At 54.6% G+C, this 64,774-nt stretch overlaps 3 protein-coding genes across 5 annotated transcripts; 1 reads left to right on the forward strand and 2 right to left on the reverse strand.

Annotated features, from left to right (window-relative positions):
* Positions 1–9,726: 9,726 nt before the first annotated feature.
* C1H3orf18 (chromosome 1 C3orf18 homolog) lies at positions 9,727–18,148 on the reverse strand. The gene is made up of 5 exons (XM_052642852.1): positions 17,920–18,148; positions 15,950–16,311; positions 12,851–12,876; positions 12,184–12,331; positions 9,727–10,946 (listed from the first exon to the last, which is right to left on the reverse strand). The coding sequence occupies exons 2-5, from the start codon at positions 16,181–16,183 to the stop codon at positions 10,866–10,868; spliced, it is 489 nt and encodes a 162-aa protein (XP_052498812.1). The 5' UTR covers positions 16,184–16,311; positions 17,920–18,148; the 3' UTR covers positions 9,727–10,865.
* Positions 18,149–19,346: 1,198 nt separating this feature from the next.
* On the forward strand, positions 19,347–31,298 carry HEMK1 (HemK methyltransferase family member 1). Of its 2 annotated transcripts, none has more exons than XM_052636659.1 (11): positions 19,347–19,752; positions 21,885–22,268; positions 22,560–22,651; positions 22,946–23,039; positions 27,612–27,746; positions 28,058–28,122; positions 28,399–28,448; positions 29,319–29,427; positions 30,279–30,374; positions 30,534–30,644; positions 30,804–31,298. In XM_052636659.1, the coding sequence occupies exons 2-11, from the start codon at positions 22,059–22,061 to the stop codon at positions 30,895–30,897; spliced, it is 1,056 nt and encodes a 351-aa protein (XP_052492619.1). In that variant the 5' UTR covers positions 19,347–19,752; positions 21,885–22,058; the 3' UTR covers positions 30,898–31,298. The 2 variants fall into 2 exon arrangements, with proteins under 2 accessions (XP_052492619.1, XP_052492610.1); XM_052636650.1 differs by having other exon boundaries at positions 30,531–30,644; positions 30,804–31,294.
* Positions 31,299–54,830: 23,532 nt separating this feature from the next.
* CISH (cytokine inducible SH2 containing protein) lies at positions 54,831–60,425 on the reverse strand. 2 transcript variants are annotated; one of them, XM_052641714.1, is made up of 3 exons: positions 60,167–60,425; positions 56,686–56,906; positions 54,831–56,444 (listed from the first exon to the last, which is right to left on the reverse strand). In XM_052641714.1, exons 1-3 carry the CDS (start codon positions 60,184–60,186, stop codon positions 55,921–55,923), a joined length of 765 nt encoding a protein of 254 aa, XP_052497674.1. In that variant the 5' UTR covers positions 60,187–60,425; the 3' UTR covers positions 54,831–55,920. The 2 variants fall into 2 exon arrangements, with proteins under 2 accessions (XP_052497674.1, XP_052497682.1); XM_052641722.1 differs by lacking the exon at positions 60,167–60,425 and adding an exon at positions 60,002–60,147.
* Between the last annotated feature and the right edge of the window lie 4,349 nt (positions 60,426–64,774).

The following is a 64,774-nucleotide window of genomic DNA, read 5'->3' on the forward strand; positions in this document are numbered from 1 at the left end:
CTGGATGATAACCTGCAAGGGGTGGGGTGGGGTGGGGAGAATTAACTTGGTTCTGTACCTCACACCTTAAAACAAACACTAATTTCATTTGGATCAAAGCTAGAAGTACTAAAGAATGAAGAACAAATTCCTTGGAGAAAACAGAGGGATTGTTGTCCAACTGTGATTTGTTATGACCTTTTCAAGGTACAACAAAAAACAGAAAAGCCACAAGAGAAAAAGTTGGATACATCTGGCAACATGAAAAATCAAGCATTTCCCTGTGGGGGGAAAAAGTCAAAGTTTAAAAACAAGCAGCTATGGGAAAAAAATTGCAAATTTCACATATATATATATATGAAATACATGGGTTTCCCTGGTGGCTCAGGAGTAAAGAATCCACCTGCCAATGCAGGAGACACGGGTTCCATCCTTGAGTCAGGAAGATCCCCTGGAGAAGGAAATGGCAACCCACTCCAGTATTCTTGCCTGGAGAATTCCATGGACAGAGGAACCTGGTGGGCTACAGTCCATGGGGTCACGAAAGAAGTTGGATACAACTTGGCAACTAAACAACAAACAATACTAAATATATATATATATGCATATATTCCATATATATATACACATATATCCCCTATAAATCTAGAAGGAAAAAATCAACAATTCCAGTAAAAAATGAGCAGAAGAGATGAACATATAGTTTATATAGTTATGCAAAAGGAAATCCGAAAGACTCACCCACTGAAACCACGCTCAACTTCCTTCCTCTGAGAGAAATGCAAATTAAGCGGGCACAGCTGTGAAAGGTCAGCGCACATTTCTGGTAAGCATGGGGGAAGGCACACACTTGTAGTCGGTGGCTTGTTAAGAGTATAAATTGTGTAACCACTGTGAAAGCCATTTGGCACTATCTATCAAAATTAAAAATGCACAGATCCTTTGGCCTAGTAGTGCCCACTTCTAGGAATTTATCCTCCCGATAAACTCACGCATGTGAAATTCTACCCCAGGGTGGTCACTGAGTGATGTTTCTAAGAGTAATCTATTGGAAACAGCCTACCCAGAGGAGCCTGGCTAAGTCAATGTGGAGCATCCTTGCCATACGTTCTATATACCTATCAAAACGGACGAGGGTGAGGCAGTGTGATGTGTGAAAAAGGTGGAGTGTATATACAGGATGTGAACAATCTCATGTTTTTATGTTTTGGGTTTTTTTTTTAGGGTTGGGATTCTTTTTTATTGAAGTGTAGTCGATTTACAATATAATGTTAGTTTCAGGTATATAGCAAAGTGATTCATATATATATATACACATATGTATATATTTCAGATTATTTTCCATTATAGGTTATTATAAGATATTGAATGTTGTTTCTTGAGGTATACAGTAAATTCTTGTGGCTTATCTCTTTTATGCATATAACCTAATGCTTTTTTTTTTTTTAAAGGAGAAGGGTAACTGGTCTGGAATCCTGCAGTGCCCTCCACACCTCTCAGCCCCCATCCCCCTGGCCCTGTCCCACAAGGCTGGGCTGCATGGGTGGCATCCATCTGCCCTCTTGGTGTTGATCTGGACAATGGGCGCCCACCAGGAACTTAGCAGGTGGGAGGGGATGTGATCTTTATTCCCATATCCCCTCCCACCCCCTCCTCCTCTTGATGTTTCTGAACAGAGAGCTGCTCACATCCCTCCCTGTTCTAAACCCTCTGTGGCTCCGCCTGCCCTCTGGTGAGAAGCCAGACCCCCACCATAGAATGTGGACCACGAGTTTCCACCATGGCTTTCGAGGGTCTCCTCTTGCCAGCTACCCATTCTCTGTACCTCCAAACCAGCATGGTTCCCTCTGCCTGCCACCTTCCTCCCTGCCCCAGGGGACAGCCTCGAAGGACCGCCTTGTCTTCCCAGGGGTGCTCTGCTCCTGCCCTGACTCCTCCCTGCAGCCTCCCTGTGCTCCTGGGAGGCAGTTCAGGTAAATGGACAGAGGTGCCCAAGGCTCAGTCTGTATGCTGCAGGGCCCAGCTCTAGTTGTTCCAGACTTTGGGAAGAAAGTGGCCTGTTTGACTCTCCTCTGGGAGGCTGGACCAAAAGAGGCCAGGGAGGACCCAGGAGGCTGTGGACTCAAGGCTGAAGGGAGAGCCCTGGTAGAATAGGCTATGGGTTGGGACAGAGTAGGCATAGAACCGCATGCCATCAGTAAGAAGCCATGTTTTTAAAAATAACTCTGCTGTCAGCAGTGGTGAAACAATATAATAAATATGAGAAATAAATCTCGTTACCATGTAATGAGCTGCCTTATTAATGTGTTAAACTTGTAAGAAATGCTTAAGTGTTTAATTGGCACCTAATGAGGGCTCCAATTAGGAATCATTATACATTTCTTTAAAAAAAATCCTAATTGGCAGGGGGGCATTTCAATCAATGCCACAGAGGCAGCTCCTTGGGGACCCCATCCTGGAGGTGCGGCTGGTAGCTGTACCCACAGGGACACACATTGGTGGCAGCCACGCTGGAGCCCACGCTAAGGTCAAGGCCATCCAGGCTGGACGTGACCCAGACCCAGCAGGGACCAGGACTCAGTTTCTCCTGGGCCACCAAATCCTGCTGCTGATTAGAACTCTCTCTAAATGATGCCTTGTCAGGAGGCTTCTCTTGCTCCAGCCAGATGGGGGGACTTGGTCTTTTTAGACGCTTCCAGAGGCTGAGTGGTCACTGGGGACTGTGACCCTGGCTCTCCTCCAGTGCTCAGCACACAGAACCTCAGCATCCCTCACACAACGACATCTCATCCTGGCCCCCTTTACGAGCAGCGCCCTTATGCCTGGCAGGGCCGAGGGGAGGGGGACAGGAAATGGAACTCAGGGTGGACTCTATCCTTCCGGCTTCCAGGAGCCAGCCTTCCTTTCCTGGAAGACTAGAACAGAGCAGATCTATATTCTAGGCCAGGCCGGCAGAGAAGTGTCCTGAGCAGCCAGAACATGCTTAATTACCAAATAAATTATCAAACTAATCACTCGCATAATTGCCAGAGGGCTGGGAGGAGCGGTGGTTGGGGGGAGGGACACCAGGGGCAAGGCCCAGCCAGGAGCAGGGTGGGATGTGACCCTGGCCCAGGCAGGGGGCACAAGAGGGCAGAGGCCAGACCCTGGCTGCAGTCTGAGCAGATGACTTGCGGACAATGGGGGGCACCAGGGTGAGGGTCTTGGAAACCCAACTAGGGGGTTCCAGAGTTCAGGGGAAGCCTTGCAGGCCTGTGAGTGGAGGTTAGAGGGGCCCTGGGGATAGTGGCAGGTGGGGCGTGGCTGGGAGCCTGGCTGGGATGGCTGGGAGGTCCAGGAAAATGTAGCTGAGGGAGGGTCTGGGCCCAGCTACATGAGTTACACCTCTTCCAAGCCAGACTGCCTGTGGCGCTCCATCAGCAGGAATCATTTTGCAGAGCTATGTGTCTCCTGCTCTCGGCCTCATTGGGGATGATGACAGTGCGTGTCCTCCTGGGCTACACAGCCTGGCTGCTGCAGCAAACGCCCCACCTCATGTGTTCACTCGTGAGGATGCAGGAGCTAACAAAGCGGGGGGCTTTCCGTGATGTACCCAGGAACCCACCGAGAGCCCAGCCCAGAGTGGGACCCAAACAGGAGGGAGGCAGGGATGGACCCGACCCATTCAGAGCGTGGCCTCCAAGTCCCACAGATCTGGCTGCAAATCCTTTGTGACCTAAGACAAGTCACTCAGCCTTCCTGAAACTCAACTACAGGTGGGACAGATAAATGATCTCCTAAGAACTCCATGAAGGGAATTCCCTGGCCGTCCAGTGGTTCGGAGTCCACGCTGTCACTGCTGAGGGCGCGAGTTCGGAACTCAGTGGGCAAAAGCCTCCATAATGGAGGGAAGGGAGCAATGGTGGCTTTTCTGCACAAGACCCTGGTGGACACTGAAAGGAGCTAAAATCTGAGGTACAGATGGGACAGGAATTTGCAGTAGAGGCCCCAGGGTAGGCACAAGTGGCCGTGAGAAAGTTCCAGGAGGGAGTGACCTGCAAATGTGAGCTTGGGTGAGGCCCACCACAGAGGCCCCCAGCCTCACCCTGCTCGACCTCCAGCAGCTGACCTGTTGAGGACAGGAGAAGGGGATGTTCTTCCCTCCCTATGGAAGCTGCAGAAATGGCAACCCACTCCAGTATTCCTGGCTGGAAAATTCCAAGGACAGAGGAGACTGGCGGGTCACAGTCCATGGGTTCGCAGAGAGTCAGACACAACTGAGAACCCATGCATACGCCTGGAAGCTGCCCGGTGAAGTCGGGGGGCCCAGTCTCTGCGCCACCTTCAGTGCTTGGCACAGACCCCTCCTGTCTCCAAGTGCCTACAACGACTGCTCCCTTGAATGGCGAGCCCTTGGGGTTCAGTCTTTATTCCCTGCTGGGAGAAGCTGTCTAGACACCAGGGCGGGGCCCACAGCTTCCAAAAGCGGTGGGGACCATCCATAGTAAGAGTACAAATAACTGCATACATTTCTTGAAGACTCCACGTGTGCTTTTTCTGTGTTAACTCATTTAATTCTCATGAGTCAAGAAACCACTTCTCAATCCTGCATTCAGTGAATAGCCCTGAGCACCTAGGAGGTACCAGGCTCCATTCGGGAGGCTCAGGACACAGCTGGGAGTAGACATTCTCCCTGACCCAGACCCAGTCCAGGCCTGCTCCTGGCAGGGAGAAAGCAGACAGCTTCGGTGCACCAGCCACCCAGACTCCCAGACTCCTGCAAAGAGGGCCTTCAAGCGGAGCGTCAGGGAGAGCGCTCCCTAAACTGGCCCCACAAACCAGGCCCCTAATCTGGGCCTGCAGCGCCACCTGCTGGTCACATTGGGAAGGGCTCCAAACAGTCCTCTCGCCTTCCCCAGCCAAGGGAGAGACCGGTCCACTCACCCAGAGGCTTGGGCAGGTCGCCACCATTGTCACCTGGTGCCCAAACCCAGCACAATGACAGCCTTGCCTTGGTGTTCGCTTTGGCAACGCATATAGCAGAATTGATATACTTGCTGGAATATATCTTCTCAGGACAGAGATTAGCTTGGCCCCTCTGTGAAGATGACACCAAAATTCGTGAAGCATTCCATATACATACATACATACATACATATATATATATATATATATATATATATATATATACACACACACACACACTTTTTTTTTTTTTTTGCAAGGAAGAGAGACACAGGCATAGAGAACAAATGGATGGACACCAAGGGGAGAAGAGGAAGAGGATGAATTTTGGGAGATTGGGATAGACATATACACACTATTGATACTATGTGTAAAATAGATAATTAAAAAGAACCTACTGGATAGCTCAGGGAACCCTACTCAGTGCTCTGTGGTGACCTAAATGGGAAGGAAATCCAAACAAGAGAAGATATATGTATGTGCTATGCTGTGCCAAGTCACTTCAGTCGTGTCTTACTCTTTGTAACCCTATGGACTGTAGCCCACCGGGCTCCTCTGTCTGGGGGATTCTCCAAGCAAGAATACTGGAGTGGGTTGCCCTGCCCTTCTCCAGGGAATCTTCCCGACCCAGGCATTGAACCTGTGTCTCTTACTTCTCCTGCATTGGCAGACAGGATCTTTATCACTAGCGCCCGTCGGGAAGCCAATATATATACATATGTATACTTATTTACTTTGCTGTGCAGCAGAAATGCAACATTGTAAAGCAACTGCACGCCAATAAAAACTTTAAGAAAGCGGCGCCTTGTCCCTAGTCAGGAGTGATGCCTCTTCCTCTGAATTCCCATCACCTCACCTACTTCTCTTGTCACTTCCCAGAGAGGGGTGAGTAGTTGCCGTCAGCCTCACTGTCCTGGCTGTCACCCTGGGTGGCACTCTTAGGAGGCCAGCTCCCTGTGGGTGCCCCTCAGCCCCAGCGTCCAGCAGAGGGCCTGGGGTGCAGGAGCTGGGGACGCTTGAAGAGAACAAATAAGTGCTGAGAGGAAGGGGCAGCTCTGTTTACAGAGAACATTCTTGCTCTTTTTAGCAGGGGAGGTCTTGGGTGTGAGCTCTGGGGGTAACCCACCTGGCCCTGCTGCTGCCGACTTCTCCTGCTGCTGTGTGCCTCAGTTTCCCCACGTGTGATATGAGGGCATGCCTGGTCTCCATGCTCTGGGGCTGCTGAGAGGTTAAATGGGCTCTGGTATTGTCCGCAAGTTTACAGGACAAGTTTGCCCTGCCACCCGCAGGGATTTAAGGCAGGAATCCTGACCCCCTCCCCGCTTCATCCGAGGCTTCAGAGTGTCTGTCACCTTACTGAACTGTTATCGAGTTGCTGCTAAATCTCTTAAGCCCCTCATAATCTGCCGTTCTTAGCCTCCTTCAGGGTAAAGAGCATCTCTGCGAGCTCCGCCAGGGAGGGGCCCACACTCCCTTGGCCTCCAGCCTGCGGGCCTGGGAACGGGGCTGGGGAAGGGGTTTAATGTCTGTCCCCTGGGCCCTGACCAAGAGGGGTCTGCATAGCAGGTTGAAGCACCAAGGGGGGCGTGCACTCACATTAGTTGGTGCAAGTGTAGTATCAGCACCTGAGTGAATGGCTTCTGACATTTTGAACCCTAGGTTCCCACTCATCTCTCCCTACTCCTAGTCCTGCCAGATGAGCCCCTAGGTCAGGACCCGAGGAGTGAAGGTTGCTCTCCATGGAGGAGGGAGAGTCAGGGTAGGGGTCAGAGGATGGAGCGAGCCAGAGTAGGAAAGCCACCTGCAGTGCTCAAGAGATGCCAGCAGATGGCAGCACAGGACCTCATTTGAGGCTGGAAGGCAGCTCGTGTGCCCAAGTGAGCAATGCCCACTGGGTGCCCCTTCAGGCTGCAGCACCCTCCTGCTTCTCGGTCTTGCCTGCAACTCCTTTTTCAAGAAGTGTAGAGGGAGGGCCAGTCCTCTGGCTCTCAGCCTGATGGCCCCAGTCTCTGGGGGCTGGTCTCTTCCCTTGTAAGATGAGTGCCGGTATACCCCCCAGAAGGGCACTGGGAATAAACTGAGATTGTGCTGGGATCAAACCAATCAATGGCGACAGTTGCTGGGACCAGATTCTGGCCCTTGAGGTGGCCCAAGTCCCATTGCCAAGGCCCTTTCTGGCCGTGGTCCTATGAATGGCAGTGGAGAACCCTGATTTGGCCCTCCCTCCGTGAGCTTGTCCACATACCCGGCACGTGGTAGGAGTCCAATAAACCACACTTTATTTTATTTTATTTGTTGTTTGCTATAGATTTTTTTAGAGCTTTTAATTTTGTACTGGGGTCTCTGACATGGGTCGCATTCCCTGGTCCAGGGGCTGGGAAAGGAACCCCCCTTCCCAGACAGCCCTCAGCCCCACCAACCCACTGTGTTCCATCCCCCACCCCCTTGGGGCCTGGGAAAGAGGAGACCCCCTCACTCCTTGTCTCCCATCCCGCACGCTTGCAGCCCACCCTCTAGCTCCTGGAGGTACTGGGGAGGGGTCTCCCCCCAACCATGGGCACAGGCACCTGATCTCCCACTTGTAGAATCAAAGTGCCCAGGGGACAAGTGGGCGGCGGGGCCCACTGCCAAGGGCAGACTCAGGCCCAGGCGGGATGGCCTCCGGCACCATCCCCCGCCAGGGGGTCATTGTGTTCCCCTCCCCCTCCACTCCCTGCACGTGTGACGCACACACTTCTCACTCACCTCTCAGCATCTCTGGCCTTTCAGGAGAGTCCTCTGTATGACCATCGGTGCCCGTGGCTAGAACTGCCCCCTGTCCTGAGCCCTCAGAGGCCAGGACAGTGGCTCCTGGGGTTCCCTCAGATACTCAGCCGAGGCCCTTCACCCCGAGGCTGCTGTGGGGTGCAGCTGGACAGGACAGGGTGGCAGTATGTGCTGCCAGCGTCTGAACACCCCCAGGCACACTGGACCCTCCTCCTGCCCTCTTTTTCACGTAGATGTGGATGTAAAGATACAGACATAGAGTGTGTGTGTGGATACGCATCAAACACACACACACACACATCCTTTCTTCCTGTTTGACATCTGTTCCCTCCCATCTCAGCCGGCACTGCAGAGACTACGCTGGTGCTGCCCTCCCCCAACCCCCAAAGGGTGGAGCTCAGTGATGTTTCTGGAAGGAATCCATTGCAAGGTCAGACTGCTCTACAGGAGTTTCTGGGCTCACCCCCACAACTTTCCTCCATATTCTGAAGGCGTCCCTGGCATCTGCCAGCAGCCCAGGCAACAGGATTACTTATCCACTTTGACTCGAAGCTAACACTTCACTTGATTAAACAAGATGGCCTCCTCTGCAGGCATCGGTGGACGTCCACCCTGGGACCACCCACTGCGAACTGCTGTGGCTTCTGGCTGAAGCCCTGGTCACTGCCCGAGGGGAGGCTTCACATACTACGTGCATACAAGGGTGGGGGGCCAGGGAGCAGCTCCCAGGCCCCTTTGTAACAGTCACCACAGGAGCAAGAACGGCAGACCTGTGACACTGTCCCACCATCTGCCTGGTGAGGGCGGTGAGGAGAGTTCTGGTCAACCCGTTAGGCCATGGGCACAAGGACATGTCACCAGGAGCCTTTTATCCCAATGTTTATTGATCCCATGTTCTGTGAAAGGCCTGGGAACTCTGGGGGGAATTTGGTTTTTCTCCAGGACTGAGAAAGAGCTAGAAATCAGAAGGTGGGTGGAAGGGAAGAGGGGGTGACTGTGAGGGGATGAAAGAGAAGGAAGTGGCCCCTGTCACCCCCAGAAAGCAGCCCTGTGTCCGTCACCTCGCCAGACCCACCGGCCAGGACTGGGGCCTGGGGCAGGCAGGGGGAGAGAATGGTGGCGGGTTCCTCCTGGAGCCCGCATCCTGGGCCCTGGGCCCCGGGGCCCACTTTACTCCACAGGCACGATTTTAGGGTCCCTCAGACCTTGGTCTTCTGCGGCTCTCACCTTCTTGGGCTGAGGGGCTATCCAGCTAGATGGGGGTGCATAGCCCACGCACCCCAAACCCTCACCCTCGGGAATCCTCTGCCAGTCTGCTGAGGGAAGAAGACCCCTCCACAAGACCAGGGTCGTCACCAACAGGGCCGGCTGTCTGACCCCAGTGTGGGAGGCCCATGGGGTGCTTGGGGGCCCCATTGTCACCCAGGGCCCTGTCCAGGAGTCCCTGCCTCCAGCTCAGCCCTCCACCCTGGGACTGGGGTTCACCCTTCCTGTTTCTACTTATGCCAGTCTACAGGCTCCGTTCTTTAGCGGAGGGTCTGGACGTCACTTAAAGTCCTGGTTTGAGATTGTTCCATGCTAAAGCCGTGCAGTCCTGAGAAAACAAGGGCATTTGGTCACCCCAGTGACCAAACCCTCCAAACCCTTCTGAGCCCTGCAGGTGGGTTCCCACCCACCCACCACTGCAACCAAAAACACATTATTTTTTTTTCTCTTTTGTGTTTCAGACACAGGTTCTATGGGTCTCAAGCCCCCTCCCTCCTCTGGTCCCTGTCCACTTGGCTCTCCAATCAAGGGGATAGCAGGCATGGTGACACATTCCACAGCTGAGGTTCAAGGCCCCGGAACAGTCTTGAACTCAGCACTAGAGGCATGTCATTGGACAGATCAAGGAAAGACAGCCGGGCTGCCTCCTTATGGCTGGGATCCAAGCGACACCCTCTCCCCAGCCCCTCACCCATCCCACCCCCGCTGGGGTTTCATATCCTCGGTGTCACAGGCTCACACTCTCTTTGTGTAAACGTCTTAATTACATCTTTAATGCTCTCACATGGAGATGCTGTGAGTTAAATTACAGTTTCTGCGCATCCCAAATTACCCGCAGCCCTCCAGTTGGCTCCAATGCTAACGTATTTATAGCATCTAGAGGAGGAAATAAATCCAGAACCTTCCCCACGAAGGCCTCCTAGGCCCTCACATCCTGAGGGTGGTATTTGTCCAACAGAGGGTTTGTACCTGCCGCCTTCGCGTCCGCTCCAACCAGCGGAGGACAGCGGCGACGAGGCTGGGCAAGACGGGGCGCAGGCATGCTCCTGTGCGCATGCGTGCCCTGCGGAGCCACGCCAGGTTCTTGGGGTCTGGCTTGACCCAGATGCCCCAGACTGGCAGAATTCCTTCTGGGCACCGGGTGGGCAGACCAAAGGTGATCAAAACCCAGACTAGGTCTCTTCTGTTTCGCAAGGGGCCATCACCACCCTGTTTCAGGCAGTCAGATCTTGCAACCCGTGACCACTGCCCCCAGACCGGCAGCCTCTACCCCCAACCCTGGATCCCCAATAAACACTAAGACAAGGGGATTGTTCCCGAAGCTGGTTACTGGCTCTTAGAGCCCGGTGAAGAGACGCGGTGGGCAGTGGACCCTTGGCTCCGCTTCTCCTCTCCCGCCAGTCCCTGAACGCTGATGGCAGAGAAGGGGTGGCCCGCTTGATGGTCCTCTACGTGCCTTGGGGTGGGGGTCAGTGGGAGGGTGGAGCCAGTGCGGGGGTCTCCATCCTGCCCGCTGTGCTCGCCCAGGCGCGTGTCTGCAGGTGGGCACGGTGATGTGCATGCAGGGGGCCTTGCTGCGGGTCTGGCCCCGAGTCCCTCCGTGCCTGCTCCCCCGTCTCCCCTCCCCCGCAGCTCTCCCCCAAGCTTGGACCTAGCCCATAGCCGGCCAACGGGGAGGGGTGGCTGGAAGACCTCATGGATCCCCGTCATATGGACAGACCTCCTTCTGGCCGGGGGGCAATGGGGAGGCCCCTTTTAGAGCCTGGAGAGTCAGCAGCTGGGTCCTCAGAACAGCTGGGGCCTCGGCAGGGCAGGTCCTGAGAGTCGGTTTTAGTGATCTTGGAGTGGGCGGCTTTGTGGGCAATGCAGCGGATGTCTTCATCAGAGGTCCAGGCCCATCCACCGGCTACTCATGCGTGGATGGCATTGGCCACATCGGTGAACACCAGCCGACTGGGCCTCTGCACTGGGCCCTGAGAGGGGAGCGTGGTCTGCACAGAGACAGTCGGGGCATCAGGGACCTGGGCTGAGGTCAGGCCCTCTCTTACCCAGTCACCTTCACCCTCTGCTGCTTACTTGCGCTTGGCACCCACTATGCCTTCTGCCTGGAATGCCCTCCCATAAGCTCAGCCAAGAAATATGACCTGACTCAAGTGATTCCTCCCATGACTCCTCCTGACAGCCATCCCCAGCTCGTCTTACCTTCTCAGCCAGAGGCAGCACTTTCCCTGGGGTCCCAGGATTAATTACACAGGTACCGCCTTCTCCCAGCAGAGGGGGCTCACCTCTGTACCCCAAGCCCCAAAGCTGCAGCACAAGGGCTGGCACAAGGGGGTGCACAGGAAACGACTGTCAAATGGTCAGTCGTCCCAAGAGTTGGGTGGACAGAGATTCTCAGCCCAATATTCTGAATATCTCAAAGGGGTGTGAGTCCTGATCCAGGTACACAGAACTGGTAGCCAAACCAGAGGGTCTCTGACTCCCAGTCTCCACTCTTCCTGAATCCAGTCTCCCAAAGCTGCCTCTGTGGGGCTAGACTCCTTAGCAATCAGTGGGATCAAGGCCAGGAGGGATGCAAACAGGCATCATGGTCCAGAGAGGCCAGGTCTCTCCATGGGGCTCTGGCCCCCAGACATCTCAGGGACTGCTGGCAAGTGGCTGGGCAGCCCAGTGCCTCTGGCAGGATAACCACACAGGTACCCAACTCTGTGGATACGGGAGGTGTCTGCCCAGGGTCTGCACCTGCCTGGGGTCTGCCAGTTACTGGGAACCCACCAGTCTACTCAGAGGTGCCAGAATCTGACCCCAGTGACAACTCGCTCAGCATGCAATCTCAGGAAGCAGAGGAACCCAGGGTCTCAGCCTCCCAACATTCCCTCCTGCCTTCCCCCTAGTTTCAAGGGTGCACCCAAGGCAAGAATCAGGGTATTTTTTTCACTTGCAGATGAGAAAACTGAGGCTCAGAGAGGCCAATGGACCTTCCCAGGTGACCAGGTGATCAGGGGCAGAGCCGGCTGGACCCCAAGGCTGCCCTGGCCTGGCTGTGCGGTGATCTGTGGGGGGCCAAGGAGCAATTCTACCCGTTTCTAATCCAACCTGACAAAGCCCATATAGCTGCCACCTGACCACACGGCAGGTGTTAGAAAGCTGCCCAGGAAAGGAGAGAGGGTGGGGCGGGAGAGCCGTGAGTGGCCCGCGGGCTGCGTGGAGGAGCCTGCCAGCGCCCACCTTGCCCTGCATGGCCTGCCCAGCGGCGGCGGCCTGCACGGAGGCAGCGTCCCGCCCATGCTCCAGCAGCTCCTGCTCCAGTTCGTCTTGCTCCTCCGTTGGGTCAAAGTTGTACATAGGCATGAGCTGGTGGCGTAGCTTCTCCAGCCTGGGGGTGGGGGCAGAGAATGATGGGGGCCGAGCAGGCCCTTCCCCTCCCACCAGCCCTCCAGGCCCTGCCTGCGGATCCACAGACACAGTCCTATTTACGGTCCTAAAATTTTCCCCGGGATTCAATGAAAGACATTTCTGCGCACATTTCTGCCCCTCGGATAGGTGGCCTGGGAGGGAGAGTTACCCACTCCCGGGACCAGATGGGGCCAACGGTCACAGAGCTGTCATTCGTGGGGGCAATGGGGACTGGCTAAGCCAGGGGCTTGTGTGGTCCACAGCCTCTAGGGGGCCTGGGGTAGGGAAAGGGGAGTCAATGGCAGCAGGGCAAGGGTGGCTCAGCTCTCCCCAAAGGAAAGTGGTCACCCCCAATCCTGAGTGGGGAGGAGGGACCCTGACTCCCTGACTAGGGAGAGGGACCTTCATGGTGGGAGGACTCTCCTTCCCCACCCGCATCCCTAGAGTCCAGCCCAGCACAGCCTATGGGCTTCGGTCTTGGGGGCAGCCAGGGAGTTACCTCTTCTTCTTCCTGATGTACAAAACCTGCAAGAGAGGGAGGCAGCATCAGATGGCCAGGGAAGGAGACCCTAATTAACCCAGCAGTCCTTAGGACAGGGGACACACGGAGGCTGATGAATGGGAGACCTCTAGGACACCTGTCCTCAGTGACCCCATCCCATGGACACATACCTCCTACCCCATTTGGCATTTAAGAGATGCTGCAGAAAATCAGAGGTGGGGGGCAGCCCCGCCTGGGAAAACCACAGTCAAGCCTGGCCTGGGGACTCACGGGCCCACCCTGCCAATACTGACAGTGGCTCCAACCACTCAATGCCTGCCTCAGCCTCCTCAGGGCTGAAGTGTGTGGGGGGTGGGGGTGGGGAGGGACTTCAGCACACCCCATCCTCTCAACTGTCCCCAGGCACAATACTTTTCCCCATGTATAGGTAAAAAGTACAGGCGACTGGCAGAGGCCAGACTCGGCAGGGCAGTGGCTCTGGGCAAGGCTTTGGTCTGGGTTCCTGGAGTTTCTGGGGAGGTTGATGGTCCTCAGTGGAAAGGGGTTGAGGAGGAGGACCTGAGGCCCTGGACATCAGCCCAGACCAAACTCCTGAACCCTGATGCTGGAGGAACCTAGGAAGACCCCTGGGTCCTCACCCACCATTGTACAGACTTGGAGATAAAGGCCTGGGCAGCCTGAGAAAACATCGGGACCCAAGAGCTCCGGGCTGGAGCAGGAAACTCTGGTACAGGGCAGTGGGGACGAGGGAGGGCGGGGGAGGAGGTAGGAGGAGCGGAGAAAAGAAGTGGGGAGGAAGGGGAGGACGGGGGTGAGGCATGGTTGACCACCTGGGCAGGGACCCCAAGGACGTCTGCCACCATCTTGCTCATGCCTAAACTGGTGTGTTTTGACTCCCAGGAACATGACCACTTCTGCCTGGGGGAAAGCCCTGCTCCAAGAGTCTGTCCTAAATCTGCCGTGGCTCCTATACTCTTGGTGGCTCATTCACAGCTTGAATCTGGTTTGTTTCCAGCCTGGCCCAGAGTTCCTCCTGCTGCTCATTCCTGGAGGACCCCAAAGGTGGAAAGAAACTGAGGTGCCCCTTGCTCCTCCTTCCACCCCCAGGATGTGAGCAGGCCCCTTGCTTTCCTGTGAGTGGGAGGTGACAGGAGCTCCAGGTCTCTGGCCCAGCCCCTGCCTGCCCTGAACCAGCAGCTCCAGCCCCAGTGGTCTGCACTCCCTGGCCTGCTCCATGGCCTGTGATACAGAAGAATCTTCAAGAGATGCTAGAACCAGTCTCCACCCTTCATCCTTGCTGCTCCTTCTGCCCCAAATAATAGTACCTTCCCCCAACACATCTTCCTTTCCAAATCTTTCCCACCCTTCACTGTCGAGCTGCAGCCCCACCTCTTCCAGGAAGCCCTCCAGCACTGCTCCCCTGATGTGAGGCACACTGCCTGGCACTGATTTGCTCCTCCTTGCGCACAGCATGGCCTGGCTCACGGCTGGCATGAGGGCAGATTCTCTAGTACTCAAGGAACCTACCTCTCTGGACCTGGCCCTGGCCCAGGAGCTGTTTTCTGCCCTCCACTGCCTTTGCCCCATAAGCTCCCTGTTTCTCTGCTTTGGGACATAAAGCCATGCACCCTGGCCCTCTGAATGTGCCTCCAGAATGAAGAATAAGGAAGTCTTCCCAAGTTCCCAGGATGAAATCTTTGGGTCTAGCCCCTGCTTTATCCCTGAGGTTCTGGTGGCTCTGCCTGTTTAACCACCACATGGGTGCCAAACATTGGCCTTTGCCTTGCCCCTGCCCCAGAAGCCTGTGCAGGCCCTGGCCTTGCTCTGTGTGCTATGTCCTGGCCCTGCCTGCTGGATAGCAGTTGCTCCCTGGCAGCGATCCGGAGCCTGTGGGGCCCATATGGTAACCATGGTTTACCAGCAGCTCCAGCCATGATGGACCATCCACAGCCCTATTTGTCAGAGCAACATGCTCCTAGGTCTTAGGCTGGCTGTCAGAGCCCGTGAGGGGCAGCAGGCCAAATGCCACCATTGCCGGGCCTGCTGGGGGACATACAGTGCACCCCTGCCCTTCCAGGTCTCAGCTTACGCAATCTCCCTGGTGACATTCTGAGTGTCCATGCATCATCTTAAAGAGGGAGTCCATGTCTTTTTCTTTTGGCTGCAGGATCTTAGTTCCCAACCAGGGACTGAACCCGGGACCATGGCAGTGAAAGCACCAAGTCCTAACCACTGGACCACAGGGAATTCCCAAGGGAGAGACCATATTTTCAGCGGCAGATCCCAGATCTGGAAGCATTGTATCCACTCTCGGGGGGACACCTGGAGCCTCAGCCCAGCTCATCTCTGCCCTGATCCCTGTCCGACTCTGCCCTTCCTGTGACACTGGGGCCAGGTCTCCATTGTGAGGTCTCAGCCCTAATGTTGCCTCCTCAGCTGTCCCTGACCACCCAGTCTAGGAAGGCCCCCAATCCCCACCCGATTCCCCAAGCCAGTCCGTATGGGCTACCCTTGGCACCTTTGGTTGTATTTCTCTCTCACTCCCTGTAAGAACTGCAGAACCTTTTCTCCCTCATCCCTGTGGTCCTGAAGACTTGATCCAGGGCAAGTGCCCATGAAATAACTGCCAAGTGAATGAATGAACATTGCCAGCACGCTGCTGTGCCCAGAGCATCCTATCCAGACCCTGCAGCCCATGATCTTTCCCAATTATCTTCTGGCCTCTACTTCTGTAAGGGCCCCATGCTCACTTGCCTCGCTGTCCTGCTCACTGCTCACAGAGCCTGCTGTCTGCTTCCACACTTCTGCCCATCAAGACCCTCCATCTGAAACATCCTCCACCCCAACTCCTACATGGCCTTCACGACCCAGCTCAAAATGCCATGTGTTCCTCAGAACCTTTTCTTTTTCTGCTGATTGGAGGCAGCCCCTCTGGTGTCTGGGCCCCCATATAAACAAATCCTTGGGAAAGGGAAGGATTGTACTATCACTAACAGACCATTGCGTTCTGACTAGATTCTCTAAAATCTAACCGCTGATCACCCTTCTGCCAAGTGACAGCCATGCGAGCCAGCCCCAGTCTGCCCCAGCTCTCACCATGGCCACAGTCAGGCCGATGACGGTGATGATCCCGAAGGACAGAAGCATTGTGCCCACGCCGGCGGTGCCACCAGCCACGTCAGGGATTCTGGTGTCATTAAAGCTGGTGGCTTCTGGGCTGAGGGTGGTGGTCTCGGAAGCTGGCCCGTCTGAGGCAGGCTCCAGGTCAGACTCAGAGGTGGGTGGGCGGCTGCTGATCCAGCCCCGAGCAGATGGGATCCTGGAGTCCATGCTGATGCTGAGAGACTGCTTGTGGTCAGCCAACCTGCCCACTCACTTTTGACACCGGGGGTGTCCCAACCTGTGGCCCCCACTACCCATACAGGGGGCCACGTCCTTGAAAGGGAGCTCCGTGGGTGCTGGAAAGAAAAAAACAAAACAAAACAGGAGGCTGAGGATGTGACTCTGTGGTGAGACGAAGTTCCCCTAAGTTCTGAAGGCACAGGGGAAATCAAAGTTTGAGGGCAAGGGAAAGTTCAGGGACCATCGGGATATGTCTTCATCTTATAGATCCCACTTGCATTTAGGGACATGAAAATGAAGCCCTGCCCCCTCTTTGTGGGTAAGATGATCACAGTGATCATACTTGGAAAATCTGAAAGGTAGTGGGGAGGCTTGAAAGAAAAAGTCCACTCTCCACCCCAGCCCCTACTCCCCACACTCTTCAACTTCATACGTCCCCCCCCGCCCACCATCCCTCACCTCCTGCTTGGAGAAAAAAAAAAACAAAACACTGCAGCTTTTTCCTTGCACAATGATCAGACAAGCCTGTCTGTGAATTCTGGTTCAAGCTACTTAACTGAGTGACCCTAGGCAAGTCAACCACCTCTCCCTGTCTCAGTTTCCCTGAGTCTAAGCTGTAGGCATTAAGGGCACCTCCCTCACAGAAAGGGTGAGAGGGTCACTGACATATCAGAATGAAGTAGTCCCTAGAAATGACTTAGCTCAGCACAACCCTTATCCACAGTAAGCACCCAGTAAGTGTAAGCTCTTCTCACTCTGGTCACTCCATTTGGGAAAGGGGGGCCACAGAAGCCCCTGCACCCACTCTGCTGTGTGTTGTCCAGCCCGTGCTTGGAAGGAGGGAAGGGACAGGTGTGGCAAGGCCAGAAGACAAGAAGGAGAGAAAGGAGTAATTCAGGGCCTCTGATGGGCTTTCTCTGTAGGCTCTTGGGTCCCTGGACCCCTACAGGGGAGCCAGAGGCTGCCAGGGACCAGGAGACAGTCAAGGAGAGTGAATCTTCAGAGGTAAGAATGGAGCTCCCACTCTGAGATGACTTCTCCTACCCCTCCCTCTTCCCTTGGGAGCAGAGGGTGGGCGATATGCCCAGTCCAGGCTGTGACTTTGGCCTTCCCAGGCCAAAAGACCCTGGATAAGACGGAGTGGGAAGAAGTCCCAGCCAAACTGCAGAAAGGCAGGCCTAGGGAGAGGAGGGATGCACAGATCATGGCTGCACACACACGCTGTGCGCCAGCTCATGGGTATATGTGGGATGCCTCCCATGTGGGTGCATGGGTGTGTGTGAGGTGGGCACACACACCCAGGATGGCCCCTTAGGAAGGGGCAAGGCTGGCACAGAAACACGGGATGGGAGAGGCTCATCGCCGCTCTCTGTCCTCTGCCTCTAGGTAGGCGGGCTTGTCAGGAGTCCCAGGTTCTTTCTTGGTTCTGCCACTGACTCCGAGATGTGACCTTGGGCCAGACCCTTAACACTCGCTCTGGGGCTCTGTTTATTTTTCCTTCCAAAGGAGGGAAAGGGCCCTGCTCATCACTGTTCAGTACTGCCTCATGTTCCAAAGGGCAAGAGAAGGAATCGGGGAGGAAAAGGGTTGGGCGCTACGACCTCCGAGAACCCACATACCGTTCTCCACCAGGTTCATCATTCCTCGCTACTCCAATCCCCATCCCCACCTTCGTCCCTCTGATTCCTCCATTCTTGCACAGAAGCGGCGACCTCAGCACTTACTTAATCCTCTCTGGGACGCCGAGCTCAGCCGGAGAGGTTAGGGGTGGTGGCGACCGGCAGGAGGCGGGGGCAAGGTTGGGGGGGAGACCCCCCAGGTCCTAGGGTAGGGGGCGGCGGGTCCGACCCGAGGTCCGCCCTCCCTGGGTGGACCTCCTGGGCTGTGCCTGTGACGTCGCACCGCCCACAGCCGAGCGCTAGCTCTGCCAGCCTGGACAGGGACAGGCCGGGCCGGGACCCACCGCGGGGGTGGGGCTGAGGCCAGCAGCCTAGCGTCTCCGCGATGCTCCAGCTATTCTCCTCCCTGCCAGCCCCGCGCCCCCGGCCCCGGATTGGCTGTCAGGCCCAGAGCCGGCTCTGCATTGGTCCGCTGGCCTGCCGCTCAGATCTGGCTCTGCCCCCAGCGAGAGCGGGAGCCGGGTCGCAGTTCTTGCAGACCACTGCTCATTCTCCCTGGCCCATGTAGAATCGCGCGGGGGACTGTGGGCGGCCAGGCCTTTCTTAAGGACAGAACTCTGGCCACCGGCTAGCCCAGGCTTCACCTCCACCCGGACAGACTCGCGCTCCCCAAATGCAGGTGGGCGCAGGTTTGGGGAGAGCACCAAACTAGGAGTCCTTGAGCCAGCGTTGAACTCTGGCTGGACGCTCTACTAGCTTGGTGAACTAGAGCAAGATGCTTCTCCTCCCTGGCTCTCAGCTTCCTGCTCAGATGGGCTCTGGTGTGAGGGCTGTTGGCAAACGGTACCCACCTCTGGCTAGAAATGAGGCATCTTTCAGAGAAATAGGGAGATGGGATGGTATTATTATTGGAGAGGCATTACTGGGCACCTGGACCCAGGAAAACCTATATATACCCCTCCATCCAGAGTGCGATCACCTCTACAACGAGGAGCTTTCAGATACCTTCTAATTCTGAGGTTTTCATAGGAACTTATGAGGATCGCTTTTTAATAGCTTGTTACAGATACAGATCCCCGGGTCTGGGACGGAGCCTCGGAAACTGTATGTTTAACAGTAGTTTAGTCAACAGTGATCTAGTTAACAATAGACTCGAGGGCAGAGGGGAGTGGCATTGGCAGGCCACACTTGAGAGACCCTGCCATGAATTTTATAAGAGGAACTGAGGCACACAGAGAGGACCTGGACAAAGCCCCCCCGATGAGTAAGGATTCAAACCCTGGTCTACTAATACTTCCGATTTAGAGCTGCCTGCTCCAAACCCTAAAACGGGGTTAGAGGGTCAAGAGCGGCCCTGGGGTCCAGTCGCCACCTGGTCCTGGACACTGGTCCTGTCCAGGTCCTGAACACTGGATGCCACTCCTCAAATTAGTGCCCGCCCCCAACACTGGGCTACACCCACGTGCCGCTCTACCCGTACAAGGTCTATGTTAGGCCACGCCCCTGCGCATAGCGCCCGATCCCTTGAACTCCTGGCCAGCTGATGACACGCCTCCGTTCGGGCGGCCTACACAACTCCGGAGTCGGTACCAGACACCGCAGGCTAAAGCCGTATTCCTGCTGTGACCTTCAGGAAGACTGGGGAGCAGCCTTAACACAACGCCACCCTTTCCCACCGTGCGCCTGCGGAAATAGCGTGCAAGGCGTTCATACCCACCCCGCCGCCACTGGCCCTCAGGGGCGTCCGAGGTGCAACCCAGCGGCTCTAGGAACCCTGGAGCTGGTCGACGTAATCCACCCGAGCCCTTTCTCAGTTGAGCCAACCCCGGAAGCAGAGCCTCTCGGGGGGGAGCTCACATCCGGGTTATGCACATCCGGGAGCCGAACCCGCGGCAGTTTCTTCAGGATGGCGGGAGAGTGGAGTAGCCTATTAGAAAGGTATGAGCAACACCCTCGAGACATCGAGTTCTTCAGAGTGCTGGTAGCCTTCCTCAGAAAGTCTGTGTCCCCGTTGTACAGATGGAGAAACAGGCTTGGTTAGAGGTAATCTTCCCGTGAGAACTGAGAGGGAAGAAGCTGCGCCTGACTTCAGGCCTCCCCTGCTCCTTGGGCCGCACTCTGGTAGTCAGAGCTGCCTCAGGAGTCCGAAGGATTTGTGTCTTGCCTGGAACGGTTACTAGCTGGGTAGCTTTGGGCAGGTTGCTTCCCGTCCGCAGTCTTCTTTTCCTTCCTGCTTGTCTCTGAAGAGCGGCACCTAACAGTTGTTTAATCAAGGCTAGTTTGAAACCAGGTCTTTGTAAGAGGAAAGGAAGCCACTGATTTGAAATCTTCAGCTAAATGTGTTGGTGATATATAATATAATTTGTGATATATAATGTAATATATATTTTAATATAAAGTTAACAAAAATTGTCATCTAAAAGTTATTTATTTGTGTCTTTATTTTTGTTTGCGCTGGGTCCTGGGTCTTCCGTGTTGTACTCAGGCTTTCTCTTATTTCAGTGGAGGCGGGGGGAGCTTCTCATTGTGGTGGCTTCTTTTGTTGCCGAGCACAGGCTCTCGGGCGTGCGGGTTTCAGTAGTTGTGGTTCGTTGGCTTAGTTGGCCCATGGCATGAGAGAGCTTCCCTGACCAGGGATTGAACCTGTGTCCCCTGCACTGGCTGGCGGATTCCAAACCACTGGACCACCAGGGAGGTCCAACAAATTGTCAGATTTTTAGTTGGCAGTTTATGCTGGTGTTTAGGACCATGGGTTAAATTGGGTGGAGGGATGATTTTCAGCATACGATGTGAAAATCGATCGTCAACGATCGATTCAGTCAACGATACAGTCGTTCGATACAGTCAACGATGTGTATGTGTGCTAAATCTCTTTGTGTCCAACTCTTTGTGACCCTGTGGATTGTTATCTGCCAGGCTCCTCTGTTCATGGGATTCTCCAGGCAAGAATACTGGAGTGGGCTGCCATGTGCTCCTCCAGGGGATCTTCCCAAGGCAGGGATCCAACCTGTGCCTCTTACATCTCCAACATTGGCAGGCAGGTTCTTTACCACTAGCTCCACCTGGGAAGCCTGCAAATCAATGACAGTACATGCTAAATGTTGGAAGCAAAACTCCCAGGCAAAATCAGTCTTCTCCCCTAGTAATACTAGTTAAGAGCATGTAACATTGACTCCCTCTGTGTGTTGAGATGCCTCCCAGGCCCTTGACATTCATTGCTTGAGGCACTGCTCACCAGGGAGTTTGTGTTATTTCTTTCCTCTCCTGTATGGAGGAGGAAACTAAAGCTCAGAAATAATGAGTTTCCCAAGGTCACATTCTCTGGGTCAAATAGATCTCTCCAAACCCGAAGCCTGCCAGCCCATTTATTATCAGGGACTGAACCATAGATTCAGATCACTTGAGCCAAAGACCTGAAGAAAATGTCACTGACCAAGGCAAGAAAACTCAAATAGATGGGTGAGGGTATAAAATGGAGTCAGTTCAGTTCAGTCACTCAGTCGTGTCCAACTCTTTGCAACCCCATGAATCGCAGCACGCCAGGCCTCCCTGTCCATCACCAACTCCCAGAGTTCACTCAGACTCACGTCCATCGAGTCAGTGATGCCATCCAGCCCTCTCATCCTGTCGTCCCCTTCTCCTCCTGCCCCCGATCCCTCCCAGCATCAGAGTCTTTTCCAATGAGTCAACTCTTCGCATGAGGTGGCCAAAGTACTGGAGTTTCAGCTTTAGCATCATTCCTTCTAAAGAAATCCCAGGGCTGATCTCCTTCAGAATGGACTGGTTGGATCTCCTTGCAGTCCAAAGGACTCTCAAGAGTCTTCTCCAACACCACAGTTCAAAAGCATCAATTCTTCGGCGCTTGGACTTCTTCACAGTCCAGCTCTCACATCCATACATGACCACAGGAAAAACCATAGCCTTGACTAGACAGACCTTAGTTGGCAAAGTAATGTCTCTGCTTTTGAATATAGGGAATAGCAAAGTATGCCCTCTCACAGGCAACAGGTCAGAGAAGAGTGAGTCCTGCGAGGCTCAGCTGCTGCTCTGATTCTCCTTCCCTATTCCAGGGCAGCCGCGTCTGAGGACCAGCCATAATGAGGACCCAGAGCCTGTGACCACTCCATCTCCTTCCAGCTGAGGCCAGTCACCATCCTCAGCAGCTGACATCACAAGAAAGACTTGGGCACCTCGGGGAAGTACTCAAGGGATCCTTTCCCTGAGACGTGGAGCATCAGGGCAGAATGCTGAGGGCCCTCCTCTCTGGCCTGGGGTGGAGGAAAGGCATTTGGGGCTGCGCCTTCAGCTCATGGCAACCCCATCAGCCTCCGGCTGGGTTGTTGAGTGCCACTGAAGTGGTCAGCCACTGGACAGCGGTCTTTGAGGAGAAGGGTATCCCTGAGGCCCGGGAATCCAGTGAATACATCGTGGCTCATGTCCTTGGAGCCAAAACAGTTAAGTGCAGTGTTGTCAGGGGGGCCAGGAAGTGGGAGGAGGGAAGCCCCGGGAAAGGGATATCCAGCCTTTTCCACTCCACTGAGAGTGCTGAGCTGAGAATGATGGGATTTTTCTGAAGGAATGTCTTAAGCAAATACTTAAGTCATCCATCCAAGAAACTATTACAGTGTGTGCCAGGCACCAGGGCTTCAGGGTTGACCAGGGTGGCCAGTGTTGGACCCACCGGCATCATCAACGAAAGAAACCTGGTTCAGGGGAGCCAGCCACTCATGATCTCTATGGGTCAGTTTCAGAGCCTGAGGCCAGGAGTTTGGACCCGACCCCTAACCCCTTGGCAGCTACAGTGTATCCAGGAGCTGGGTAGCTACCGGTTGCAACGGTGAGTGCCATGGACCAAACCTGAGGGCTGTGTGCGGGGAGCAGGGTCCAGCTTCCTCCAGCCCCACCAAATTCATGGTCAAGGAGGAAGAAAGTGTCCAAGGACTCGGAAGGTATTGGGATGAGAGTGATGAGAGAGGTAGTAAATAGAAAGAAGATGGGCTTGGTTAGGAGTTCCAGGGCACAGGAGGCGTGACCCTACCCAACACCTTTGGCCACAGTGGTATCCCAACCGAGACAGGGCCCTGTTGGTCCATTTGCTGGCACTGATGATCACCTTCTTCCGCCTCTGCAGGATGCCTGTGCAGTACATCCTTGGTGAATGGGACTTTCAGGGTCTCAATCTGAAGATGGCACCCCCAGTTTTCATCCCTAGGCCAGAAACGGAGGTAGGTGTGCCCGCTGGACTAGACAGGATGGGGTGAAGGGGTTCAGGGTGCCTGTCTTGTCCCAGACTTCCACCAGGGGGCGCCGGGGCCCCATTATTGCTATCCCTTAGAGACAGCGCCCTTCCTGGCTGGCTGGATTGGTGGGGCCCAAAGGAAAGAGGTCTCTTGCTGGCCTCCTTGATTGTCATCACTTCCCAGGCCACTGTCCCAGCCCTTGGCTGTCAGTGGCTCACGATGGCCCACCTGGTGCTGCCCACCAGGTGCTCAGCCTATTCCTGTCATTTCCCTAGGAGCTGTCCCATGGGCCCATAGCCAACCGAACCCGTGGGAAGCAAGTGCCTCCTCTTCCTCAGGAGGCAGGGCGGAGTGGAGAGGGCTCCCACTGAACACCTAGAAGCCTGGGGCAGCTTTGTGACCTCGGGGAGCTTACCACTCGCCCCCTCTGGACCCAGATAATGAGAGGGTTGAGCTTCCAGACCAGGGAATAGTTCGAATCCTTTTACCTTTTCCATCCACTTTCTAGTCAGATCACTGCCTGTGTTTCTCAGTTTACTAGGACTGAGGAATGTGTGGTCCCAACATGCTTTCTGTAGGTGAGGCCCCTTAATCCTGGGAGAAATGCTTTCTAGGGTCTTGGGCTTCCCCTCACCTTGTAGGTGGCAGAGCTGGGAGCCAGAGAGAGCAGAACAGGTGGCAGGGTAGCACAGTGGGGGCTGATAGGCAAGTCAGAGGGCCCCAGGTTCTGAGGAGAGGCACACCCATTTCTGGGGCACCTCATCCACCTGCTCCAGCCAGGGACCCAGAGCCCCTCCTCACTTTCCTAGCCTCCCCGTCAGCCGAGAAGCCCTCTGACCCCACTGCCCTCTACATCATGTGACTGGGAGGCCAGGTCCTCACCTTACCGCCCGGTGTCAGGGCAGGGACAATAGGGAGTCTGAGACCTTGCTGAGGTCACAGGGCTGCCTGGGCAGGGGGCATGAGGCAGCACTCGGACATCCTGTCTCCTGGGTCAGGGCCCCTTCCCTCACAGGGGCTGCCCCTTCTGGGACTGGATGAGCTGGGATGGGTGCAGAGCCGGAGCAGGATGGGCCTGCTACCTGCAGGCTTTGGGGGGGCCAATCTGTCACTCCTCCAAGCGTGCAGCATCTGGCCATGAGGTCACTCACCATCCCCTGAGGCTGCCCAGGGTCAGGGCATTGGAAGGAAGCTACCCCGATGACTTCTAAGTCCTTTCAGAGCTGACCTGGCACCAACTGCATGTTTCAGGGTTCTGAGTGTTGGGTGTGGACTTCCGGTTCCCATGTGGCAGCCCCCCCCCCCCCGCCCCCCGCCTTTCCTGGGTGGATCTGGGCCAGGAGAGTGGCTCTGCTGTCAAGGGTGGGGGAGGTGGGGGAGAGGAGGGAGGCTGCGGTGGGGAGGCCAGGTCCTTGCCTCACTGTACACACATTTCTCAGAACTTGCCAGGTTGCCCCAGTGTAAAGCCGCATCAGGGGGTGCCTTACCAAGAACTTGAGAGGACGTGGCCTGTGGCGAGGAGTGGGGAGAATGAGTGCATGGGAGGGGCCATGCTGCTTGTGTTCTCTCCATCCATTAAAGGTGGTTTCTGATGATGGGTGCAGAATTCTGAAATGCAGAGTTGTAGGCGGCATGTGGCCTGACCAGTTAGGTTTTCCCTGGGGGTGGGAAGGTGCTACAGTCCCCAGCCTGGTGGTATGTACAGTAGGAAACCCAAGGCTGGAAGCGTGAACTGTTCCTGCCCAGCCTGGTGGGGTGTGGTAGGCTCAATGCCCTGTCTGTGATTAGCTTACAGGAGGCAGTGCCCCCTTCCTGGGGCTGCCCCATCAAGAATGTAATGCCAGTGTGGGTGCTCCTGGCACCCAGGTCCTGCTGAGGCCTTGGCCCAGCCTCTTGAGGGCTGTGGAATCCTGTGGAGGCAGTGGCTCCAGGCAGAGCCAACAGCTGCATGCTCTTTGCCTCCTTCCCACGTTCCCCTCTGCTCCCGTCCTGCTGTGTTCTTGGATTCTTCCCTTGTTCACCTGGAAAAGGTGCCCTGTGCCTGTGACCAGCTCGATTTTCGGTTCTTCCAAGGAACCACCAACTCTCAGATGAGGAGGCACTTTTCTAGGTGAGAAAGAGAGTTTCTGGACCTGTTAAGAGTGATCTCCACCCCTACCCACTGTGTCTCAGGTAGTCCTACAGCCAAAATCATCCCCCCATAGTTTGGAGTGTGAGAGAGGCAGAGGGGCACTGGCGGCCCAGTCTCTCAGATTCATACCTTGCCCAGGGTAGCCATTCACACATGTGGTGTGTTTCTGAGGTCAGGGTGTCTCTGTGAGGTGGCTGGCCAGTGTGGTTGACTAAGGGGTCATTCTTCAGCCAGGGTAAGTCTATGGCCCGGAAACCAAGAGAAGTTCACACTCCTGACAAGTTTCATCTGTCCGACTGGCTGCTCAGTACTTGGTCTCACCACTGAGACCGCAGCCTCCTGGCTACAGCCCTAGACTACTGTCTCTGTGCTGGCCCCAGTGCTATGGACCCAGCTTGCTACCAGCACTCCAGTTCCCCAGTGGTGCCTGGTACGGGGATGATGCGGGGAAGCCCTTTCTGGCTGGAGATGGGCTGTCTCACCCTTTGGTAGCAGTTTGGTGCAGAAGGGGCTTGGAATAGGAAAGGTTGGACCCACTGGCCAAGTTCTACCTGCCTTGGACTTGCTACCCTGGGGACAGGTGAGCTTTGCTCCTGGGTTGAGGTGCCTGGGAGGATGAAATACTTCTGGGGACTCAGCACTGAAGAACTTAAATGGAAAATGGGTCTGAGTGATCTGGAGCCCTCTGCCCTGTTGGGCATAACTGTTGACATTGAGACTTGGACGGACAGGGGAGTCTGAGGCTTGGAGGGTAACTTCCTGCAGCCACTGAGAGCTTGCCCAGCCCTTGGGGAGTAGCCAAGAGGTCTCTCTGTGGGCCAAGCTCTGCCCGTGTGGGACACACTGGTGGGATAACCCCTGGACTTTGCATTATGGAGCATTCAGTCTGGCGGGAGAAGCACACCCCACCCTAGACCTAGGCCCATAGTGAGGAAAGTCATGGGAGAGAGAGCCCAGGGGAAGTGGCTCTCTTTCATATGAGGGAAACACCCACTTCCTGACCCCTCCCCTCATTCCCTGAGCCAACACTGCCTGGAACTCCAGGAGTCCTCAGCCCCCAAGGAGCCCTCTCCAGCCCTCTTCCAGAGGACAGGTCCCTTTGAGAAGGGACTGTACTGCCCTTCTCCTGTTCCATGCCTGGCTCCTTGAGCCCCCACTCTACTGCTGTTCAGAAACATTTGGGCCAGTGGGCAGCAGCGGCCCTTCACCCTCACCTTCATGCTATATTGGTTTCCATCCACAATCTGCAGGTGGCAGATAGGTGCGTGAGACTTGAAACTGTAGTTTCTAGAGTGACAGTGTCTGAAAATGTTGCCCTGCCACCAAGGCAGGTACAGCGTAGTTAGGCACCTCCTACTCTGCCATGCCCACTTATCCCATGCCCTGTGTATGCCACAGTCCCCTTCAGATACAGGGCTCAGGTAAGGCTGTATCACCCCCCTGCCACAACCCCTCCTGGAGGGAATTCCCTGTCCCTTTGACCGTGGGGCCTCTCTGGGGAGGCTGTGAGGAAGCTGGGGACACATTGGCCCCTTGGCCACCATGAGCTGTAGGCCAGCCTCCTGGTGAGACCTTGACCCCTGGGCCTCAGTTTCCTCAGTAGGGTTTAATTAACAGATTAATACAGGGAATGTTCTAGAAGCAGGGCCAGGCACAGAGTGGGTGGCCAGGGACCATCAAGTGTGTTTCTTAACTTTGGTATAAGCACAAAACAAGAGGCTATCTGTAAAGGGATTAGCTGGGGCTGACTGAACACCTATGGTGTACCATGCATGGGATCAGTGCTTCATGAATGTGCTTCTGTTTAATCTCCATTTGTCCCCAGTGTGGTGTGTTATCCTTAGCTATGCTCCTATTGTGGAGAAGGCAATGGCACCCCACTCCAGTACTCTTGCGTGGAAAATCCCATGGACAGAGGTGCCTGGTAGGCTGCAGTCCATGAGGTCGCGAAGAGTCGGACACGACTGAACGGCTTCACTTTCACTTTCGTGCGTTGGAGAGGGAAATGGCAACCCACTCCAGTGTTCTTGCCTGGAGAATCCCAGGGATGGGGGAGCCTGGTAGGCTGCAGTCCATGGGGTCGCGAAGAGTCGGACACAACTGAATGGCTTCACTTTCACTTTCATGTGTTGGAGAAGCAAATGGCAACCCACTCCAGTGTTCTTGCCTGGAGAATCCCAGGGACGGGGGAGCCTGGTGGGCTCCCATCTCTGGGATCGCACAGAGTCGGACATGACTGAAGCGACTTAGCAGCAGCAGCAGCAGCAGCATGTTCCTATTTACAGACAGGGAAGCAGAGACATAGACAGACAGTGACCTGCCCGTAGCCCCAGCTGACATGAAGTTCAGTCTGGCTTTGGTCATCCCCCTCCTCCATTCACACAGGGGCAGATCAGCGCCCACTCTGAGATCTGTCTGCCTTGCAGGAGCTGGTTGAATGGGTGCTGGAGGAGGTGACCCACGGACCCCGTGTGGTGGGAGCTGAAAGCAGCCCCCTCATCTTGGAGGTGGGCTGTGGATCAGGAGCCATCTCCCTCAGCCTGCTGAGCAGGCTTCCCCAGGTGAGCCCCCTGAGCATGGGTAGACTGACTGGCACTCGCTGCCCTTCCTGCTGATCCCTCCCCCGCCTCTCTCTGTCAGAAGCACTTAGGGGAAAATAACGGGAAGTAGGAGGAAGACACCTGCCCCGGCCCACATGGCCACAGCCTCTTAAGTCCCATGCCCTTCCATCTGGCCAGACTCTGGCCGCAGAGAGGGAAAAGCTATTGAGCATTACCTTCCTCTTCTAGTAGAGGGTTTGAGGAGGGCTCTGGTCCCCTAGCCTGGCCTCTCTCAACATCCTGCCTCCCATGTACCCTTGTTCTTGCGGTAGAGCCGAGTCATTGCTGTGGATAAGGGAGAAGCCGCCATCTGCCTGACCCATGAGAATGCTCAGAGGTAGGTGGGCTTGAGGGCAGAGTGTCAAGGTAGGGGGGTCAGATTTTAGGGCCTGATCTCAACCCCTGTCTAGGTATTAAACCCACTGACCTTCACACCCAAGAACTAGGAGGCAGTGAGGGTGGCCTGGTGTAGGTCCCACAGGGTTACAAATGGACAGTGGACAACCAGGTTTCTTGCTGGTCCAAGAAGGGTTTAATCTCCCAAGACTTTGTAGCCAGGGGTAGGAGTCTATTCCCACCCACCGTGCTCACCTCTCTCTTCCTGTCTCTTCAGGCTTCGGTTGCAGGACAGGATTCAGATCGTCCCCTTTGATGTGACCTCAGGTACCTTTCCCACTCCTCTTCCCTGGGTGGAGATCCTGGGTCCAGGTGCTGCTGGCTGGATGAGGCACTCTACAGAGATGGAGGAAGGGTTTTTCCCACCTTCATTCACTCACCCACACACACAATCTCAGACCAAACCTTGCTGAGGACAGGCAAGTCCCCTTTGCCTCCTGGGCTGACCTGACCCATGAAGGAACCAGCCACAAGGTCTTTTTCACCTTTCATATCGTCCATAGTGAATGAGTTTAATTAGGGCTTGCTGTTGTCAAGAGGTAAGCAGAAGCTCTAGAGAAACCCTGGGGACCAAAATACTTCAGTGTCTGCCTGGCCCATACAGCGTGTCCTGGGAGTTCTGGCTTCATTTCAGATTCTGTCACATCCCCACAGGATCCTTGAGCTTCATGTACTGTCTCCATGGAGCATGGCACGTGGCACAGGATGGGGCCAGTAAACAGAGCCACTAGAAATCAACTGGCACAGGCCAGGCTTGCCCTCCACATACTCAGTCTGTGTTGGTTTTGAGGCAGAGTGTGGCAAGACGAGTGGGGCTGCAGAGAACAGAGGCTCTTGCTTGGCCAGGTGGTCAGAGATGGCTGCCTGAAAGTGGCACTTAAACAGTGTTGCTTATTGGGGAGATTTTTAACAGGAAAGAGAGAAGTCAGGGACACTCCAGGCCATGTCAGAGCATATACATTCCCACCCAGGCTGCCGGCCGGGGTCCTAGGACCCTAATCTGCAAGTGTAGTTTATCAGGTCCAGAGATAGTGCCGAGATATGTGACCTGGGGAGAGGGATTACCCAAGGGTCACGGTGCGTGGATCTTCCACCTTTCACCTTCTGTTCTCTGCCATGTGTTCCCTTTGACCACAGTGGAGAGCTGGGCACACCTTCTATCCTGGGGCCCTGTGGACCTGGTCGTCAGCAACCCTCCCTACGTCTTCCACCGGGACATGGAGAAGCTGGCTCCTGAGATCCTCAGGTGTGTGGTAGACCAGGGAGGCCAGGCCTGAGGCCTAGTGGAGTGGGTCTGCCCTGGAGGACCACACTGGGAGGGATGCGGAGGCTGAGGGGCTGAAAGGAGCAGTAGTGCTGAAAGAGAGCCTCACTCTGGAACCCACAGACCTACTTGGGTTCAGCACCTGCCTTCCCACTTAAGACCACTGAACCTCTCTGAGCCTTGGTTTCCTGCCTCTGAAAGGGGACTGACTGGTGGAACTTTGTTGGGCCAGGGGGCGGACTCGGTGATGACTGAGATCGCAGACAACAGTATACAGTACTTGGAAGGTGCTTGGATGGGTGCACCATTTTCCAGAAGACTGAGGCCTAGAGACGTAAGGTGACTTGTCCAAGATTGTTTGGGGGCTTAGCTGGAAAACTGGGACTATGACCCTACTCCAGGCTTTTCACTGAGCCATCCTGCTCTCAAATAGGCTGAGAACCAGGGGTCGCCCAGGAGCCTCTGGAGGAGGCCATGGTTATGTGTGTCAGGGTGCTTCCTGGCTTCCCACTTCCTTACTCTTAGGAGTGATTAGTGCCAGCTCTTGGCTTCCCCAGGCCAAGAATAGGAACACCATTGTGGGGAGACCCTCTTGCCCTAAGGGCAGTCAGTCAGTGGGATTTGCTGAGCATGCCCAGCAGTACTCCATTTGGGGGATGCCTGTGGAGGGGAGCATTGGAGCTGCCACCATTTGGGGGCCTCTCTCTGGGACCTTAGACTTTGAGCCCAGAATAGAAGTTCCATAGAGCCCTCTATGGAAGCCCTGTTCAGCTTCTCCATACTTTTTAGATACCTCATCACAGGCCCTCACCTCCCACTGTTTTCCTCTTCAGATATGAAGACCCAGTAGCCCTGGATGGTGGTGAGGAGGGCATGGACATCATTACCCACATCCTGGCCCTGGCTCCTCAGCTCCTGAAGGACTCTGGGTATGGAAGGGGTGTCTCCTGGGTCTGACCTCTGCAGCCTTCTCCCCGCCGATGTGTACTGGGTCTGCTTGGGCCGTTACCCCTCCCAGCTCCGGCAACCCAGAAGTGCAGGTCCAGCCTTGCCCAGCTGAGCTGACCCATTTCTCCCTCGCACAGAAGCATCTTCTTGGAAGTGGACCCACGGCACCCAGAGCTCGTTGGCAGCTGGCTTCAGAGCCAGCCTGACCTGTCCCTCAATCTCGTGGCTATGCGCAGGGACTTCTGTGGGAGGTGAGACTCAGCCCTGTCCCCAACCCCCATGGACCAGCCATGCTGGTCCTTCCACGCTGACCATCATAGCTCTGGCCGTGGGGCAGGTGTGTGCTTCCCACTCCCTGCTCATTCACCAGGGCCCAGGTAGTAACTGGCCGCTTGTCCCTGTCTCTCTAGGCCGCGGTTCCTACATATCAGGAGGTCTGGGCCACAGTGTGGTTCCCCTGTGGATGCCTGGCCAGGGCGCCAACCTGCCAGAGTGCCTGGCTGACATTTCTACCAGGAATGCTACTTGGAGGGAGGTAGATGGTGCTGTCCAGAACCCCAGATGCTTGTGGCATTTCCCACGGCTCTGTGATTCTCCGTGCTCCGTGATTTCTAGGAGACTGGGGAATAGGAGCAAGGGTGGGAGTGTCCTTCCTGGGGCAGCAAAGGGCAAGGGCGCCCACAGTGCAACTCGGGAGCTGAGCAGACCCAGGTTCCCAGTCTGGCTCCATCGTGTCAGTGTGGCCAAGGCAGGTCGCTGTGTCTTTAGGGGAATTGCTCTGGGGATGTTGGAAGATACGGCCAATAAAGTGGCAAGAGACCAGCAAGTGGTGGCCTAATGTTTTGTTATTGTGATGTGTGGGTCCCCTGATGCCTTGCCGCTAGGCTCTGCTGGGGGTGAGAGCTTCCTTCTGCCCTAGCAGGTCTGGCTGGCAGGCCCCAGCTGGTGGGTTTGTGGGTGGCAGTGTAGAGACAGGCATGTGTTTGCTCTTTCTGGCCTTGAAGCTGGGATGCTTGGCACTGAGTGGCTCCCTTCTGAGGGCTGGCTTAGCTGTTCAGTGGCTCGGGTACACTTAACACACCCCCACAGGGCCCCCCCCCCCACCCCCACCGCCCCACCACCCGGGCCTGGGCTCTGAGCACAAGAACCTCATCTGAGCTTGAGCTTGGGGATGGCGCCTGCTTCCTGGAGGGGGCACAGCCGAGGGGCCTTGCTGTGCAGTTCTAGGGTCACATTTCCACATTTACTTAATTGAAGGCTTGAGCCAGTGAGGGGTGCACAGGGCTTGTGTTTGCTTTTTATTTCCATAGTTTCTAGGTAAAGCATTCCTTCCACCTCAGCTTCCCCTCCATCCCTGGTTGTAGCTGGGAAGAGTGAGAAGCTGAGCCAGAGTGAGACCTCCACCCTAGCTCTGATCTGCAGACGTGTGATTTCCAGGAGGCCTGAAGGCCCAGCCCTTCTGTCAACAGTGACAGGAAACCTCCAGGCTGGCAGGTGCTGGTGTTAGCCTGCTTCAGAGGAGGTCTTGGGGAACATGGCAGACTAGGCTCGCTCATTCTGTTGAACTCCCTTTCCCATCTGCCAAGCCCAGTCATTTCAAGGGCCTGACCTGGTGATGTGGTGGCCAGAGGCAGTGTGATCTGGTAGACAGCATCCTCTGATGGAGCCAGGAGGCTGGGTTCCAGGGCTGTGTCTTGCAGTGGGACCTTCCCTGTGAGAAACTGGCTCTTCCGGTTCCAAGGCCACTGCAAGGTGGCAGCCTTATTTTGCTGTCAGCCAGGTGAATTATATAGCTGGTATCAGAGGGCCCACTCCCAAGAGAAGACATGGCCTGCCTGAGTTCCTGTGATGGGAGGAGGCCAAGTGGCAATGGGAAGTTAGGTCCCTGCCTTGGGGGGAGTCTGTTTGCTGGAGTCACACCTGGCCTGAGCGACTCCCTCGCTGGTCATGGTATTTGCCTTCACAGAGGCCACACTGCAGTTCCTAGCAGCACCCCGTCCTGCTCCTTACCCAGCCTAAGCTGGGTGGACCTCGAGGTGCCCATGGCTTCCTTTGAGGAGGAGCCAGAGACTCCCCTTTAAGACTGCTCCAGAAGTTACCTGGAAGGGTGAGGTAGGCTTTCAGAGCCCCCGTGTGCTCCCAGACCTCTGCCTACCTCAGCGGTATTGCCCTTCCTCTCCTCCTACCCCTGTCCTTTGGCTCTTGCTGTCTTCACAACATCTCAGGGTAGCTGCCCTGACCTAGCAGTCTGTTGCCTCCTTATCCCACAACCCCGGCTTCCCTGACGGTCCTACCCTTCTGGCCTCAGGCCCATTACCGAGGAAAGGCTTTGGCAAGTATGTGGACATGGCTTCCCAAGAGGACAGAATGATGCCGAGTGAGAGTGTAGGAGCAGTTGGGGTCACTGAAGCAGGAGGCACCCTTGGGGAGAGCTTCCTTCCATGAGGCCTGAGAACCCTGGGAAAGAAGTTTGTGTGAAGTGAACCTCGGACCTCAAGCCTGCAGCCACTGGCTTGATTGAAACTTGGGCATTGAGGTCCAGTATTGGAGCCACACCAGCCTGGGTGCAGAACCTGGCAACTGCCTGTCACTAGGGTGTGAGGGGATAGGTGACTTCCCTCTCTCAGCCTTAGCTTCCAAGTCTAAGAAATGGAACCAAGTGCTTTATCTTAATATGATTTTGAAGAGACCATGGGTTGTACTTTTCATGGGGCACTGTGAATGCTTTCGTTGCCTTTCTGGGAGGGTAGAAATAAAGAGGGCCATGTACCTGTGTGTGTGTGTCCTGTGCTTGGCACCTACATGAAATAGGCAGAAAGACATGGCAGTCTGGAAAGGAGGGAGGGCAGGGATTTCAGTCTTGGGCTCTTGACTTTTCTCTGCCCTCTGGAGATGGAGACACCAAGAGGCTGGTGGCCTGGCAGCCAGATCTACCCTCAGTCTCCTCACCCTCCTCACCAGGGCCTGAGTGCCCCAAGGTCCATGCCAGGGAAGCCAGTGGCTCCAGCCCAGAGAAAGCCACTCTCTCCTGCCCTGTCTCCTTCCTCCTTCCTGGGGCCGGAGTCAGAGAGGAGCTGCCTTCTTCAGCCTGTGTCATGGAGCCCTGGAGACGGTAGCAGGAGGATGTGCTGATGGGGGAGTCCAGGCTCTGCAAGCCCCGGAGGTCTTAAGGGATCTGCCTGCTGTCCACGCAGTCTCCTTCAGCTGGAGCCACAAGCATGGGAGAGGGTATAGGAGTCCCTGATGGCTGTGTTCTGGGAAAACAGTTCCATCTCCTCGGACGGTGGAGGAAACAGACTTTGCCTCAAGTTGGATGCTTTTCCCAGCTGCCCATGACTCTCTCCATGGGGCCCATCTGGCTGCTTTACTGGTATGTATCCTTTCAACTCTCCCCTACCCCTTCCTGGACCCTGAGCCGTTAACTTCGCCCAATCCCTGCCCAAAACCCTTGGCTGGTTCCCCATGACCTGAGTGGTGTCTGTGTCTGGCCAAGTCCAGATCTGAAGGGCTGGGGGAGGATGGCTATGGGAAGGTCTTGGGGGACCCTACCAAAGCCTCATCGGTGCTCTGAGTAGGCTTCTGTTGAAACAGAGTTCTACTGCTGACAGAGTTTGGGAACTGTAACCTGTGCAGGCAGCATGTCCCTCCCTGTCCACCTCTGGATTCTTTTTTCCTGTGCCCTAGACTCCAGCTTCCCTGCGTAACTGTCCATTCCCCAAACACCCCTCCTTCCCTTTGCCCCAGCTGTACGTTCATCAGAAATGCCCTTGCCCACCACTGCCAGTCCAGATAATCCTCTCCTTCAAGCTCCAACACAAATGCTGTCTCCTCCGAAACACCCACCCTGACCTCTGTGTTCTTGCCACCAGCCCCTAGGCCACTTCTGGTAACAATGACATTCTTTTGGGAGCCTTCCTGTCTCTTTTCTCTCGGGTCCCCTGTGGGTCTGGCATACCCTAAGCCCAACAGATGTCCACCAGTAATCGAACAGTGTGTGTGTTTGCTGAAACGTAGCTGGAATTTCCCATGTGGCTCACATCACAGCTGACAGTAGCTGTCGGGTATTCTGATCACAGTGGAGAGGGCCTGGCCTCCCACCCAGTCCCGGCAGCTGTTTGAGTTGAGCCATAGCCAGTTGGAGGGCTCAAGTGCACCTGATCTCTGCACAGCAGCCACGCTGAGTACAGGCTGTCCTTGTCAGCAGTGGGGCAGGCACCAGGTTTCCTGGAGCTCTGGGCCCCAGCAGCCCCCAGCCAGTGTTGGCCAGAGCAGCAGCCTGGTCTCCACCCTCCGTGACGCCTCCGTCCTAGGACAGGACATCATGGGTGGGGATTGGGGCTGGCAAAGCAGTCCTCCCCTTCCTGTGGTAGGCAGAATAATGGCCCCAAAGATGCCCACGGCCTCGTCCCCTAAACCCGGGGATACGTTGCGCTACATGGCAAAAGGAACTTTGCAGATTTGATTAAGTTAAGGGTCTTGAAGTGGAAAGATTATCCTGGACTATTCAGGTGGGCTCAGTATAATCACAAGTGTCAGAGAAAAGGAGATGTCATGATGGCAGCAGAGGTCAAAGTGATGCCAGTGCCAGGGAGTGGCCCCTGAGCCGTGGAGTGCAGACGGCTTCGAGATGCTGCAGAAAGCGAGGGGATGGATTCTCCCCAGCTGCTGCTGCTGCTAAGTCACTTCAGTCGTGTCTGACTGTGCGACCCCATAGATGACAGCCCACCAGGCTCCCCTGTCCCTGGGATTCTCCAGGCAAGAACACTGGAGTGGGTTGCCATTTCCTTCTCTAGTGCATGAAAGTGAAAAGTGAAAGTGAAGTCGCTCAGCCATGTCTGACTCTTTGCGACCCCATGGACTGCAGCCCACCAGGCTCCTCCGTCCATGGCATTTTCCAGGCAAGAGTACTGGAGTGGGGTGCCATTGCCTTCTCCAGGATTCTCCCCTAGGGTTTCAAGAAAGAATGCCTGCTGTCTTGCCAACACCTTGATTTGGGGCTAGTGACACTGATTTTGGATATCTGACTTCCAGAACCTAAGATGATACATTTGTGTTGTTTAAAACCGCTAAACTCATGGTCATTTGTTGTGGCGGTAACAGGAAACTGTTCACAGATTTTGGTGAGTGAGTGAGTGCTCAGTTGCTCAGTCATGTCTGACTCTTTGTGACCCCATGGACTGTAGCCCGCCAGGCTCCTCTGTCCATGGGATTCTCCAGGCAAGAGTACTGTAAGTGGGTTGCCATCTCCTCCTCCAGGAGCCCTTCCTGACCAGGGATCCAGCCCTTGTCTCCTGTGTCTCCCGTGTTGGAGGTGAATTCTTCACTGTTACTGCTCTTAATACCTAAATGTGCAAGTGGCTTTGGAATTAGAATTTGGAAATAGACATGGAACGAATTTGAGGTGCATGATAGATTGCATTGAACACTTCCTCTGAGCAGTGAGGTGGCTGGGGAAGGGGGAGGGAACCCTTACACCCAGGAGACCTCAGCTGCTTGGGCTCCCTCAAGCTGGCCCTCTGCTGGAGCGAGAGGACTAGAAGCTGCCCAGGGTGGGACTGAGAGAGGCCAGCCTCAGGTCCGGGCATGCTGGGGAATGGGACTGGGATCGGGAGAGCAAAGCTGGCCTCCATAGCCCATATCCAGTGGCATGAGGGCCACCGAGGCCCTCAGAGAGGACCTCAGAGACTGGGTCCAGGCCTGGTCCTGACTCCCACAAAGTCACATGGCCAGCCCAGCACCCAGGAGTATGTGAGAATGAGCAGAGTGCAAGGTGAGCAAGTACCGTGACTGTGAATTGAGCACAACAGCCCTTGAATCCAGGCTGATCCCTCCATGGAAGCCATGGAGGTCCGACTGCTTTCAACCCCTAAGCAGGGTCCAGCTCCCGCTACCAGCCTGGGCCGGGCTGTGTGGCTGGGATAGAATTGGGTCATTCCTAGAGGTCTCAATGTGGGAGACCTAGGTTCACTCCCTGGGTTGAGAAGATCCCCTGGAGAAGGGAAAGTCTACCCATTCCAGTATGCTGGCCTGGAGACTATACAGTCCATGGGGTTGCAAAGAGTCAGACATGACTGAGCGACTTTTCGCTTAACGCTTAAGGTTCTCAGCCTCATGATACCCTGAGCTGAAGTGGCTAACTGGAACCTTCGACACATCAGTCCACCTGCAGCCGTCAGTTTGTGCACAGATCTGGGTCCCATGGGAAGCCCTGCTGGTGGTTGTGAAGAGAGCAGGGTTCCCCTTTGCACCCCTCTCTGAGAGGACTGGTTATCCGTCACCACCATTGAGAGAACCTTTAGTGTCTTTGACGTCATAATGAGAAAACCGCTATGGAAGAGCTTCAGATTCTGGGACTACTCCCCTTCCAAGACACGTCCCTCAATCATCCTCCAGGGAAACAGTGGGGAAAGGCCAGTTTTACAGTTCACAGAGTAGGAAAGACAAGGGAGCCTCCCTCAGCCTTGCTGGGGCCCTGAGCTGGCCTCTACCTGGCCCTGGCCTTGACTGAGGAGAGACGGGGAAGCGGCTCAGAGCAGCTCTGCCCAGTGGAAGGCAGGCCTTGTGGTGGCTCCTTCCAGGGGCCAAGGTCTCTCTCAGAAACACTGACTCTCAGAGTAGGGAATGCCACCATATTGCCCCTGGTGTGCTGGGTCTATAGCCCTCTCCTGGGGTGTGCATTCTAGGGGAATGGAGGGGTCAGACTTCCAGCCTGCTGAGGCCAAGGAGCAGATTATGGGGGCTGGAAGCACCCACAAAGATCCCTGTGTACAAATGAGAGCATTGAGACTCAGTAGGCCAGGGCTGGGACTCAAACCCAAGGCTGTTCTCTGCCTCCCAGCTTCCAGCCCTTCATCCCCTGCAGATCCCCAACCCACCTTGATTTCCAGGAGTAGTTCTGTCTGCCATTCCTGGGAGTCAGTATGAGACCAGGCTACGTGGATGAGCAGAGGGAACCCTGAGCTAGAGCTGCCTGGGCCTTCTTTCCTTTGGACCTTGCAGCTGGGCGAGGTATCCGAGCAGCCCCCCAGGCCTCCCCCCTCCTCTTTCATCTTCTTGCCATCATTTCTGAGGCTCCTACTGGGCACTGAGTCCCAAGCAACTGCTTTACATTTAGTGGTGTTAATCCTCACAACCCCACAGACTGGGTTTTTAATCATATCCATGATGAGGAAACCAAGGCTCAGCAGGCTGTAGTCGCAGGTCAGGTCACACTGCTGGACTGGAAGGGAGGGGCAGGTCACCACCAGTGCCCATGTGAATGGTCAGACTGAGGTCAGCATAGCTAGGTTCTGGGCTGCCCCCGTAACGCTTAGTGCAGAGGTCCACCACCAAGGCCTGTAGATCTACAGGGCAGGAGCAGGGGTTACCAGGGCTGTTCCCAGAGGGCTTTTTTTTTTTTTTTTAAGTTTTTATTTATTTATTGACTGTGCTGGATCTTCATTGCTGCACACAGGCTTTCTCTAGTCGTCGTGAGCGGGTGTAGCTGTCGTACGCGGTCTTGTTGCTGTAGCTTCTCTTGTCGTGGCACACAGACTCGAGTGCTGGCTCGGTAGTTACGGTGCATGGGCTCAGTTACCCTGCGGCATGTGGGATCTTCCCAGACCAGGGATTAAACCTGTGTCTCTTGTGTTGCAAGGTGGATTCTTAACCACTGGACCACCAGGGAAGCCTCCAGAGGGCTTGGGCCCTTCTCCTGGGGTGTGTGCAGCATAGGTTCAGGCCTCAGTCTCCCAAGCCCTGCAATGTGCCAGTCTCCTGGGAGATGACACCCCTCAGAAGAGCCTGGAAAATATGGAGACTGAACGGTACACCCTGAACCAAGTGCTTTTGGGATTATCTCATTCATTCTCAAGACATCCCATAAGGCAAAGTTTGTGAACCCTCCCATTTTACAGGTGAGGAGAACTAAAACTGGGAAAGGCTAAGGAACCTGCTCACATGCAGGCCGAATTGGGATTCCCTTCCAGGCTGAATAACCCTGGGCCTGATGTCTTGGTCATCACACCAGGCTTGAAGAGGGTAGGGCCAAGGACAGGGGGAGAGCAGGCCTGGAATGAGGACAGCCTGGGCAAAAGCCTGGGAGCCTGAAGGCACATGGGCAGGAATGTGTAGTGGCGAGGTGGTCATGATGGTGGACGCCCCTGGAGGAGCTCTGAATGCACTTCGGGAACCACAGCCTAAGGTAAAGAGTCTCAGGGTGAGTTACAGGGTCAGGTAGGTACTGAGGATATCCTCTGGCTGCCAGACGGAGGGGTTGGGGGAGCAACTGAGCCAAGGTCTGGAGGCTGCTAGGAGCTAGAGCAGTCGACCTTCTGGAATAGAACAACTCAACCATTGCTGAGGACCTGGATATAGGTGGGCGGGTAGCCAGTGCCACAGTAGAGCCCAAGGCTCTACTGGAACCTGGGGGCCCTGGAGCCACCTTGGGCTGGGAACTAGAATGGACAGGGTATCTGGAGATCCAAATGTGACCCTGTGGGGATATAGCCTAAAAGCAGCCCTTTAAATGGAGTCATGAAGACCACCCTCCCAGGTCTGAGTGCTGTCAACAACAGTAACTGGCCTCTCCATGTGTAATGGTGCCAGGTGCCACAAACACTTTGTCATAAATCCTCTGCACACAAGGCGCACCTGCCTTGGCCCACTAGACAGGTGAAGAGACCCGGGTTTAACTTGCAGAACACGACACAAGCAGGAAGTGGCCGTGCTGGGGTTTGAACCCAGTCCTCTAACCTTCCAGCTGGAAGGGGAGTGAGCAGGCCACAGAGGCCAGCTGCAGCCCAGGGCCCTGGTACCCAGCTGGGGTGCCCCCAGGGCCGACATGGGGTTCCAGGGCGAAGAGGAAAGTGGTGAGTCAAACAGAAAGCACCAGATGGGGAGTGAGCTTCCTCCCCTCCCAGCTGCCCCTGGTGCCAAACTTTCACAGCCCGCTGCAGAGGAGCCCAGGGGGAGGGGAGGGCAGTGAAAGTGGCTGCTGCTGAAAGGAGACCGATGTACTCCGGATGTGGCGGGGGAGGGGGGACGCTGACAGTCGCCCAGACTCTGGTTCCCAGCTGACAGGTGGGTGAGGAAAGTGAGTCCTCTCTCAGCATAAGTTGGTATAAAGCCTACCAGGCCAGAGGGGAGCATTTTAGGTCCTCAGACCTGAGAAATTCTGGGAGGAGACGCAGGTGGATGGGCCTAAAACCCTTCTTGGAGTCATCCCACAGCTCAAGAACTGCCCAGGGCTCCCCACTTTCTGTTGGCACAGAAATCCTCTCTTATTCTGCCCAGCCCTGCTGCCCAGATCCCTGGAGCTTTGGAAGTTTCAGACCAGCTTTTACATGGAACTCAACTATGTATTTTTTAAAAGACAAAAGCAGTGTCTTACATGGATTTTGTTAGTTCACGTTCTCAACACTTGGCATTCAGTCCATCATGGTGAACAGCGATGAGCACTGACGTTTAAACGGGGGGCTGGGGTGGGAGCTGCAGTCTTCTGTCAGCCTCAGCTTTCAGTTTCTTGCAGTATTTGATTTTGGTGGCACAGGACCAAGTGACCCCACCAAGTGATTTGCACAGACAAGTGGGTACAAATGGGAGTGTGTTTCCGAAGGCCCCCTTGCAGTCTCTTTTATTCTCAGGTACCTCAGGAGAAGCCTTATGTCCTGCTCAGCCCAGACCCAAGACTCTGGACATAGGGGAAGGAGTCTTAACATATCATAATTTGGTGTTGTGCCCATCTGAGTGTGTGTGTCTTTGTTAAACTGGGTTTTTTCCAGTAGTTAAAAATATGAACGAAAGAAAAAGAGGGAGAGAGAATGGAAAGGAAATGAGGAAGGGAAGGAAAGGAGGAAGGGAAGGAAAGGAGAAAGAAGGAATTCAGGCTTCTGAGGATGCCCTCGCTCAGGTTCTTGGTGAGGAAGCCCACCCTGACTGCTCCGCCCCCACCTGTCCTGGAGGTTCCAGTGCCGCCTCTTATTCAGCATCTGTCTCAGCAAGTGAATCTTGGCCACATACTTCTGAAAAGTCTTAGGAGTCTACAACTCCTCCTGGTTTCTGTGGGCCTTCCAGGTACTCAGTCCTGGTTCTGGGCAGGGCAGAATGCCTTATGCAGGGGACAGGGAATAGGGGCTTCCCTGGGCTTTGTGTTGTGTCTCCAGAGGTGGGAGGACTGGGGAACCCAGTGCCCCTGAAAGCCTGGGGTTTCTGAACCTTCAGTTCTGGGAACTTGCTGTGCTTCAGAAAGAGAGAAATGAGAAGCAAAACCCTAGAGCCTCAGCGCCACCAACCCCCCCTTCCTGTCTTCCTTCCGCTGAGTCATAGCCAAGCGCCCAGCACCTCTGCCTCCTTCGGGGCCATATGGGTGGGGTGGAATTCACGGTCATGTGAGGACACAGCATCTGGACAAGTCCTCTTTTCCTGTGAGCGTCTGTACAGAGCCCCGAGTTGCTGAGCACTAAAGCTGCCTCCCAAGCTTGGCGAAGGGGTGACTGAGGTCTTTAGTATCCTGTGTCTCCCTGCGATCCCCAGGCCAGCTGTTCACCTACAAGCACTGAGCACCAACTGTAAGCCAGATAGCGTGATTCAGCTGGGGCCCTGTCCTTGAGGAGCTCGTGGATTTGGACGTGGACTCTTCCTCACAGGCCCCTATGAGTGACTGGGTCCTTAGGCTTGCTCTGGTCAGTGGGGAGCCATGCAGCCAGGCCACACCACACACGCCCATCATAAAGACCTGCACACGCTACACAGGTGTCCATAGGTACGTGCATGTGCACAAGTGTGGGACTGGGGCACGTGTGTCCATGCCCATGATCAGTAGGGAAGAGATATCACCCTGTCTTGGAGGCCCAAGTACTGTCACTGAGTCACTAGAGTCCATGGGAGTTTGAGTACTGTGCCCCCATTTTGTGGAAAAGAAAGCTGAAGCCCAGAAAGGGCCCATGATTTGCCCAAGATCACACAGCAAGTTGGGGGAGATCTAGAAGGGGAACCAGCCAGACCTGGGCACCTGTCTACCTGCTTGACCCTTCTGGCCTGGCATTTGGGGCTTGGCACCCCCTGATGACCACACTGCATCAAACTCTGGGTTGATTCAGCAAACCACCTGAGGACCAACCACAGGGTCCTCCTGCACCTCGCCATTCCCGGGAACTTTCCCTGCACTGCATCTTTGCCTGGGTGACCTAGGTGCCTGCAGTTCCCTCTCTTTCTCAATCATTCTCTGTCTCTGATTCCTCAAATAAGATCCAAACTTCCAAATTCTGCTTAAATGCTTCCTCTACCTTCTTTGACCCCCTGCGACTTTCCCCTACCTCTAGCCTCTCTTGGCCTCTGTCCCCCTCATTCCCACCCACTGTTCACCCACCTCCTAAATGTAAAATTAACCCATAGAGCCCTAGGCTGGCTGGGTGTGAGGGGTCCTTTGAGGCTGAGACAGTGGAAGCCACACCCAGGCCAGTCCAGCCCTCCAGACTTTGCCAGTCACTGAGGTGGGCCCTAGAGCTGGTATAAGAGACAGCACCTCTGCTAGGCCTCACCACTTGCCCCCAACTCTGCCCCTTTGCTCAAAGCCCAGACCTGGAGCACTGTACTTGAAGTGAGATTGACTCCTCAACCATTTACCATCAATGTTTACCATTCTGGGTTGTTTATTCCCCCACGCCTTGACTACCCCCTCCACTGAGGGCTCGGCCTGTGTTTCATGGGGTGGAGTGTGGGGGTCAAACAGAGTTGAGAACCCTCAGATTTTTGTTGGGTGTCACTCTTTCATTGAACGACTCTGGCCAGAGGTGTCTGCTCCTTTCCAAAGCTCTTTCCTTCCACTTGGTCTCAGGAAGTGGGCAGGGGGCTGGCCATCTTTGCCCCATGAGGGTCTGAACCCCATAATGCCAGCTGTCCCCTCACTCCTCTCCAACTATGACTGGGAGCCTAGGATTGACTGTCGGACCTACCCTTGGTGCTGGAGTATGAAGGAAAAATGGACAGAGACACTGGCCATCAGGAGTTGATGGCCAAGAGGAGGACAGAGGCAAGTAAACAGGTCCTTATCCTTGCCGCGTGTGGTGTGTGTTCGATTGCTGTCTGCTGGGCACCGTGCCAGGCCCTGGGCATGGGCGGTATTCAGATAAGGCCCTGCTCTTCTGGAGCATGTCCCCCCCTGCTCAGGTTCCCACTCAGCACTTGCAGTGCTCAGCTTGAGGCTTTCCCTACAGCACAGGCCAGCTTAGGAGGTGGAATGGCCAGGGAGCTCACTTTCTGGAGCAGCCCTAAGCCCGCGAAGGGTGGGAATTGGTGGGTACACATTCCAGCTTCCTCACCCCCTCGGGTGGGACAACCCCAAGGAGTGTTCTACATCACCTGTCAACCGGGGACTGACCTCAGTTGCCCACAGAGGGAACATACTCATTTACACACCTGCTCTGGCTTCTTTTCCTTCCCTTCCCTGTCTCACTTCCCCTCTCATCTCCATCAGGAACTAGGAAGACTATGATTTCACCCAGCTCCAAAGCTGCCATATTCCGAGGATGCTGGTGGAAGATACAGCTTGGAAGAAACTCCTGCTTGAGAAACAAAGGTTAGTTTATTTCCCCCAGTAACAGTAGACAGAGGGTCAGCATTTTCTTGAACCACTTCCCTGAACCCAGTGCCTGCAGCGTGACCCTAGAAGGGCCAGATGATGGCTGCACATGCAGTAGGTTGACAGCAGAGAAACCCTGAGGTCAGGGAACCCAAATCTTTTATAATAGACTGTAAGCCAACCTGCCTAACCTTTGCCCCAGAGGCAGATACTATCTTTATTATACTAGGCAAGAAATAAATCTGCCTTTTTCCCTGGAGAGAGACATTATCTCTGTCTTCTAAGGCTCTTCACTGGAATAATCACCCTGGAAAGTGTTGTTTGGAACGAGGGCAGTCAGTGCCTCTGTGAACAAATGTACAGGAAAGGGAGACAACCAGGCAGAATTGTCTCCTAGGACCCTATCGGCGCTTCTTGACATCACCTCCGAAATAAACTATTTCTGTCTGGATCTTTTTATTACTATTTATTATTAATTTATTCATGTATTTGGCTGCATCAGCTCTTTGTTGCAGCATGCCGGATCTTTAGTTGCACATGTGGGATCTAGTTCCCTGACAAGGGACAGACCCCTGGCTCCCTACATTGGGAGTGTGCAGTCTTAGCCAGTGGACCATCAGAGAAGTTCCCGTGTTTGGATCCTTGACCCTGAGCCTGCCTCTGGGAAAAACCCTTCAAGACTGGGAAGATGACACTAAATGAGTGTTAATGGGTTTTCTGATGTGGCTCTCATTTCTCCAGATCTGTCCTGCAAATAATACAGGGGAGCCACACGAAGGAAGAAGTTTCCTTTCCCAGAATCAATACTGTTGTGACTTCTTAGGAAGGTGCTCTAAAGGACTCTTGGAGTGTCATGTTTCACGTTTAAATATTTAGTCCATCTAGAACATGGTGGTTGCCTCTGTGAGGTAGACATTAGACTTCATTTCTGCCCCAAATCATTCTAATATAGTTTATGGGATTTTGTGCCTGGTCCATCACTAGTATCTTCTAATCTGCCTGCAGCCTATTATGTAGAATATGTCATAAACACACACATAATCAATTCACAGACAATGGACTAATGAACACTGGGCATCACCGTCACTGGGGATTTGACACTCAGCACTGGCACAAAGTGAGACAAACCCAACCCACTCGTGATGACACCATTCAAGCTCCAGTGAAATGCAGGGAGGCTGTGAACCAGCCTTAGAGTTCACAGAGGATTTGAACGTGAATTGGAAAGGTTTCTTTCTAAAAAATATGTAATAATTAATGAAAATTTCAGGAACTTGGGAACTTCACCGGCAGTCCAGTGGTGAGGAGGCTGTGCTCCCACTACCAGGGGCGCAGGCTTAACCTCTGGTTGGGGAACTAAGATCCCGCAGGTGGCATGATGTGGCCACAAAATAGTATTTCTGGGGCGCCTGGCTAATTGGACCCATGGTCAAGAGTTAACCCGCGGGGTGGGCTGGGACTAGGCAAGAAGCCCCAAGGAGAAAAATCGCCAAACATATATACTCCTCACCATGATTCTATACTGAAGGAGGGCATGGCAGCCCAGTCTAAGTCTTCTTGCCTGAAGAATCCCCCTGAACAGAGGAGCCTGACAGGCTGCAATGACATGTGGGGGGAGGTGGCTAGCAGGTTTGGAGCTGTGCTCAGTGGGAGCCGGGAGTGACCAGAGGGCTTGAGGGGAGAGCAGCTCCCTGCCCACACCTCTGTCCACCCTTGACCAGGGAGGGGTCTCCATTCTTCTCAAAGCAAACAGGTCCTGAGTGGTTAAAAGACGGTTCCAAGGTCACCCAGCCAGAGAGGGAGGCCCTTACTTCCTTTCTGTGCCTGTCGAGACATCCCCCCCAGCACCCCTTCCAGGCCCCTGGGACCCGTGATAGGAACACTCATGGTCACTCCTCAGAGTGTGATTAGGTCCCAGCCCAGTCCCAGAACGGGGTCACAGCCTCCGTGGCTTCCTGGGGGCCCTGCAGCTTGTCCTCTTCATTCTCTTAAGTAAGGACACCGAGGCTCCAGTGGGCCAGATGTGTGCTCAGGACGGCACCTCTGGGCACGGGCACTAGGACCACACCAGGTGGCAGATGCTGCAGCTGGGGCCGGTACCCCAGCAAGGGGACAGATTCTGGAGGAACAAACTGGCCTGAAGGAGAGACAGGAGTCCTGGCCAGAGGTTGCCTGCTCGTTAGCGAGGGACTCAGTGCTCAGGGCACATCCTGGGATCCCACCTTGCTCTCCCTCCTCCTCCCCCTTGGCCATCGCGGCCCGGCTGCTCACCAGCCTGGCCAGGATACTGTCACCGGGCATCACTGAAAGTCCTACCTTCACCTGCGCCCCTCCCCCACACACCGCCTCTCCTCCCAGGCACACACCCTTCCCCCCGTATTGCTTCCCGCTGCCCACTCTGTGCCTGTCCTAGGGCTGGGTGCTGGGTACCATAAGATGTTGTACCAGACCTGGACCTGCCCTGGCAGACTCATTGCTGAGACAGAGGAGTCTACGGAGGCACCTGCAGTCAGGGAGGGTTTCCTGGAGGTGTGGATTCCCAGCTGTGGGCCCGCTACCTCCTCCCCCTCACCTGGGTCACTGCCCCTCCTCTAAGCCTCTCTCCCTGGAGTGGCCAGCGGGTTCCTGGAAGCGTCCCATCGCTCTGCAGTGCCGATTCCAAGAACTGCGGCTCCTGGCAGCACTTGCTCAGGATCCTTTCCTAGAACATAGGCCTCGCCCCACCCAGGCTACTGGGGTCTCATTGGGCAGCTGGCGGAGGGAATGAAGGAGGGGGTGCCCTGGGCGGGGCCTCTGTTGGATCCAGACACTGGGAGGTGGGCCTCGGCTGTCAGCCCAGAGAGGGTGGCCACCCTAGCGTCGGGGGCAGGAGGTCAATGTGTGTGAAGGCACTTTGACTCTAGTCAGCTGTGGGGGCGGGCTAAGCCCAGGGAGTTCAGCTCACAGCCTCCCTGCACACACAAGAGGCTCACCCATGGGGCCTTGAACGTGGGCTGTGGTTGCTACACTCCACCCTCAGTCCCTGCCCCACCCCACCACCCCCATCCCAGGGTTCCATCTCATAAGTGCAAAGCACAAGCCTTCCTCTGGCCTCAGAGCAGGCCTTCAATCAGATAACCTCTAGAGGTACGGGCCAGGGCACAGGAGTGTCAGGTTCTGAGCATTGAAGGGGTGATGGGCCAGTCAGTGCTTGGAAGGATAGGACACCTGTGTTATTAATCATGTTATAATTTACCTTGCCAGATTATGATGGAGGAAGTCACCCCATCCCATACCCTCAGCAAGGTGGGTGGGGGTTGGAGGTGACAGCCCCCAATTTGTGGGCCAGGACAGGGTCCACCTTCCCTCAAGGTCACTGGGCCTCCCCTTCTGAGGCGTGTCCTCCACCCCCGCCACCTCTGAGCTGGCGACAGGCCTGCCCACCCGCCTGGGACCTGCCAGATCACGTTGAGCAACCAGTTCCTGAGAAGCGTTGAAGGCTGTTTGGTTTAAAATTAACTCCCCCGCTCCCCCTCCTCTGCCTGCAGGCCTCCTCCGAGTTCTTGGAAGAGGCGCTCTGCTCTTTCTTCCTGGGAAGAGGCCTCTAGCCGCAGCTGCTGCAATTCTAGCAAAAACACCTCACCCAGGGTGGGGGTGGGGGGTGCCCATGCCCTGCCTTCTCTGCCCTCTGTGAGGACACCCAGGGATCCTTCTGGAGCCTAGCTCACCCCAGTGCATCCACTGACCCCAAGAGGAGAAAGCGGGTGACTGTCAAGGTGCTGCTGCTGCCCTAAAGCCCACGCCCCCTCCTATTGGCACCTGCTGGCTCTGAAGAGTAAAAGGACTACAGAGACCCAGTCTGGGCACCTCTGGGGTAGAGACAGTGAGTGCTGATCACACAGACAGCAAACCCAGGACTTTGGTCTACTTTGAGGCATGTTTGGCTCAGAGAGAGAAAGCACTGTACTCAGGGTCGCCCAGCTTTGCCTACCTAGGCTCAGCCTGCCCACTAGATGCTAGGCTGACAATGCTGATCTGGCAAGGATGCCTGGAGGCGCGCCCTGGCAGGCACTCACACTGGGGCTAGAGCTCCTCTTGTCTCTTCCCCACACTCCTCTGCCTGCCCTGGGAACCCATCTCCTTCTGGATAAGCCTTCATTTTCTAGTGTCTCCTTGGGCTCCATGTCTCTGGAACTTTGGAGAAAAGGTTTCCGGAGAACCTGCTCTCCTACAGCTCCTCCTACCACGGCCATCTACCCGAAGGAGCTGAGAAAAACCAAGGAATGTTGGCCAAGTGGAAAGGTCAACACACGCACACACACTGATGTTGTTCAGAAGTAGGGCTGGTGGTGGGAAGGCGAGAAGTGCTTCTTGGGGGAAGGCGGAGAGAGAAGAAACACTTAAAGCTCTGCCCCACCCCAAACTGGGTGAAATCTTCACCTCTGCTGGAGGAGGCGCCTGGCTCTGGGGACAGGAAATCCCAGGCTGGCTCATGGGTGCTGGGTGTGGGGAGTCCCTGCAACAGGGCTCTACCTGGGGAGCATTTGCTGGGTGGTACTCCCCTTCCAGCCACACCATCAGAGTGTGGGTCACCCTAATGAGGACTGTGCAGTGAATCAGTCCTAAAGGACTACCTGGAGGAATCGTGGCCATCCCAAGATCCCTCAGTCCTCAGAGCCCACTTCTTGTACTCTGGGCTGCCTGCTTCAACCAGGCTTGAGTCCTGGAAGCAGCTGTACTTCCACTGAGCAGAAAGCTTTGGCCATACCAAAAGGCTCCTCCAGCTTTGGGCTTCTCACGTCCCCTCCTGCTCATATGAGCATCAGCTACCACTCACCCTGCATCCCTGCACAGCCAGGCACAGCCCCGCTCCAACCACCCTGTGGCAGGGCCCTTCTACTATCTCTGTCAGACAGATGGGGAAATTGAGGCTCCAAGAGATTAAACCACTTGCCTGAGATCCTTAGGGTGATTTTGGAGGGGCTGAGATTTGAACTCTGCCTGGGTTCTTTCCACTTGGCTAATTTGCCTCTTCAAAGACAACCCCAGGAGACTTTCATGGGAAGCGTGGGGTGTGTGTGTGTGTGTGTGGTGTGTGTGTGTGTGTGAGTGTGAGAGAGAGAAATTTGGCCAAAGAATGGTTGTTTTGAATTAGTTGTGGAAATTATGTTTCCTTTTCCCCAGGCTGGAGAGACCTGGGAAAACTCAGGCCCCAGGGGGATTCCCTAGGATGCGGCATGAATCAGTGCTAGAGAAGCTGAGGAAGACTTCTCAGAAAAGGAGTATTTGAGTTGGACTTGGAAGGGTGAATAAGAGTTTGCCCTGGCAGAATGAGGAAGAGGGACATTCCGGGGTGAATGACACCATGGGGAGGGCTGTTTGGAGAGAAGCAGAATGGAATGGCCTGGCGGATTGGGAAGCTACATCTTGGAGTCTGGGGTGAGGCACAGGCAAGACATAAGGGGAGCCTGTGAATATCACTAAGTGAGGAAGGCAGGCCACTATTGGGTTTGCAAGGCCCTCTGGGCTGAGGGGGCCAGTGAGGAGGCCATCAGGTCAGTGACCCATGGTGAGGCTGGATGTGGGCAAGGCAGCCATGGGAGCCACAGGAGAGCAGCCTGAGGAGGACCAGAGCCAGGGTAGAGGGACATGGAGACCAGCAGGTGGGGGGGTGCATGTGGGAGTTGTGGAGGTGTGTCTAGGGGACAGTCTGGACAGTTTGTCCAGGGCGAGTCCAGCTCTGGACGGGGGGAGTCCTGAACCAGGCTGCTCGTGTTGCCAGGTATACTCCTGTTCAAGAGTTCTAGGGTGAGGGGGCCAAGCCCTGGCCTGGGATTCAAAGCCCTGGGCTCCAATCCTGCGTAGCCACTTCTCTGGTGACCATGGACAAGTCACCCTGCCTCTCTGGATATTGGGCTTACGGCTTTGAAAGGGGACCGACGCAGCTCACCTCCCTGACCTGTGACTTACCTTTTAGGGCACATACTGCTGAGGACTGAGCGAGTCACAGACCTGAGGGAAACCCACACACCCCGCCTCCCCCAGGTGTGGGCATGGGTAGCAGATGGCCTAGTTTCTACTGAAGTTGCTAGAAAGTTGGGCTGGTCTGGCCTCTACCCCAAGCCATGCAGACACCAGACTGTGGGTCTGTTCACTGTGATGGGAGCCCAAGGCCTTGGTTGGCAGGTGACGCCTGAAGGTGGAGGCCTGGGCTGGCAGCGCAGTGCCAAAGCTGGGGGTTGGGAGCCAGTGAGGGGCTGCTTCTATTTCCAGGGGGTTCCAGCCAGCTCTCCTGCAGTTCCCCTGGGGACTGCAGGGAACAGCAGCACCTGCCTAGCCCACCTCTCAAATGGGATTAAAATAAGGGACACGGAATAGTTACAGTGACGCCTGCAGCATCTGCCACGTTGAACCCTCTCAGCCTCTCCTCAGTATTGCCTCATAAATCCTGCTGGGTCCTCCCACGTTCCCTCTGAGAGACGTACTGCCTCTCTTCCCACTTCAAAGCTGAGGAATCTTCTGAGGTTCAGTGAGGTTGAGGGACGTGCCCCCCAAATCAAGTGTACAGCACATAATCCAGACTGCAGGAGAGGTTTGGGTAAAACCAGGGTGTGGGGGACACAGGAGACAGGAGTAAACCTCTGGGGACTCTCCTCCACCTCAGGTCTCAGATGTGAGAGCCCCAGCCTGCCTCAGCTTGGGAGGGGACCCTCCCATCCTGCAGTCGGGGTGGGGGAAGGACACCTTCCCCAGGAGAGACCGTTGAACTTCTGGCAAAGCTCCCACCTGCTTTATATTAAAACTGGTCTGACAGGTTGGTGTGAAAGAGCTGCCCAGGCCTGCAGAGTTCCACATCTCCTCAAGGGAGAGGGCCTTTGTGAGGTTTCACAACCCTCCGGCCTCCTTGATCAGGAGTTATCTCAGGCTCTTGGCCTCTCTGCTTCACCATACATCTGTGAGGGGTGGGAGTTTCCCATCTGAGAGTGGAACTAGCCTGGCCCATGTCCTCAGCCCTATTTAGATCCATGTCCAGCCTTGATCATCCGGCAAGATTTGCTCAGTTTGCAGATTAGAAGCGGAACCCAGGGGCAGGGGGCTCGATAATGATTCCAAGGGTGTTAACAACGCCCAGTGATCATGGGCGAAGTCTTCCAGGAAGCCCTCTCATTGACTGACAAGAGAAGCCTGAGTGGCCTAGAGGCATCTCTGTCCCAGAGTTGTTCCATCAGAGTGTTGTAAGTCCAAGGAGGGACACCAGATAAGATCAGTCTGCGACCCCACCTCCCCTGGCCTGACAGAATCCTCCAGGGTGCAGTCCCCAGCCCCCCTCCTCCAAAATGCCCTCCTGAATCGGCCTGCTCTTGTGCCTGTCCCCAGCCCCTTGTGAGTGCCAAGGCTTAAGCATGCCAGCCCCTGGGAGGGAGCGCAGAGCCGCAGTTACACAAACAAGGTCTTGATTCAGGGTTTGAACCCCGCCTCTGCCCCTCACAAGCTGTGTGACCCTGAGAAAGCCGCAACCTCTCTCTGAGCCATACCTCTTTTCCTGTAATGGGGACAGCCTCTATTGGTGTGCAGGGCTGCAGGGAGAACTTAATGGGCATGAACTCCCGCCCAGGATCACCTCACCTCCCTGGTCTCCATCACACCCCACTCAGCCATATCCCAGACCTCTCAACCTCCTTTCTGGCCTCTGGCCCCCAGGCCTCATAGGGTCATCCCCACCCAGCTGACAGATTCACTGCATAGAAACGAGCATCGGATTGCCGCATTTCCCTGCTGAGCTCTGAAGGGGCGCTCCACCACCAGAACGCCAGCCGTGGCTCCCTCTGCCCTCTCCACCTGCCCTCTGTCTCCTCAGCCCTCCTGGAAAGCCAGCCATCTTCCGGTCTCACCACGTTTGTTCCTGCCTCAGGGCCGCCTCACTGTAGCTCCTTCCACCTGGGAGGTCCTTTCTCGACGGTGTCCAGGTTCAGGGCCACCTGGCTCCAGAACCCTCTTCAACCCTCTCATCTGCAGTGGTGTCCCCCTCGCCCCCCAGAGCACTCTCTTCCCCTCCCCCTGCTCTGCTATCATTTCGCTCCCAGAACTCGTCCCGAGTGTCCGTTTGTGCCCTTGTCTATTGTCTCTCACCCACCAGCCCGTGAATCCCACAAGGATGGGGAGTGTGTCCATCTTATTCCCTGCTGTGTCCTCAGGGCCCAGGTGGAGTCCAGCCCAGTTGGTGCCCAGAGAGCATGTGTGCTGGCAATGGACTGAATTGGTAAAGGGTTACTATCAGTTATTGCGTGTATGTCGTGCGGGTTCCTGTGTGCCCACCAGGCAGTTCCCCTCTTCCTCCCTGACCAGTGCCGGTAGGCGTGCCCCTTTCACCAGCCCAGAACCACCCAGGGGTGACTGCAGTCACCAGAGGATATTTAGCATCTGTTAGACTGGCTCTCTGACCCAAGTCAGAGGGGCCTGATGACATACCCTCCACTGATCCTGTTCTAAGCAGGCATCACTCACTCCCTTGATAGGGAAATGTGAGAATAAGATTGAAGCTGACTGGGACTTCCCTGGAGGTCCACTGGTTAAGATTCATGCTTCCAATGCAAGGGCTGTGTTCAGTCCCTGGTTGGGGAACTAAGATACCACATGCCACATAGTGTGGCTAAAAAAAAAAAAAAGAAAAAATTGAAGCAGAAAACTATCAGGAGGCAGAGGTAGCTGGTAGCCCCTTTTCAGGTAAGAGCCAGACCCTGACTTGGGCTGAGGCAAGGGGGAAGGGGATCGGACCCTGTTGGCCAGGCCAGTAGCTCTAGAGACGTTAGCAAGCAGGGACACAAGGGGATAAAACCAGCATTCAAGAACAACTCACCTGAAAGCCACCCCCACCCCAGCTGCACGGGCAAGGGGGTGGTCAGGAGCCCGCAGCCTTAGCTCTGCTCTGTGCCTCATCCCCTCAGCTGCCCCGTGCCCCTTCTGGGCTTGTCTCCTCCTCTAGGGAGTGTGGGTGATATTTTGTTCTTTAGTTGCCTAGCTGTGTTCAGCACTTTGCGACCCCATGGACTGTAGCCTGCCAGGCTCCTCTGTCCAAGGACTTCTCGAGGCAAGAATACTGGAGTGGGTTGCCACTTCCTTCTCCAGGGGCTCTTCCCCACCCAGGGATTGAAGCTAGGTTTCCTGGATTGGCAGGCGGATTCTTTACCACTGAGCCACCAGGGTAATATTTAGGCCCACTCTAACCCATTCAGCGTTGTAGTGAGCACCGCATAAGGTGTAAAGCCCTTGTCTGTTTCCAGCACCCTGTGGACACCCTGACGTCTCCCCGCTGTGGACAGTGAAGGGCTTCCTTCCACTCCAGCACTGTCTGGGACACGGTGCCAGGTAAGGTAGAGCCTGCCTTTGTCCCTCTGTGTCCACTGCCTACTCACTGGATGACTCAGATCTGGGGGTGGAGCAGACATAGGGGTCATCTCAGGCATTCTGGGAGTCACAAAGGGGCTGAGATCTAGGCTGAAGCAATGAGAAACCACAGACATCCCTGGCAGGACCATGGTGCCCTGGACGAGGTGTGTTGCCGGGCCCTGCAGCCAGCAGTGGAAAAGGTGCCAGGCGGGACATGTGGACCTGGTAAAGAAAGCCCTCACCCACTTCTTGCTCACTCTCACCCAACAGCAACTCCATTCTTTGCCACACCTCTCTCTGTACCGCCAGGGTTCTACACCTCCAGAGTTCTTGATTTTTATCCTGTCCTGCCTCATCCTTGTCATCAACGTCACTCCTCACACCTTCCTGTCTTCAGTCTGCTGACATTTGCCTCTTCGAATCTGCAACTTTTCGAATGGATAAGAAAGCTGTGGTACATATACACAATGGAGTATTACTCAGCCATTAAAAAGAATACATTTGAGTCAGTTCTAATGAGGTGGATGAAACTGGAGCTGATTATACAGAGTGAAGTAAGCCAGAAAGAAAAACACCAATACAGTATACTAACACATATATATGGAATTTAGAAAGATGGTAATGATGACCCTGTATGCGAGACAGCAAAAGAGACACAGATGTATAGAACAGACTTTTGGACTCTGTGGGAGAGGGAGAGGGTGGGATGATTTGGGAGAATGGCATTGAAACATGTATACTATCATGTAAGAAATGAATTGCCAGTGTAGGTTCGATACAGGATACAGGATGCTTGGGGCTGGCGCACTGGGATGACCCAGAGAGATGATATGGGGAGGGTGGTGGGAGGGGGGTTCAGGATTGGAAACTCATGTACACCCGTGGCGGATTCATGCCAATGTATGGCAAAACCAATACAGTATTGTAAAGTAAAAAAAAAAAAAATAATAATAATAATAATAAAAAATAAACTGTCTTGAAATAGAAAAAAAAAAAAAAAAGAAAATAGAAAGGTTAGAACTATTTCTGAAATGAGGGCTGAAAGGCCATGAGTGAGCTTCAGAAGTACTTTCCTGTGAGGGACTCAATGGTGTAGAAAGTTTCAGGACACAGTAGAATTCCAGGTGCTGAAGTGCTCCAAAGGCAGACCATCAGATAACGGAGTGTTTTCATTTCACTTGCTCTTTCACCTACTTCTGGTACACAGGACCGTGACTGAAAGAGTCCCCAAACCCCAGTCAGCCTAGAACAGAACCCCATCAGACCCATCCCAGGCCAGACCCTGTGGCCAGCCACTATCCCCAAGTCAACTGTTCTGCCCTGCTGCACAGAATGACCTTCCCTAGTCCTCCTTGTGATCAGGAATATAAGCTCCCCGGTCATGCCCTGGTGCCTTTGCAGGCCCTATACCTTCTCCTTGGGATGATCCAGCCTGACTTCTCTGTTAAGCCTCGTCATCTCAAAAGACACTGCCCCCCAGGAGCAGTCCACAGCACCCAGACCTCTAGTGTTTTCCACCTACATTTAGTTGGCATCTCCTGTTCACACATCTTTCAGGTCTGATGCTCCTTTGCTAACCTCCCCCACCTGGCACTGGCCGGTGACGCTGCAGGCTGTCCCACTAGTGACCCTGCACCCCACCCTCCAAGGGGAAAAGAGGGAATGAGTGGACAAGGGCTTCTCCCTACCGCTTCCACTATAGAACTAACATCATGGTATCTGGTCCCATCACTTCACGGCAAATAGAAGGGGAAAAGGTGGAAGCAGTGACAGATTTCCTCTTCTTGGGCTCTAAAGTCACTGCAGATGGTGACTGCAGCCATGAAATTAGAAGACAATTGCTTCTTGGCAGGAAAGCTATGACAAACCTAGACAGTGTGCTAAAAAGAAAAGACATCATGTTGACGACAGTAGCCGTACAGTCCAGGCTATGGTCTTTCTATCAGTCATATATGGATGTGAGAGCTGGAGAGTAAAGAAAGCAAAGCACAGAAGAGTTGAGGCTTTCGAACTGTGGTGCTGGAGAAGACTCTTGGGAGTCCCTCAGAAAGCAAGGGGATCAAACCGGTCAGTCTTAAATGAAATCAACTCTGAATACTGTTTGGAAGGGCTGATGCTGAAGCTGAAGCATCCAATACTTTGACCACATGATGCGAACAGCCCTGACTCACTGGAAAAGACCCTGATGCTGGGAAAGATTGAAGGCAGGAGGAGAAGAGGGTGACAGAGGATGAGATGGTGGGACGGCATCACCGACTCAGTGGGCATGGACTTGGACAAACCCTGGGAGACGGTGAGGGACAGGGAAGCCTGGTGTGCTGCAGTCCATGGGGTCATGAAGAGTCGGACACCATTCGGTGACTGGACAACAATGACAACCCTCTCCACTCTTCACTGGGTGCCCTAGCAGCGCCGGCTCAGCCGCATAGGTCTCTGGGCCTCTGCTGACCCAGATGTGAAGTGGGGGATACTGACAGTAAGATCGAAGTGGACAAATGGTATACAACTCAAATAGGCCCTTCTGAGGGCTCCATACATGAAAGGTACAATTTTATTGTCATTACAGAAAAAGCAGTGAAAATAAAAAGACTACCAAACTGTTTTAAGTAGTAAGTATCTTATAAAGTCTCATCGGATATGGAGTTTCGTTCCTCTCTTGTTCCTCTCTTGTGTGAATGCACTTTCCTGGGCAGGAAGCAGACCCAGCAGAGCTGGAGCGGTGGTCCTCCGACAACTGTGCCGCTCCCTGACCCGGCCCCCGCCTCGGGCAGGGCCTGTGCCACGGTGAGACCAGCTCTGTGCAGACAGGGCTTGGCCCTGGAGGGAGTGAGTGGCAGGCTCTGCTGGGCGCTAATATGTTGGCGCCACGTTCTTGTTTATTCACCCATCCTCCCAACACAGGGCTGGAGGCCAAGGAGAAGGACTGCTTCTCAGGTGGATGGGTTAGTGCCAGGACATGCAGGCCCACCTTGGGTCCAGCAGCACATCTCAGGGTGGGAGGAACCAGAGAAGCTGGGGCCAGTCTGGGGCCCCTGGAGTGCTCAGGGCAGAGAGGAGGGTTCGGCTCACCCCGAGACCAACCCAGGGAGAATAAATAAATAAATACTATATAACTGTGCTGTCCCCCAGTTTGGTCTGTGCCCCCGCCCGGGGACTGTCACCATCAACCTCGGTTCCTCTGGCCGATATACCTCCGAGACAGAAGCTGGCTAGCTGGAAGGAAGGGGCCCGCCCCACTCTGTGGATGAAGAAACCAGGGTCGGCCAAGTCTACGCAGTTCAGGAGTCCACAGCAGGTGAGTGGGGGACTGGGTCCAGCCCACAGGGTTGAGACAAGGTCCTGCCAGTGCCCTCTCTTTTGACACATATAGCCCACCACAACGGAGTCACATGGGAGCGAGGGGCGCTGGCCTCCAAGTCCTGTGACACTTCCCCTGGCCCCTGACCCCCAGCCTTGTTCCTGCGGACCGTTCCTGGTCTAGCTGCCAGATGCGCACGGGTACCAGGATGACTGGAGGAGGAGTCGTGGGAGCCCAAGTCCAGCTGGGGCCCATGTCCCCTCCAGGGTCCAGCTGGGTGAGGCCAGGCGGCTGCTCGGCCGGGTCAGAGCTGGAACGGGTATTGTCGGAGGTAGTCAGCCATGCGCCGGGGCAGCGGCAGGCAGTCCACGTCGGCCACCAGACGGTTGATGACGAGGCGGCACAGGTGCTGCAGGCTTCGGGTGCTGCTCCTGCGCACAAAGGGCTGCACCAGTTTTAGGTGAACGGCCGTGGCGGGCAGGGCTGGGTCACCAGGCGCATCTTCCTTCGGGGTGGGTAGGGCCGGGGTGGCCGCAAGGTCGGGACTGTCACTCCGGGTGTCTGTGGCACAGGAGGCCACGTAGTGCTGGACCAGGCTCACCACATCTGGGAAGGCCAGGATGCGCGGCCTGGACAGGCAGTTGGAGTCCAGGCGGAAGCTGGAGTCGGCGTACTCAATGCGCACGTTGGTGGGCCCGCGGGTGGTCTTGACGGACAGTGTGAACAGGTAGCTGGGGTGGGTGCTGTCACGTACCAAGAAGGTGCCCTCTGGCATCTTCTGAAGGTGTTGCCGGGCCTCACTGGCTGTAATGGAACCCCAGTACCAGCCTAGGCAAGTGGACAGGAGAGGAACCAACTGGTCACAGTGGAAAGTAGCTGGGTGCACCAACCCAGGGCATGGCAGGGCTCAGCTTCTTCTCATCACCTCTCCCTGGGGAGGGCTGGGGCCCTTCCCTCTGGTCAGACTCTTCTGGCCAAGGGCTTGCCTCTCAAATTAAACTCAACAGGCAGAGCTAATCTTCCCCAGTCAGACTTCCCAGGACAATTCCTCCGCCCTCCTCAGACTCACCAGATTCCCGAAGGTAGGAGAAGGTCTTGGCTATGCACAGCAGGTCCTCCTCAGGGTCCACCACCTTGGGCTCCCTCTCTGGCTGGCCTGGGGACTCCTCTACTGCCTCCTCCAGCAAGGCGCCAGCAGGCAAAGGCTGCATAACTGGTTGGGGCAGCTCCAGGGACTGGGCCCACAGGGGCCGCTGCCCAATCTGCTCCACGGCCAGCAAAGGACAAGGTCTAGAAGGAGGTGCGTGGGCAGTGAGTGGAGGCCCTGTGCTCTCTCCATTTCCAGAGATCCCCTCTGCCCCAGACTGGCTACGTGACCTCTGGCGAGTCTTTCTCACTGTGAGCCCCCATTTCCCCTCTGCTCCATCATGAGACTAGTATTCCACCTCCCACTTGTCAGCACAAAAGGCTCCCTTGATGACCTCCCCCACATATGAACCCCCTTCTGAAAGAGACTGTCCCACCCTCCTGCATTTATCAAAGAGCAATTATAGTTGGAGCCAGTATCCACGGGGAGATGGTTCCAGGAGATGGAACCTGTGGATGCTTGAGTCCCTTGTATGAATGGTGCAGTACAATGAATACATGGGCCCTCTGTATCCCCAGGTTTCACATCTGCAGGGACAAAGAGCCATCTGTAATCTCTCTTCTGTTTTGTACCAACCAAATCCATAGATCATTCCCTGTAGGCATCCCTAGTTCACAGTGGCCAGTTGGGGTTCCCACCATATAGACAGGATCCAGTGCAAAGAGGCCCCACAATGGTGCCCTCCTGGCAGAGGTGGCTGATTAAATGCATGGTCCTGGTTGAGCCAAGGGATGGGTCACATGCTACCTCCCCATGGACAACAGTGTCTGTCAGAGGGACCTTGCTCCACACTGGCCAGGCCTTAGAGGCTAGAATTATCTCCCCAAACAGGTCAGACTCCCATCCTGTTCTCTCCTCCTCCCAGCTGAGGGTCTGGGGTACACAGTGGCCTCTAAAGGCATTAAGTTCCACCTCCCATAAATATGAGCTCCCACCAAAGGGCAGGGTACTCATCCCACATTCCAGATCCCACTCTGACAAGCCTGCCCTACCAGACACCATGATCTTTAGCAAACACTGCTCTTCACTAGAGGTCCACTTCCCTGCTGCCCCAGTGAGGGGTCATCCCAGCCCAGACACTGAGGGGTTGGGCCACACCATATTCTCAGATGACTAGAATTGGGTTGCTGAACCGGCCCCAGTCTGAGTAGTAGCTTCTCTTTAAAGGAAGCCCACTCAGTGCAGTGATCCTGGGGGTTCTTGGGAGTGAGCGGCATGGCCCTGGTTCCCGTGGAAGAGACTGCCAGTCCTCTCCCACTCGTCACAAAAGAAATCCTCGGATCTCAGTTCTGGGTCTGGTTCTCTGCCAGGCCTCAAGACATCAGGATCACGTAACCTTGGCCCCTGCCCTAAAGGAGTGCTCATAACCCAAAGTCATAAAAAAACAAAGGATGTTACAGGGGAGTCAGGGTCAGTCTGCTCCTGAGCTGAGTCTCAGGCCAGAGGAAGGAGAAGCAGTGAAGGCACCGCAGGCCGAGATGACGACATCGGGAAACACTGCCAGGTATTGTTTACGCGGCAGGAAGAGGTAGGCAGGAGCTGGCGGTAGGAGCCCGGGAGAGGAACCAGATCTGACCATGTAAGTTATAGATGACTCTTAGAAGATTTTAACAGATCAGGGGCCAGCAACTGCTCATGAGAAGAAGGGGCCATAAGACCCTGGCACACCATAGCCTGGTGACCCTTCTTCACTCCCACTCTGGCTGCACTGCGGGAGCTCTGGACTCCCTCTAGAAGAGCTGGAGGCTGAGATCCAAGCAACTGGCTGAGGGCCTCCCTACTGGGACCCAGAGCTCAGCTCAGGCCAGGGAGCCATCTAGGACTATAGAAGGTGGCTAGCCAATCAGACCAGATAGTCTCTGGGGGTGGCCATTCCAAACAGCTTAGCATATGTGGGTATAGGGACCTCTAGGGATGATGATATGATATCTGGATGTGTGAGTGGCTGTATTGGTCACCACAAGCTCCTGGTGAGTGACTATATATATCTGGGGAGGGGTGTGTCCACAGCTGTGTTATTGTGTCGTGGTGGTGGTGATGGCTGTGGTGCTCCAGGTGTAGGGACCAGTATGTGAGGGTGCCTGCTGTGCAGCCCAGCCTGTGCATTCTGCTTGGGGACATAAACTAGTGAAGCAAACTCAGCCCTGAGCAGGTAGCCCTCAGCAAAGCTGACACCCCAAACCTACAGGTGGGAATTCCTGCTCCCCGGCTCAGGAGAGCACTAGCTGGCCTTGCTCCCTGACAAGACCACTGGCCTGATGCACTGATATTCCAAGGGGGCCTTCAGCTGGAGCAAAGTGAGAGAGTGTGGGACCCCAGAATTGGCTGGGGTCCTGTGAACCAAGGCAGGAGCGTGGGGGAAGGTGTCCGGGAGTCCCAAAGTGCAGGGAGGAGAAAGGGAGACGCTGGAGATGATCAGGGAGAAACTGAAGCATGTACAGTCTTCCTAGCACCTCCAGGTGCTGGAAGCAGGACTGCTCAGAGCTGGGCGGCACTTCAGCCTTGCCCCACCTTCCACCCTTCCTCACTTGCTACCATACCAGTTTTGATAACAGCAGTCACTGGGCCACCTAGTTCTCTCTGGCTGTGGAGTACCCACTCACATCTCCTTTCACTCACCCTGGAGCGTCTGAGCTCCTGTCAGATGAGTTTGGAGAGCATCAGACCCTTGGTTGAAGGGGACGCTGAGGTTCTGGTCAGAAGGAATGTGTTAAGAATGCTTAGCTGAAGCCAAGACTGTCTTATAAGCCCGCCCCCACCCCCCCTACCCCACCCCCCGCTGCCGCAAGTTTTTGGGAAACTTGGAGAAGGGAGGCAGGAGCCAAGGAACTTCTCACATTGGGATCCCATATCGGACTGAGAGTAGGGATGAGGCCATTGTGAGGGGGGCCTCAGACAGGGCTGGGTCAAGCCTAGTCTCTTCCAAGAGCTGCTTGTTCAGCAGGTGCCAACCTGGATAGAGGTAAGGATCTCGGATTGGTTTCCCAAGAAGAGCCTGACTGCGAGCCTGAGGCAGGAGAGTGGATGGCAGGACAGAAAGGGGCAAGGGCTGGCCCGTGGTCACAGTAGGTTATTGGGCTGGCAGGCCAGGGTAGAGCGCTCCCGATCCAGAACGGCTGGGCAAGTGAGCCACGTTTGGGAGGAGGCGCTGCCTGAAGCGTCCACCTTTTCCAGCCAGAACCGAAGCTTAGCTCACCCTGTGTTTCTCCTGTCGCTAGCTGACCCCCAGTTTCCGTACCCACAGTGCCAGTAGAGGTGGTGACGATGTTGTCAGCTTTCTTTGTTATCACACTCCCGAGGTCTTTCTCCAGTCAAGCCCTCTTAATACTCGGTGGCTAGCACGAGGCCAGTTCTCCGCCGCGTCCCGGCGCGGAGCTGGGCTGGGGCAGAGAGCCGCACTTACCCCTGAACGCAGAGGACCATGTCCCGGCAGCGGCAGCTGTTGCTCCGGAGCTGAGGCTCGGCCTGACGGCGGCGGGTGGAGTGAGCCAATGGGCGCGGATCGCGCTCGCAGGGCAGGCTCCCGGGCTGCACGGGCGGCGGGCCGGGACTGAGAGGTGGCGTCGCGGGCGCGCCGGGAGGGCGCGGGGGGCGGGCCTGGAGGACAGGGCGGGGCGAACAGCCTAATCTTTTGTCCTCTGTGTCCCAGCCCTTCCCGGAAGCGACGTCTTCCTAGAACCGCCGGCTGTGCGGTCTGGCGGCGAGGGGCGCGGGTCGGGGGCGCCGGCTCCCTTAGTCTGGGGCTGAGGGCCGCTAAAGGAAACACCTTTGACAGATTTCCAAGAACTTTCCAGGAAAATGGGGCGGGGCCCTGCGCGCCGACCAGTCGCAGTGCAGGAGGTGGGGCCGAGTGGTCAGGGAGGGCCAATTAGAGAGCTTGGGTTCGAGGCTGACGTGAGCCAAGGGGGTTGGGCATGACTTAGAGACCAACCGGTGAAAACCAAGTTGAATAGGACTAGGGAGAGGCCGGTGCTTTACCTCCCTGAGCTCAGATTTCCTTCGGGGCACTCCGCTTAGTTAGCGACAGGCCCGCTTATCTCTGGACAGGACCGGTGGCAGCACGAGGGCGCGGCCACGGGTCTGTCCTCCCAGCTAGTGGCTCCTCCAAGGCGGTGTGCTGGTGTGCAGGCGCCCCCTATGGGCTGCACTCGGACCCTTGGACCCTGTGTGGGGAGGCGGGTGGCATGGGTTATGGTTTGGAGAGAAACATTAGGGGAAAAAAGGGATTCAGAGGGAGTATCCAGATCCAAGCAGGTTCACGGAGGTCAAGCCTGCGGCCACTGCAGCCAATAGGATCCAAGCGAGAAGGTTTCCCCTGGGAGTTAGGGAAGAAGGCACCATCCCAACCTTTGCACTCTGTGGGGCCATCCAGTCTCGGCCCTAAGCTGGCCTCTGGCCAGCCCTCCAATCAGGGAGGAAATGACTACCGACTTGAGGAGACAGGCAAGGAAAAGAGCCCCCAGCTCTCCTCACAGGACAGTTTAGATGTGTCTCTGGCTTGGTGGGCCCCCTAAAAATATGGGAGAGAGACCTGGAGCTCCAAACCCCCAGCGATAAACTGAAGCTAGGGGATAAAAGTAGAGCGGAGGAACAGTGACAGCCTCTCCCATCTACACGGAGCACCTGGTACATGCGATCCTCAATAGCTGGTATTTATCCCATTATTGCTGAGCCCCAGGGAACATCCCCTACCATTGATCCTTTCCACCTTTTCCCATTCACTGGACTCACCGAGGAGCATCCTTAAAGGGGCTGCTCACATATCCTCGAAGCCCGTGGGCCAGGAGATGAGAGAATTGGAGCAGTGGTAGGGTCCATCCCACCTTCCCAGTGTGTACCCCCCAAGTTCCCAGAAAAGAAGGTAAACTTCAGGTCCCCTAGCAGGGATGACAGGCTCCTGGCAGTGTCCAGAGGCATAAATGGTAGTATCCAGGCTTTCCCCAGGGCAGACAGGGCTGAGTTTGTCCTGCCTGGGAGGGGATGGAAGACTGAGGGATCCAAAAGCAAAAGGCCATGATGCAGGACAACATGACAAAAATAATTGGTTCACATGAGAAATGACTTCATGAAACTCACTTCTCATGAAACCCAAGTTCCTGAAGGGAATTTGAACTTCAGTGTAGCCCCACTTCAGTTCAGTTCAGTCACTTAGTTGTGTCTGATTCTTTGCCAGCCCATGGACTGCAGCACGCCAGGCTTCCCTGTCTATCACCAACTCCCGGAATTTGCTCAAACTCATGTCCATCAAGTCGGTGATGCCATCCAACCATCTCATCCTCTGTCGTCCTCTTCTCTTGCCTTCAATCTTGCCCAGCACCAGGGTTTTTTTTAATGAGTCAGTTTTTTGCATCAGGTGGCCAAAGTATTGGAGTTTCAGCTTAAGCATCAGTCCTTCCAATGAATATTCATGACTGATTTCCTTTAGGATGGACTGGTTGGATCTCCTTGCTGTCCAAAGGACTCTCAAGAGTCTTCTCCAACACCATAGTTCAAACATCAACTCTTCAGTGCTTAGCTTTTTTTATGGTCCAACTCTCACATCCATCAACCCACTCCAGTATTCTTGCCTGGAGAATCCCATGGACGGAGAAGCCTGGTAGGCTACAGTCCACGGGGTCGCAAATAGTCGGACACGACTGAGCGACTTCACTTCACTTCACTTCACTCACATCCATACATGACCACTGGAAAAACCAAAGCTTTGGCTAGATGGACCTTTGTTGGCAAAGTGATGTCTCTGTTTTTTAATATGCTGTCTAGGTTGGTCATAACTTTTCTTCCAAGGAGCAAGCATCTTTTAATTTCATGGCTGCAGTCACCATCTGCCGTGATTTTGGAGCTCCCCAACAATAGTGTCTGTCACTGTTTCCATCATTCCCCCATCTATTTGCCATGAAGTGATAGGACCAGATGCCATGATCTTAGTTTTCTGAATGTTGAACTTTAAGCCAACTTTTTAACTCTCCTCTTTCACTTTCATCAGGAGGCTCTTTAGTTCTTGTGGTGTCATCTGCATATCTGAGGTTAGTGACATTTCTCCCGGCAATCTTGATTTCAGCTTGTGCTTCATCCAGTCCAGCATTTCTCATGATGTACTATGCATACAAGTTTAATAAGCAGGGTGAAAATATATAGACTTGATGTACTCCTTTCCTGATTTGGAACCAGTGTGTTGTTCCATGTCTAGTTCTAACTGTTGCTTCTTGACTTGCATACAGATTTCTCAAGAGGCAGGTCAGGTGGTCTGGTATTCCCATCTCTTTCAGAATTGTCCACAGCTTGTTGTGATCCACACAATCAAAGGCTTTGGCATAGTCAATAAAGCAGAAGTCGATGTTTTTCTGGAACTCTCTCGATTTTGCGATGATCCAGCGGATGCTGGCAATTTGATCTCTGGTTCCTCTGCCTTTTTCTAAATCCAGCTTGAACATCAGGAAGTTCACAGTTTACATACTATTGAAGCCTGGCTTGGAGAATTTTGAGCATAACTTTGCTAGCGTGTGAGATGAATGCAATTGTTTGGTAGTTTGAACATGCTTTGGCATTGATTTTCTTTGGGATTGGAATGAAAACTGAACTTTTCCAGACCTGTGGCCACTGATGAATTTTCCAAATTTGCTGGCATATTGAGTGCAGCACTTTCACAGCATCATCTTTTAGTATTTGAAATTTAGTATTTGCAATAGCTAAACTGGAATTCCATCACTTCCACTTGGCTTCACATTCCAGGAATGCATCTGGCTCTAGGTGAGTGATCACACCATCGTGCTTATCCAGGTCATGAAGATCTTTTTCGTATAGCTCTTCTGTGTATTCTTGCCACCTCTTCTTAATATCTTCTGCTTCCATTATGTCCATAACATTTCTGTCCTTTATTGTGCCCATCTTTGCATAAAATATTCCCTTGGTATCTATTAATTTTCATGAAGAGATCTCTAGTCTTTCCCATTCTATTGTTTTCCTCTGTTCTTTGCGTTGATCACTGAGGAAGGCTTTCTTATCTCTCCTTGCTATTCTTTGGAACTCTGCATTCAAATAGGTATATCTTTCCTTTCCTCCTTTGACTTTCACTTCTCTTCTTTTCACAGCTATTTGTAAGGCCTCCTCAGACAACCATTTTGCCTTTTTGCATTTCTTTTGCTTGAGGATGGTCTTGATCTCTGCTTCTTGTACAATTTCACGAACCTCCGTCCATAGTTCTTCAGGCACTCTGTCTATTGGATCTAATCATTTGAACCTATTTGTCACTTCTCCTGTATAATCGTAAGGGATTTGATTTAGGTCATACTGAATGATCTAGTGGTTTTCCCTACTTTCTTCAATTTAAGTCTGAATTTGACAATAAGGAGTTCATGATCTGAGCCACAGTCAGCTCCTGGTCTTGTTTTTGCCGACTGTATAGAGCATCTCCATCTTTAGCTGCAAAGAATGTAATCAATCTGATTTTGGTATCAACCATCTGGTGATGTCCATGTGTAGTCTTTCTTCTCTTGTGTTGTTCGAAGAGAGTGTTTGCTATAACCAGTGCATTCTTTTGGCAAAACTCTATTAGCCTTTGCCCTGCTTCATTCTGTACTCCAAGGCCAAATTTGCCTGTTACTCCAGGTATTTATTGACTTTCTACTTTTGCATTTCAGTCCCCTATAATGAAAAGGACATCTTTTTTGGGTGTTAGTTCTAGAAGGTCTTATAGGTCTTCATAGAACTGTTCAACTTCAACTTCTTCAGCATTACTGTTTGGGGCATAGACTTGGATTACTGTGATATTGAATGGTTTGCTTTGGAAATGAACAGAAATCATTCTGTCATTTTTGAGACTGCATCCAACTACTGCATTTCGGACTGTTTTGTTGACTATGAGGGCTACTCCATTTCTTCTAAGGGATTCTTGCCCGCAGTAGTAGATATAATGGTCATCTGAGTTAAATTCACCCATTCCAGTCCTTTTTAGTTCGCTAATTTCTAAAATGTCGATGTTTACTCTTGCCATCTCCTGTTTGACCACTTCCAA

This window comes from Budorcas taxicolor, chromosome 1, assembly GCF_023091745.1.
Source record: "Budorcas taxicolor isolate Tak-1 chromosome 1, Takin1.1, whole genome shotgun sequence".
Taxonomy (NCBI): Eukaryota; Metazoa; Chordata; class Mammalia; order Artiodactyla; family Bovidae; genus Budorcas; species Budorcas taxicolor.

Bases quoted from the DNA above. Each gene is read 5' to 3' on its own strand.
- C1H3orf18 (XM_052642852.1), bottom strand. From the start codon at position 16,183: ATGGACTCCAGGATCCCATCTGCTCGGGGCTGGATCAGCAGCCGCCCA. The intron at 12,877-15,949 runs GTGAGAGCTGGG...CCTCTCTTGCAG, and splicing joins TCGGCCTGACTGTGGCCATG to GTTTTGTACATCAGGAAGAA. The intron at 10,947-12,183 runs GTGGGCGCTGGC...GTCTCTGTGCAG, and splicing joins GGCAGGCCATGCAGGGCAAG to ACCACGCTCCCCTCTCAGGG.
- HEMK1 (XM_052636650.1), top strand. From the start codon at position 22,059: ATGCTGAGGGCCCTCCTCTCTGGCCTGGGGTGGAGGAAAGGCATTTGG. The intron at 27,747-28,057 runs GTGAGCCCCCTG...TTCTTGCGGTAG, and splicing joins TGCTGAGCAGGCTTCCCCAG to AGCCGAGTCATTGCTGTGGA. The intron at 30,375-30,530 runs GTATGGAAGGGG...TCCCTCGCACAG, and splicing joins CAGCTCCTGAAGGACTCTGG to AAGCATCTTCTTGGAAGTGG.
- CISH (XM_052641714.1), bottom strand. From the start codon at position 60,186: ATGGTCCTCTGCGTTCAGGG. The intron at 56,907-60,166 runs GTAAGTGCGGCT...ACCTCCTTCTAG, and splicing joins ATGGTCCTCTGCGTTCAGGG to ACCTTGTCCTTTGCTGGCCG. The intron at 56,445-56,685 runs GTGAGTCTGAGG...CCACTTGCCTAG, and splicing joins CTCCTACCTTCGGGAATCTG to GCTGGTACTGGGGTTCCATT.